The sequence below is a fragment of the Odontesthes bonariensis genome, chromosome 2 (assembly GCF_027942865.1).
Source record: "Odontesthes bonariensis isolate fOdoBon6 chromosome 2, fOdoBon6.hap1, whole genome shotgun sequence".
Taxonomy (NCBI): Eukaryota; Metazoa; Chordata; class Actinopteri; order Atheriniformes; family Atherinopsidae; genus Odontesthes; species Odontesthes bonariensis.
In genome coordinates, this window is record NC_134507.1 from 22,973,897 (window position 1) to 23,045,985 (window position 72,089).

Consider the following 72,089-nt stretch of genomic DNA (forward strand, 5'->3'; position numbering starts at 1 on the left):
ATGGAGATGTTATATTTACGGGGTAATGGGGTTGGCAGAGTGGCTTCCTCCCCAGATCGCGTGGCACATGTCGAAATATGGCCAGTCCAATCGCCCTCTGCCACTCCTGCCGTTGTGGTCATTAACCGCATGGAACGTCTTTCTCATGGCTTTCAGTTTGTTGGTCACCTGCGCCTTGCTGCGTGGGAAACCGCGCTCTGTCATCTTTCTCGCCAGCCCTTCCAGCAGAGGTCCATCTTTCACCGTCCCCGACATGTGGCGGTAAATAACGTCCTAATCGGAGGCTGAGGAGCTCGCGGACCTCCTTGTCTCCCCAGTTGGCCATCTTGCAAAATGTCTCGAACTTGCAGAGTAGAACTTGAAGTGAAACTTGTCCTCACCTGTCGCTGTTCTGATAAGCTGTCCATCCTGTCTTTAAAACTCCTCACGTCACGCCACGCCCACATCCATCCCGCGTCAATTGCTTTCACATCAAATTCGGCTCGGCAAAAAGACTAGGGTCCGACGTGGGTCGAATGGCGAATCGAGTTGACAACCCAGCCCGGATCGTCAGTGTGAAAGGAACAGCGGACACACTAAATTCGCTAATTAAATGTGGGTTCTTCCTCAGTGTGAAAGGGGCTTCTGTCTCCCTCTCTGAAAGCAACCTCCTTCTGTCGACGGAGCTGTCTGAGTTTTGGTGTGAACCAGGGTTTGTCATTATTGAAGAAGACTCTGGAGCGTGATGGGATGATGCCGTCTTCACAGAAGTGTAGGTATGACGTCACGGTGTCCGTGTATTCATCTAAGCTGTCTGTAGAGGCCTTGAACAGAGGCCTGTAAAGCATGCGATGTAGGTTTTTTACAGTTTCTCTGAAAAAAACTGCATAGTCTGACCTTGGGAACTTGCTGGGATGTCCACTCCAGGGAAGATTGACAATGGTCTTGAATGTTTTCCACTTGTGAACAATCATTATCACTGTAGAATTATGGACTCCTGTCAATGGAAATGACCTGCCCGTAATAAGTTTCCAGAGTAATGGGCAGCATCAATTGCTTCTCTGAGCTCATTCCTGATCTCTTTTTTCCTTGCCATTGTGTTAACACACACCTGAACACTCCAGACAACATAGTCCAAACTTCTGCTTTTATTGAGGTGCTCACACCTGCTGATGATCATCTAATCAAGTGCATTTGATTAGCAGCACCAGGCTGCTACTCACTCTCAGTTCCTGTAGCAGCAGTAAGGGTGAACCTAGTTTTTCACACACTGCTTCTGCATCTCGGTGCAGTTTTTGTGAAATAAACAATGACAAAGTTCAATATGTCCTGTGTTGTTGTTAATCTTATTCTAGGGATTACTAAGTACTGGATGTGCTTTCATAACCTCATGATTTTATATAACCTTGAAATGAAACAGGATGTATTTTGTTTTTCAAAATGACTGTATATGGCAGAGAGCGTTAAAGCAGAATTGACTCACATATGGGATGTAATGTAATGTTGCGTGTGACAACATGGGGAACACTGTTCAAGAGACCGACTTTCTCTTTAAGTGTTTGAATATTAATGTCATGAACATTATTTTGATCAGTAACGTTTCTACCACACAAAAATCAATATATGATTATCATTATTTATGAATAATACATCCTCTAAGTTGCCCATTCATATTATTACCATCACCATTTGTCACACGAGATTAAGTTCTTATGTTGGATTGCAGGGTTTTTCCTTCCTCCAAATGTAACACATCTAGTGAGCAGTTGAGGCTGTATTAATAAAGAAGGATGTATTCTCTTTGTTTAAAGAATTTGGCCAAGTTTCTTCCTGGATTAATGACAATGCCATACATAAATTGTTTCTCAGTGTTTTCCTTATGGCTGTTTAACATCAGTTGAAAGAGGCTTTTAGTTGCTTAGAAGTTATTGTAGTTATGTATTTATATGGCACTTTTCTAGTCTTGGTGCCCTCTCAAAGTGCTTTTACATTACAATCCATATTCATCCATCCACACATATTCATACTGCGCTTCTTAGTCTTTACATCTCAAATCTCGCACCATGATATGCATCCAGAAGCATGTTATGAAGATTAAACTTTGATAAAACTGTGTTCTTAAAAGAAAACATTGCATTCACAATCACACGTGATTGTCACCCTTTCGAAAAAACAGTCTCTAATTTCACCTCCAAATCTGGTTTTTGAACACACTCATACAAGTAAATGGTATGAATAGTTTTTTTTCTCACTGGCTCACACTTCACACGAGTAACACTGAACTGAGGAAAAGAATAGACTGGAGGTCTTTGACCACAGCATCCTGAACATGTATCCTCTTGGCTTGAACGCAGCAAACCCACAGCGATCTGAGCTGTTTCACCGGCTGTGTGTGAGAGAGACGGTGAGAAGTTAAGAGTGAAAAGTAGCAGTAAAGAAACTATGTGCACACCTGGTTCCTGAAGTGTTTTACACAGTAAGTAGTGGTAGTTAGGAGGAGACAGATGTTGGTTCCTATCAAACTATTGAAAACCACAAAGTGCATCCGTGTTTAAAAGTACTTCCTATATAATCACAGTGTTGCCCCACATAAGTGCTGTTGCTGCCAAAACTGCTTCACTGAAATAAATCTTAAATGCAATGTTACAATTTTATAACTAAAATGCCCTCTTTGGATGTATTGATGCCAAATAATTCAAATCATGATTACATTCAGCCAAATGAATGGGGAAAAACACTCAGTTCAGCATCTGACTCATAATAGAGATATTATGAATTTCTGAAAATGATATCTGTCATCTAAGGATACGTATACATGAACAAAATGTTCGCACAATGGCTGTAAAAGCACTAAAACTGGCAGTTAGGTCAGTTAGATATTGCAAATATGCAAATGTGTTATAGATAATCTAGGTTCTCAGTTTTGTGTCACCACATACACCACTAAGTTATGCTTTGTTTCACAAAATTCAACTTTACCAAATTGGTTAAATTGGTTTTGCATATTTCTATCTTTTATATTTCATCATTATCATTTTTGTTATTTTTAATCAAATATGACTTAAGTTTGACTTAAGTTATTCTTACAACCGTTATTCAACAAGGAATAAATCTCATTAAGATCAAAGATCTCTTTTGCAAGAGCTTGGCCAAGACAGCAGCATAAGCCCAGTTACAACACATAATACATACATTAATTTGACCATAAGAATTAAACAAAATTTACATCAAATCAAAAGGGAAATGACGATGCAATGAAAATAAAAAATACCTCAAGATAAATATCACTTGTCAGAAAACCTCTAGGATTAGACTTTAATTTGAGGGAAGAGGTGTTTTCAGGTAATAGGATGAGTACTTGTTAGTAGATGATTTGTTTTATTCAAAGAACATGATTCTATCAAAGTGTGCTCCTCTAAATATGTTTGTTGTTAGCCTATAAGGTCACAAAAGAACTTAGAGACGTCCAACCCACTGTGGATCTCACTCATATCTGCTAATGTGAATGTTCATGTGTCCACCATCTTGAAAATTCACTAACAGCAGTTGATGTTCATGGTGAGAGGAGAAAGTGACCTCTCTCCAAGAATTGCTGCCTGTCAGCTACTTGCTAAAAATAATGTGTTGATGCCTGAGGTTGGAAATATGTTTTGTAAGCAAAACAGATCATACTTGATCTTTGCGTTTGTATTGTAAATGTTATGTTTTAGAGAAAGGAAAACTACATTCAAGTGGAACCTTATCCCATCTTTGAAACATGATAGTGGTAGTATCATGGTTTTGCTTAGTTTTATTGCAGTGCAGTTGATGGAACAAGGAATTCTGATTTATAATAGAAACTTCTAGAGGAAAATGTCAAGACGTCTGTCTCTAAAGTGAATCTTAACAGAAAGTGTCATTCAGTTAGACAAAAGTCATTCATACACTTGTCGAAACCCCCCTAACATCTGTGCAAGAGGAAAGTGTTTAATCTGTTCTGTTTAAACTGAATGCAATAGTTGCGGGTATTCATCAGCTCCAGCTCCGATCAGCATTGATGGATTAACAACACCGAGGTGCAAACATCAATTCTGATTATGGGTCGTGCTCTGTGAGTAGGCACGGCTCACTTTTTCATTCCAGAAACACGTCTCACACTGAGTCACTGAAAATAACAGCAGCAATCACAGATGATAAGAGAAGACCTTGATTAATTCTAGCTGTTTTTGAGACAGCTGGCAGCTAATTCTTAGTCCCGCTGTGTAGGGCGGAGTTCCGTGGTCCAGTCAGAAACGATAAACTAGGCTAATTGTCTCAAAAAAGTCATGACTATCACAAATGGGGTTTCAACACAGCCAGCAGGATCGTGTAATGACATCCCTTCGTGTTGTTGTACCTGCCAGGCTTGTCCACTGTGATTATGCTGTAGTCCCCAGTGCACCGAAGGGAAACACAAACACACACAAATCCTAACAAAGTCAAAACACGCAACTTTTGCTATTTAAAAATGGTAAATTACTGTATGGAAATGGTCAAGTCTATCTATCTATCTATCTATCTATCTATCTATCTATCTATCTATCTATCTATCTATCTATCTATCTATCTATCTATCCTCTCATCTTAAAACCACAAATGGAGCAACGCGATAGTTCTGGCAGACCACGTAGTCAACGCGCCCTTTGCTTATTGGCTGACGCCGACCCAACCCTTATGGCTGTCCACGAACCAACTGCACTTATGGGTAATCAGCTGCTGCTCGCAATTGGATGCTGGCATTGGGGCGCTTCATTTAAACTTGGTTTGCTGTCACTGCTCTTTTTGCTTTCTGCTTGCACCCACCATCTCCCCTGCTCCACCGACTTCTCATTGCCAACAATGTCATACTGTTGTCATTGTTGCTTGCTCTGTTCTAGGGGGTTTGTTGCCTTTACAGCAAATGGAAGGCACTCCACCTGAGGATGCTGCTGTTCCCTGTCTTGGCTTCCATGGAGCTCATGGAAAGGTCGGGAACTTCCTCCGAACAGAGCCATTCCGCCAAACACAATTGTATGCATTCAGAATAAGCTTCTGAAATTTATATCTGTTTCTCGTCTCGTTTTGACGAGAGTGGTTCTGACAGAAATAATTAAAGTTACTTCCCTCTTTCTTTGTGTGCAGATGTAGGAATCTGCCCTGCTGGAGTGCTGTTTGCACTCACTAACACGTGTGTGATTGTGTAAGTGTTCACAAGTGCCGGAGCCATTTTTGTGTGTGGCCAAGTGTATATATGTAAATGAGTCTTGTGTATGTGTCTCTTTGTGCGGAAGACTTATAATTATCTGAACATGTGTTTGTGCCAAGCTGTGGAAGGTACCGTACTTTCCATGTCCTGCAGATGAGAACACACACACACTTACACACACACACACTCACACACACACACTCACACACACACAATTGAGGACAAGAGAAAGAAAAAGTAAGAGAAAGGCAGCCACATAGTTTTTCAAATAAAGGGGAAACTCTCATTCCACCTAAACATTTTTATAACTAAATTAGCTGAACTGAACAAAGAGGCTTGAATTACATCTTTAATTAGGATATTTAATATGGAGACTTTATGGATTGGTTAACAAATGTACAAACCTGTCTTGAAACAATAATTAGGTCTTGATAATATGCACAATGAAACTTATTTGTTTGCTAAAATCAGTCTTCCCTTTAGGCTTCAATTGTCTTCTTCTCAACAAACAAGTTGTCTTTTTAGTGTTAAATTCGCTGCCGTTGAATGCAACAAAACAGTTTGAGGAAAAAATGGGGGAATTTTTATGAGGTGCCACCAGGGACATAAATCAGAATTAACTTCCATATACATTTATGAAATTAAACTCTTCCACGTACTATACTCAAAACCTTGCACAAACACTAGTGAAAAGCTCTCACATAAACTAGTGAAAACATTTGCCTCTTATGTAACCTACTCAAAATCTCTCATACACACAACTGAAAAGCTTACATATATACTAGTGAAAAGCTTTACCTTTCATATATACTAGTAAAAACCTCTCATATACAATGGTCAAACCTCTCATATTCACATGTCAAACCTCTCAAAACATATGTCAAACCTCTTATATATAATGGTCAAACCTCTCATGTACATATGTCAAACCTCTCATATACATATGTCAAACCTCTCATATTCACATGTCAAATATTATGGATTTCAGTTGAAACGGAAGGCATATCAGTGAAACAGGAAGGTGTTTTATTAAACCGGGAGTTGTAGTTTTAAACAGAAGTCATTCTGGTTAGCTTCGTGCGTTTTGTGCAATCTCCTGCCGGTATTTTATGAAATAAAATAAACGACAATTGCTCAGCCATCCACTGAATACCGCACACAAACAGCGGCATTACTCAACTTTATTTTGGTTTCAACGGAGACCCTGTTGCGGATTCTGTACGATCATTGCCATCATTCATTGCTGCTATGTATAGATATGATCCTTATAATAGAGACATCATCAACACACTTCAGTTACTGATATTCAGTTATCCATGCACCGAAGCACTGTTGAGCTTGATAGCGAGGGGTATATTCCCTTCTGACTGCAGCTGCAGCTGGCAAAGGCATGCTGCGCTGGCAGGACGGAAAAAGAGATGCTAAGCGGCTATCCACCGAGTCCGGAGCTGGAGTTGAAGTGATCGGTTGCTGCCCAAGCCTTGTAGCATTTGACAGGGTCCTGATCGTCTCCGTTGTAGCATTTGACAGGGTCCTGATCGTATCCGTTGAAGCTAAAATATTGTTGAGTAATGCCACTGCTTGTGTGAGGTGTTCAGCGGACTGCGGTCACGCCATCTGCGCTTCGGAAAGGCACGGTCGCGCTATTTACACCTGAAAATCGAGCGCGCGTTTACAATATTTTAGCTTCAACGGAGACGATCAGGACCCTGTCAAATGCTACAACGGAGACGATCAGGACCCTGTCAAATGCTACAACGGAGACGATCAGGACCCTGTCAAATGCTACAATGGAGACGATCAGGACCCTGTCAAATGCTACGACGAAGACCAGGGACGGATTGGGAAGTATTTTTCCACCGGGACAATTTTTCCCCTGCCGGCCTCATACCAAAAAAAAATCTATTGTAATTGTTTTGGTGGCCTACACCTCCTAATGCTAGTGCAGATTTAAAAGCGTATAAAAGCCTTTTGTTGTATTCTGTGCGACGCCACTAGGTGGCATACTGGGGGCATATGGGCGGTACGAGAACCTGGGAGGAGAAGAAGAAGTGAATGCTGCTGCTGCCAGCCACGTACTTACTCTGCCTGCGATGTATTGTTTTATTCCGTGTTTATTTTCTTCAGTCTAGTCTAACTAATTACTCTATTGTCTGCACATATATAATAAATCTGTAATTTTTGAGCACTTAGATGCCTCCTCCTCCAACTTTTTCTTCTTTTTAATCCTGGCTTTTTCAGCACCTCCTTTTTCTTTTTGTTTGCCTTCCATGTTGCACTTGACTCCAGAACTGCAGGAGTAGGACTTGCCAGAAACAGACCTAGATGCTTGCCATCACTTGAGTAGACTAGGGCTGAATCTCAGATGGCGCACTTGTGCACTTCGGGCACTATGTTTTAGTGCGTAATTAATATGCCATACGCACTAAAACATGAGCACTTCAGTGCACAAGTGCGACATGTGAGATTCAGCCCAGCTATCAGGCAAACAGGCTAGCGCTTTGGTGGTTGCTGTTTAGGCCGGCCGGCCCGGCGGGATAAGTCCCAGAAGTCCAGACGGCCAATCCGCCCCTGACGAAGACGATCAGGACCCTGGACCCTCGGTGGATAGCCGCTTAGCATCTCTTTTTCCGTCCTGCCAGCGCAGCATGCCTTTGCCAGCTGCAGCTGCAGTCAGAAGGGAATATACCCCTCGCTATCAAGCCCAACAGTGCTTCGGTGCATGGATAACTGAATATCAGTAACTGAAGTGTGTTGATGATGTCTCTATTATAAGGATCATATCTATACATAGCAGCAATGAATGATGACAATGATCGTACAGAATCCGCAACAGGGTCTCCGTTGAAACCAAAATAAAGTTGAGTAATGCCGCTGTTTGTGTGCGGTATTCAGTGGGTGGCTGAGCAATTGTCGTTTATTTTAATTCATAAAATACCGGCAGGAGATTGCACAAAATGCACAAAGCTAACCAGAATGACTTCTGTTTAAAACTACAACTCCCGGTTTAATAAAACACCTTCCTGTTTCACTGATATGCCTTCCGTTTCAACTGAAATTCACAAATATTTGACATGTGAATATGAGAGGTTTGACATATGTATATGAGAGGTTTGACCATTATATATGAGAGGTTTGACATATGTAGGCTATATGAGAGGTTTGACATGTGAATATGAGAGGTTTGACCATTGTATATGAGAGGTTTGACATGTGAAAATGAGAGGTTTGACATATGTATGAGAGGTTTGACATGTGTATATGAGAGGTTTGACATGTGAATATGAGAGGTTTGACATGTGAATATGAGAGGTTTGACATATGTATATGAGAGGTTTGACATGTGAATATGAGAGGTTTGACATGTGAATATGAGAGGTTTGACATATGTATGAGAGGTTTGACATATGTATGAGAGGTTTGACATGTGAATATGAGAGGTTTGACCATTGTATATGAGAGGTTTGACATGTGAATATGAGAGGTTTGACATGTGAATATGAGAGGTTTGACATATGTATGAGAGGTTTGACATATGTATGAGAGGTTTGACATGTGAATATGAGAGGTTTGACATATGTATATGAGAGGTTTGACATGTGAATATGAGAGGTTTGACCATTGTATATGAGAGGTTTGACATGTGAATATGAGAGGTTTGACATATGTAGGCTATATGAGAGGTTTGACATGTGAATATGAGAGGTTTGACATATGTATGAGAGGTTTGACATATGTATGAGAGGTTTGACATGTGAATATGAGAGGTTTGACATATGTATATGAGAGGTTTGACATGTGAATATGAGAGGTTTGACGTGAATATGAGAGGTTTGACCATTATATATGAGAGGTTTGACATATGTAGGCTATATGAGAGGTTTGACATGTGAATATGAGAGGTTTGACCATTGTATATGAGAGGTTTGACATGTGAATATGAGAGGTTTGACATGTGTATGAGAGGTTTGACATGTGTATATGAAATGTTTGACATATGTGTATGAGAGGTTTGACGTGAATATGAGAGGTTTGACCATTGTATATGAGAGGTTTTTACTAGTATATATGAAAGGTAAAGCTTTTCACTAGTATTTATGTAAGCTTTTCAGTAGTGTGTATGAGAGATTTTGAGTAGGTTATATAAGAGGTAAATGTTTTCACTAGTTTATGTGAGAGCTTTTCACTAGTGTTTGTGCAAGGTTTTGAGTATAGTACGTGGAAGAGTTTAATTTCATATGTGTATATGGAAGTTAATTCTGATTTATGTCCCTGGTGGCACCTCATAAATTTTACAGCAGGTGGGCTGCACCAGTTAAAGCTGCAGTCTGCAGGATTTGTTGTTGTCATACGTAAAGTCCTAATTTTTGGCATTTTAAGAGTTTACATGATCTATCAGAACGCTTGAAGTTGAAAACGGTGACCTCCGTAGTCGCAAAATGCAAGAAATGCTTATTTTTTAACCGAAAAATAAAAAGTTATTCAACTTCCTGTCCCACCCCATCAAAACACATGAGAACTCGTGCACGTCTACGTGCACGCCAGATGCGCCTACACGACTCCTCATTCATCAACTCACCTGTCATTTGCGATCATGGAAGACACAGTAAGTAGACTAGCCCGTAATGAAGTTAAATAGTCTAGATAAATAAGCGTGGGGACGAGCCTACCTTGTATCGCGCGTGCACAATCTGTGATTGACAGGCAGCAGAGCCCAGCTCGTAAACCTGATTGGTTACCTTTTACCGGTCCGGTCTGCAATTTTGTAAACAAACCTGCTGGCTTTGGAGGGACCTAGCGGGACATATAGGGGACCTAGAGAACTCATTTTTTTTTGTTTTGGGGTATTTAATGTACTACTTTCAGAATCCCCGGACAGTTCCAGGCATTATGCTTGAAAAAGAGTTGCAGACTGCAGCTTTAAGAAGGCTCACTTGACTCGATCAACTCTACTAAATGTGTTAATTCACATCATTGTCAACAGTTTATTTAAAGAAATAAAACTCACTTCATACAACTGAATTCTAAATTATAATCAAACAACACAGCGTTTGTTGACAATCTTCACATCATTCAACAAATCATTCATTCAGTTTAATGTAAAAAGATGTAAATGCTTTATTTACAGCAATTAAAAAGAATTCAAAAGCAATTCAACCTGTATAATTACATTTATACAGTGTGCAAGAATATGAACAAAAAAAAGACATGTTGCTACAGTTTAACTGGGTCATCTGGAGTCATTCAATTAATTTTTTTTCTTTTGACTCCCACACAAACAGGCTTTAACAGATGCATTTCTGTACAGCATTTGCAGCAACAGCACAACGCACCACAGTGTTTCTGGATCCTCAAAGGTTATTATTTTCCTGTATTCTAACAGTCAAGTGAAAAAGTAATATTTTGCTGAAGGGCAATATTAACTTCTGATGCGGAAAGGTGTGCTTTATTTTTCAACTGAATGATAATACATCTGAAATCATCATTATATCTGATTACATCATTGTTAAATGAATAATAATGAAAAAGCAATTTTTCCTTGTTATGGTGTTAAAATACACAGTACTGTGCACAAGTCCTGAGTCATGCCTAATTTCTTTATAATTTGCTTAGAAGGAATCGTACTTTCTTGTAATCTTTTGAAGTGGTCTTGAGCAATAATTCTCCAGGCTCTCTAAAGGTCTTCAAGGTTTTTCTTTTTTTTTTGACATTGGCTGCTTTTCCACTAATTTTCAGTCCAGAACCTTACCATTTTCTTAGGAATTCTAAGGTTTTTTTGGGGGTTGGTTACGCCACTGACCTACGAACTGAAAGGCTGAACCTGTGTTGTGTCTACACGTAGCAGACAACTTAGCAGAGAATCAATTTCAAATTGTATCTTTAGGCACTTTTTAACTAGCAGCCTGTCACAAAGACACTTAATTTATTCCCATTTCTTTGGTTAGATTGACAAAAAATACCAAAGATAACACAGTTTGACAGACATAAAATTACACTTTTGATGTGATTCCCAAAGAGCTATAAGCTGAAAACTTGGCATATCTCAGCATGATGTGCAGTGTGTCCTTGAACTAATTGATGTGTGTAGGACAAAAGAAGAAGGTAATATCAGTACAGTAACAGTAACAGTATCCAAAAGTGAAGTCCTGCAAAAACTAGAGAAATGGAGACCATTTCAAATGACACAAGAAGTGGACTAAAAATCAGTGGCAACAGGTCTTATGGAGGGATGAATCCTCCCCAGAGCCTGGACCTCAACATTACTGAAGCAGTGTGGGATCACGTTGACAGAGAACGGAACAAAAGGCAGCCGACATCCAAAGAAGAGCTTTGGGATGTCCTTCAAGAATTCTGGAGAACTATTCCTGAAGACTTATTAAAGAAATGACAGAAAGCTTGTCTCAGAGGGTTCAGGCTGTGTTGAAGAAGAAAGGTTCTCAGACCAAATATTCACTTTCAAGCTCATTACAAATGTACAAATTCTATTTTTGCCTTATAAACTCAATTTCCAATTTCATGTTTGCATTCAATACATAATTGTACATATTTCCTGCTTTCCTATTAAGATATAAAGACATGAGGGGTGGCTTAAGGCATTTGCACAGTATTCTATACCTTCATCTGTAGACAGTGTTTTGAGAAGGATCAAATGTTTGCTTGTCCAAATATGTAAAAAAAAAAGAAAAATCTAACATACTTTTTCACATGATTGTAGATCAAAGACTTTGCATGACTTTCTAATCATTAAAAGCCAAAACAAATAGAAATCTGCATCGGAAAGCAGCTCCAGCAGTGCTGACGCGAGTCAATAAAACCCTGAATGTTACACAAGTGTTTCTTTGCTCTAACGCCTTCAGAATCTGCACATTACTAGGTTTCCATATCAGTTTCAGAAGGCGGCAATTCATCTTTCGGTTTCCTCCCTGCCATGCTCCCCACTCACACTCTGGCTGTAATACAGTACTTTAAAATGAGGTTGTAGGTTTCACATGGCACAATATCAGAAATCAACATGCAGTCACGCGCTCTCAGTGTCACAGCGGAGGAAAAGCAAAGCGGCTCAATTCTGGTGCCGTCTGAGTAGTTAAATGTTTTGATACATTTTCCCAGGAGGAGAGGACATGACAATGAGCAGACAACTTGAAACAGAAAGTAGTGTGATACAGAGAGGTAAAAAATAATGAAAATGGATGAAAATGTTCGATTTCTTCATTGTATGTATCAAGCCGCTGATTTAATAACTCTGCATCTCACCTTCTAATTCTGACGGCATGCTTGGGGGGGGTTATATATTGGGATTGTTACCGGTTTGTGTTTCCGAATGTCCATAAGGTAAAATCATGATTTCTCTTAAGCTTTCTAATAGAATTGGATCATTTTCAAGGATTCCTGAACAAAATTATATTTTTCTGTGGCCTTTATCCACCGCAATGAATTACCCAGATCTTTTGATCTTTACATTGTGTCTGCAATGACTAATGTCACAGTCCATTACATCACTAGCAGCTCAGTCTCACAAGAAAATGAGTAATAAGTACGTTTGTCCACATCATCAAACTGTATTAGTGTCACAATTCATAGCTAAAAATCATGAGATGACAACACATCTGTAGGATGTTGTTTTGTGTAGGAGCGTGTCCACAAGAGATTACTGTTCTCCCTGATCAAAGAATATCTTTCTAAAAAAATGTAAGCCCTAACCATGTTTTTTGTAATATATAAAGTACTTGTATTCATTCTAACAGTGACCCCAACCATTTGCAAGCAGCATCTAAGTAAAAAAGTACAAAAGAGTTTATCGAATGGGTTTTGATTCCGTAATCTCTTGGATGAGACTCGGCAGATTAATGCCATTCGTCACTCCTCCTCCAATATATACTGTGATCAAAACTGACGCATAGCATGTGGCGACGTGTCTCAGGTGAACGCCAACAAGAAGTGAAACATGTAACGGTGACATCAAAGGGAAAGGAATTTAGCCTTTTTTTTGTGAAACTGCAACGTTTTTTGCGCTGTGGACCAATGTAGCTATTATAGAATCAATTGTGAGACTGGATCGCTGTGGGAGAAAAATTGAAAATGAAGCTTTGTGGCAGAAGGGCAAAGATTTTTTTAAAGACATTTAGCCTTCAGATCTCAACTTACTTTCTGGTATTTTTGATCTAATCTTTCACATGATCACAAATAACATTTTCATACCAGTTAGGGTGGAGCAGCCCTTCATTATAGCCGAATGGATTTTGTGATCAATCAAGACAATAAATGGAAACTTGAACACAACATTTGTAAAAACACCTCTCTTGTACCATCCAAGCCAACATTGAAAACAACAGTTTTGTACACTTTGGTCAGTGTCCACGCTGCACTTTAAAAATATTGAGGAGCAAACTGGAAGAAATCAAAACTCATTCTGCTATCACAAGAGGCAGGGGGAGTTAATCAGAGCAGTATGATCTTTAAAGTCTTTTCTGTCACCAAACCTAAAAAACACATTTGAAAACACTTCTGATAAAATATGAATGATTAAGCTATAATGAGCACACAGCTGCCTCCCGTGGCCGCAGAAGAAACAATGTGGACCTGAGTTGGAGTGGCAATTTTCCCACTTTAAGGCAACAATAAATCATTCCACACAAAAAAATAAAACAAAGAAATTAATGTGAGCTCATGCTTTACCAGAAAAGTCCCCTACCTTTGAATAATTAAAGCATATTTAATTAAATTCCCTAAAAGTTACTACTGGAAGCATCAGTCTCGCATTCCTGGTATCATAAATTGCTTTGGGCAAATCTTTTTTTTTGCATAACTCTTTCCACTACATTGCATTCAGTGATAACATTGTTCTGTTAACAACATTTAATAGAAACTAATACAAGAAACTCAATCATATCAAATCCATCATATAGGAACGAATCCAAATTAAAATGAGCAGGTATTCCATATATTTGTGTTATCTCTGAAATTAAAACTAAAAACAATGGAATGGTTATGTTGGTTCCTCTTTTGACAGCAGAACTATGTTATGTTAATGATATAAAGAATTCTAAATTTTACTTTATCTTATGTTACTGTTAACCAACCAGTCAGTGAACAAATCCTCCTTGACTCAGCATTAGTCATATTTGGTTGCTCTCCAGAGAGCCCTCTGAGTATTTAATGACCTGGCAGGCGTGAGGAGACTTGGCCAGGTTTGAATCCGTGTACTAATAAACGGAAAACGTGATCTTGTCAACAAACCAAAGCTGGCCAACTTTCATTCAGGCTTGTAATTTTAAAACTAGAGGCTGGAAGACACGAGAGTTTGATCAGTTATTGTATAACAATGGAATTGTTTAAAAGAGAAATATATATGACACTATTTATTGGTTAAATTGACTGACATTTTTTTGTTCATCAGAGTCTCTGTTAATTGGGCAGCTTTGTAACGGTTACTCAGATTGTATTATTGCATTAACAAGTGGAGTAATGAGCTCCAGTTGTTGGTTATTAATGTGCAAAATTAATGATTTAATGCTGGCTATAAGCAAAGAGGAATCGTTAATGCTATTATATAGCAATATAACTACTCAAACAATATTTGCTGATAAAACCAATACTGTAATTGTAAAGGGTCCAATGTATAGACTGGAAGGCTGGTAATGACAGTTTTTGTTATCACTGTGTCATAAATTTCTGTTTAATACCTTGTAGTTGTGAAATACCTGGATAAAACTAATATTTTGTCAGGTCAAAAATCAAAAAAGGTGTAGGATATAGATGCACATCTATATCCTTTTGGGAAAAAAATGTTTGGTGGATCTATCAAAAACCTATTTCATGGTCCCTCAAGTCAACAAGTTTTTCAGTTATCACTCAAATGAACACAATGCAGTGTTTCTGTGGCTAAAAACGCTGGTGTACAGTCGATTTTTATCAACTTACTATGATGGCTTAGGCAGACATGTCATTTATGGCAGCAAAATGTTATATGACACAGTGGTTTGGGAGCACAGTGTGACAAAAATATTGGATAGTAATGGATACGTTGTTCCAGTGGGTTCCCACAAAGTTCATGAGTCTGAAGGCTGCAGGATTCTAACATCTGAAAGCATCAGAGGCCTAGAATAGGAGGAAACTTTGAAGACTGGACCCATGTGCTTTAACAACCCTGGGTCTGAGGAGTTGATCAGCTGGAAAGCTCATAAAATCAGTACAATTAAAAAAAAAAGAAAGCCTTGAAAGAAGCTAATAAAAAAGTAAACAATGCGTTAAAAAGGAGTGCAAAATCTTGCCTCTTTGGTAGCATGACAGAGGCTCATTGGCCATGAAGGAAATACAGTGGTGCAAAAGCAAACATCCAAGCATTTTAGAGTTCCTTCCGAAAAACAAAGAGTCCAAAAATGGGAGGAAACAAGCTAAAGATGAGCGCCCCACCCCCCCTAAAACAAACAAACAAACAAAAATATTCAAGAAAAATGCTACATCTGCTGGGTTGTCCAAAGACTAAACAGGAGAGTGGTCCTGGCTGTTCGTACTGCCTTGCAAGTACATTATACGTCCCATCAGGAGGACTAGAAGGCCCACACAGAAAACGGCAATGGGCTCCTGGTGGATGTGAGGCAGGAAGTTCAAAGGGATCACATCCGGCCTATGTCTGCCTGCCATCCTCTGAAACAGAAAGCACACAGAAAAGAGAAGGTATTGCATTATTCATAACAAGCATGTTGCACCAAATCAGAGATACTCATTGCTCGGCTCGCGAGCCACATGTGGCTCCTCAAGCTTTAATTGGCGGCTCGCACTCGCATAGTAGCTAATAACAATATGGTAACAATAAATTTTTTCAAATAACATACAGCAAATACTGCACAGTATTAAGTATTTTTTATTAAGTATTAATTAAGGCTTAATGGTGTTTCCTGAAGGGGGCTCTGTTAAACCTGGCAACGCAGCCCGCTTAAACCACCGTCACACTTGACCGCAGAGCATGCTAGCTCCTTTAGCCAGCACGAGATGCAGGCTCAATGGATCGGTTTTTGATTAAAAAAGGGCCAAAACCAGCACAGAAACCAAACGAAAATCAGCATGAAGACGCCAGAGAGGGGACGAGCAGGCAAACGTCGGGTTTTTAATTAAAAAATGGCAAAAACTAGCACAAAAACCATGCTCATCTTGATAGTCTCACTATGATTACAACAACAAAATACAAATACAACATGAAGAAAGCCAAGGACATGCATGCCAACTTCCGCTCATCCCAGTATTAAGGTGAATGTGGTCTTAATTGATAATGTATTGGCTGTGTTGTTTCTTTTTTTGTGGGATGTTTTATTTGTAGAAATGCATATTTGCAAAAGGGGACTTAGTATGTTGTCGTAAAAGTGGCTCTTCCCTTGATTTTGCTCTGCCAATGTGGCTCTTATGAAAAAAAAATAGTGAGTATCACTGCACCAAATGCTTCTCCAACTAATTGTTGCTGAACCGAGTTACTGTGCAGCTTCTAAAAAGCTTTCAGATTCAACTTCACTTCATTCAAACAAACTTGTTGTGACTCTTATTCCATTCCCAACTGATTTAACCTGATTAAATGAACAAGCTAAAAGGCTGGCTAAAACCTTCTTGCGTAGCTATTTGATAAAAACATATTTCACTGCAAATCCTTTATTTGCCGACTTCAATCATGAGCTTACCATATCATTTCAGAGAACACCATGACAGACCCATAAAGTTCTTCACGTCCGCACGAATAATTAGCTTCAGTATTTGCATAGGATGCTGTCCTTTCACAAAATGTTCAGAGTGTGTGGTGATATACATCAAATGTTCACATAAACAACCTGGAATCGCTTGATGTTTGAGAATCAAAGGGACACGCATGCTGTATGTTTACATCCACAGGAAGCAGGTAAGTATAGATTTCAACATCCTGCCACACGCTCCTTTTACTCGGTAGTCAGGTGTGAGCGCATGTCGAAACACACATGTGTGTTTCCATTTAAACTACATTCGCCGTTTCTTATAGTTTGGGTTTGTCTGAAGGCTTTTGATCATTTGCAGACGTTTGTTTTTTTAATTCTTTTCATTCAATATTTTCATCTACGTATAGACTAGCGCTATTTTACACCCGTTTCTCAAAAAGTATACAGGAAAGCATATAGTAAGTACGTAACATTTTATTTATATAGCACCTTATATAGCACAAGACAAAAATCACGAAGTGCTTCACAATGAAATACAGGAAACATGAAAAATATAAAAACATAACAAAAGCTAATTAAAAGCAAGTTTAAAAAGATTGGTTTTCGGCTGCTTTTTAAAAGAGATCACAGAGTCCACTGATCTCAGGCTCAGAAGAAGGGAGTTCAAGTGAGTGGGAGCCACTGTTGCAAAGGCTCTGTCACCTTTAGTTTTCAACCGTTTGTGCAGCACAGCCAGCGTGCCCTGATCACATGACCTCAGGGACCTGCTGGGGACATATGGCTGCAAAAGTTCTCTGATGTAGGTTGGTGCTTGTCCATATAGAGCTCTATATGTTAAAACCAAGTGCAGCTGAGTTAGCAATGAAGTGACATGAGAATACTTGGAAGATTTTGTTAATATATACATATATATACACACATGTACATATTGATTCCTATCCACATGTGTGACCTTTTGTTTCATGGGTCCACAAAGGGCAATGTGGGTGAAAAATAGCTACAGTTTAAGTTGAAGAATCATGTCAAAAGAAAAACGAATGCTGGATAAAAAGCTGTTGGATTGGATGGAAACAGTATCGTTACGACAGCTGGCACACTCCATTCACTGCACGACATATATACGACACACCCTTTTAACTGTAGCAGTACACTTAAACCACAAATGTCCTGCTTGTCCTTCTGCTGCATTCCTGAATGCACTGTTAACGTCATAGCTACGCCGTTACTTTCTGCCTCTGTTGGCAGCGTTTCAAAAGACACACTCATAATCTTCCACACAATGTTTAGTAGAAAGCCATGTTTACTCAAGGAGCACAATGAGGTTAGAACTTACATGCTAAACAATAACTTGATATATTACAATACCATTAATTAAGCTTGTACTTCATTTGCTTTAGCAGAATGCATTTGACTCCCCTCCCATTCAAACACATATCCAGCTAATCACAATAGTTTATTTATTTTTTGGGTGGGTCTGATATAAGAAGATGAAAGGTGCGACTGGAACATGCTGCTCAGTGTCACAGGAAACAATTTGTTGTACTGATTTGTTACGGGACGATCTAACTGCCACTAAAGGCACTTTGGTCTGCAGACTAAGAGGCTCCAGACTTATTCACATTTTCCCATTGCTGGGCTAAAAAATGGTCTTTTAATGTTGTTCATCCATAGAGAGTACAGATGGCTTGCAAAAGACATTGAAACATGATGACATCAACAAAATTCTAAATTAGATGCACTCCCCACTCGTAAAATAACTGTTTTCATGGACGGATTTATGAAGACTGGTCTATCTGAAACCCTGAAGGAGAACCCCCCAAGCTAAGAACTTCATAAACTACACAATTTGGGTTTTCATTGCCATTTCAGAGATGCTTAGATGTGAATAAGAAAAGATATTTGAAAACAGTCAAAAAAAAGTCCACTAATGAACAATGAAAGTCTATACTCTTCCCTGAGGTGGTTTTGACCAATTTTGAAGAAGACTTGATACATATTAGGGGAAAAAGAAACAACTTTGCGGATTGCATCTGACCTGGCAAAGTTTGAAATTACATAACTCATGAACTGTCTGAGCCAGCAAACAATAAACTCACATGACTGCCTGGCATCTTCCTAGATATGGTATAATATACCAGATATTCCCAGAGATTACAGTATTTCTAAGTATTTTCTTCTTGTGGATGTCCACCACAGTCGATGTTGTTTGGTTTCTTCTCGAGTTAAGTACTCGAGTTCCCCGCTAGTACAACTACTTCCTCTACTGAATTATATGTGGTTTTTATGCTTGCTGTTCTTGACCTTGGTAGGGCAAGCTAGAATTTATATAATGATGCCTGGTGATCAGAGCTTCTTGTTTTTCTACCTCTCAATTTCTGTAACCTGTCACATGTGCATGAGTGGTGTGTTTGAAAAACAGGAAGAGCTACAGGGAAAAAGTGTGAGCAGCTCTGTCTCTACAGGCATCTGTATGACCCATCAAAACGAAAGATGGTACGATTATTGTAAGTCTTACAAATACATCAAATATTGCTAAAAACAAAACAAAACAGTGATGTTTAAATAGTGTAGAAACATTTGTGTACACATGCTGTACTTCCTGTATGACTTCTTCTATTGTCATTGTCTCATAACAGAATATGTCTCAAGCACTGGTGTAAACGGTTATATGGCTGTGTTCAAGTCACAGCTCACTTGCCTGATGACCAATGAAGTGAGCATAATCGTTTTATAGCCACTAGCAATATAGTCTGAACTGTCACCCTCTGGCAATACCGTGCAGTCTAGTTTATTTGCTTCAAAACAGTAAATGGAAATGTGTCTTAGTCTTTTCACAAGTTGAAGTACTGAAGAAAAGAACAAGAACTAGCCCGGTATTGTTAGACAACTTCTAAGTTAATTTTCCAAGAATTGTTATTAAAGGCTGCAAACCAAAAAGTACTTCTGGACACATTTGCATAGACAATCTGAGGAAGGAGAATGCCTCAGTGGGACTCTTCTGTCGTCGCATCAAACCCGCCTCATATTTGATAACGGGTTGCTGAGTAGAAATATGTTTGAACGGGAGAGACACCAGATACAGTGTGCCAGAGTAAATGAAAAACAAGCTCCCAGAATCATCAGGCTCCAACACTAAAATGAGATTAGCTCTGGCGACACATTAAAGGATTTCCACATCATCTACCTTCTCCGTAATGTCCTTTGACAAAAATCAGGAGACTAATTCACTCTGGATTGTTCAAGGTTTTTGTCTGATAACTCAACAAGTGCAATCTTCAGCATTTCCACCATTTTTAAACAGTTAAAGTGAAATCACCTGATATCACCTGCTGTAGTTTTGGTTAGGACTCTATGACACTGTATGCCTCATATGTCCATCTTCTTTTTTCTTTTTCTACAACCTTTCCAGTCATTCAGGCACATTTGGCTGACTTTACGCTGCAACAGGTGTTTTCTTTTCTGCTCACTATCCTGCAGTTGACAGATCTGCGTGTTGGCCTCATTCCATCATTCCAACAACTGCAAATTCTACATAACAAGAGAGCTGCCTTGTTAATAGAGGAAAAAGAAATTTCCTCTTGATGGATGCTCACCAGGAAGATTGGCCACAAACACCCTCCAGAAACAATAAGATCCCTGTTGCTGAGGAAGGGGGATCTCCACAAATAAAAGCATCTGGTGACTTTAGTTTCACCAACAGACACTTATAATTATAATAACTCAAAAGATTTTACACAAATTTTGCTGACTTGTTCAAGTTCACAGGCATAATTTTCCATGTTTGCTTTTTAAAACCTGTTTTAGGATTGAAATAGCTTTCCCTGTGAGCTATTCTTTTAGAATGAACCCACTTATAAAAATGCAGAAAAGGTTTCTGGCGACCGACAGGTGAACGTTGAGATGGCACTGCAGCTCTTAGGTGGGACTGATTAAAAAAATTCAGCCTCAGTTTTGATTGCACTGATAAACAAAACTTTTAGAAGGAAAAGATGAAAGAAAAGTATTTACAAGAAGAAGTAAGGAATTTTCAGCTGAAAGGTGGGTGTCCTGTTTTAGCACTCAGCCCATCCAATACAGCCTGGCCGGATGATCTGTACAATACCATGAAGACATTGACAAGCACAGAAAAAGCCACCTGCCCCGGGGCAAGACTGCACCCTGAAAAACAGGATCTTCATGGACGAGAGTGAGAATGGTATATCAAAGCGATGTGGTTTGATTCAAAAGGTAAGCCAGAAACCACAGAAAGCCCTAATGCCAGGAAAGGAAGCCAGTCACAGGAAGACTAGTTAACCCTAAAATGACCCACAGTCTGCTTCTAATTTTGCTTCTGACTTGGATCAAAAAAAGCAAACAGGCCACAGATGACCAAAGAGCTGCTTAAATACTAAGATCCTGAGTTTTTTTTTTTTAACAGAACCAGTTAGACAAGCATGATACAGATGGTGACGATATTATAGGAAAAACCTGAACCCTTGTGATGGGATTCTGTGCCTCTGTTTTGTAGTGATGGGTATTTTGCTGGCATGGCTCAGGGCCACAGCAAATCATCCCAGAATGTTTCTGAGTGATCATCTATGATGAAGTATTTCTATGCTGCTGCCAGTGGTTTCTCCATGCATAAAAGTCTTTAGAACAAAAAGAGATCACTGAATGGTCTCATGTGTTTAGAAATTATGGACATCATATGGTATGGCTTTTGCAATGACCAAATCTTTCCCCAACTGAACAACTGTGGGATATTTTTGGCTGACAAAACACGAAATGAAAGAATATTTATTGGAGGAATGATGTTCCATCCTTCCAGTGGAGTTCCAGAGACTAATAGATTCAAAGGTGCACTGAAACTGTTAAGGGAGATCAACATCTTTCTGAGTCAGCAAATATTGGCTACATAAATGTCAATACCAATAAATCTGTAAGGTCAGTATTGGCCTATCATATCGGTTGACGGATATTTTGGTGTGGCTTTAGTCGATTTTATGCTTGACTCTGTGTTTTAATAGTAAGCACGTCTCAGTTAATCAATATTCCCCAATATGCACGAATATTACAGTTCATTTCGGGATTAATATAACTGCCTTTAATGATGCCTTTCCTGTTATCTGATACTGTCATCAGGTCAGAATTATAATTTGTACAATTTAGTTTTTGACCAAAATATGCTAAACTAATGACAGAACAGGTGCACTGAATTACTCAAACCTGGATTTCCTTTATTAACGCCGACTTAGATATCTTACATCATTTCTCAAACAGGCAACTAGAACAATAATTAGGGTTATTAATAAATGGGGTTATTCTTGATCTAATAAAACATTGGCTAAAGAACCTTAACGGCATTCTTAGCTCACCTGGCTCTTCAGTTTAGTGTGTTGATGAGCACTTGTTGCTAATAGCAAAGCAACAAAGACAACCTAAAGGCAGCCACTTTTTAATTCCTCCATTTATCTACACTGTTCCATTTGATATAAACAACTGACTATGCATGAAGATTGGTACTCTTCCAATATTGTTATTGGGGATGGTTGAAATAAAATAGACCACAAAAGGTTTTTTCCCCTTGAAAACAAAATTTGCAAAAATATCCATTAGACACATCTGGAAAAGTATTTTATTCTGACAAGAAATATAATACTTTTCCTATGTTCAAAGGACATATCCCACAGTAATCATCGCCTTACAAACTTTTAGTCAACATTTGAGGAGACACAGTAAGTTACCATGAAGAGAGTCTCAGTACTGTGACTGATTTCTCTGTAGCTAAAACTTGTTGTGTTTGGAAAGAAAGTGTAGTGAAAGTGAAAACTCTTCACGTGTTGATTTTTTTGGCATTTCGATTTCGTCTCCAAAAGCTGAACGTCTGCCATCATCATATATCAACACTCGTGTTGGTGTAGAAGCTCAAGTGAACACCCACTGATTCAACTTCCTCTTTCATTTGGGAGTACATAAACATCAAATTTTGGCTTTAGAGATTCTTCTTTGTTTTGAATAGAAAGCTGAACTTCATTTCGACTTGGATAACTTCAGTAAAAGTAAGAGCAGCAGTTTTACTCAGTGATTTATTGGGTCACGTTACACCATTTTTGGCCTTTAGAGATGTAATTTAACTTATTCGTTGTGGAAACACTGACGATATTGTTATTAACAGAAATTTGCTTAAAACAGTGTTCATCATTATGCACAAGCAGCTTTGGAAGACAGACGAAAGGTTTGTGGGTTTGAAAATGTACTCATTCCACACCTGACCAACCACAGAGATGATTTGACTGTCAAGAAGGGCACACCGACAGATTATGGAAGCTTCTTTTGCTATTAATTGTATGATTTGACGATGGCACTTGATAGAGGATTACGGTTTAAGTTTAAGTAATTATGTGATTATATATAAAGTTTAAGTCAGTGCCTTCTGAGGTCTGTCTCACCCAACAAAACCAAAACTTAAGAACCTCTTCAGGAATAAGTAGGACAGCTGAGGGCAGAGCGCAATCAGATGAACCAATTGTGACATCACAACACCCTCTTTTTTTTTTTTTGTTTTTACATGAAATTAAAACCAAATTTCTCATAAAGATAAACATTTGAATATAAATAAAAACTAACTGGAAAAGCATGAGGGAAGAAATGATTTGGGATGCATCTTTAGTGTTTAGTTTGGCTCATGGCCCGTGGGTCATGGGTTTATAATTATACTGCAGCCAGTCATCGGGGGCAATAAATTTGTGTCGGCTTCATATTTATCTCGATCTCAAGTTGTCAATATTTTTTACAGTCTATGGTGAGTATGCAGAGGTAAGCAGCATTTTCTCAGTTGTTTCATTGGGTATTTGAGTTCAGTTCAATGTTCTAATCAATTGGGCAAAGTGCCACCTGTCAAAGTCCATCCTGTGTTCTGCTGTGTTGGTAAGTAGCTAATAATGTCAACATGTATACACATGTCATGTCTAAAAATAAAAGAAAGAAAGGAAAAAAAAATTTTTTTTTTTTTTAATCACCACTTTTAGTTTTCTTCAGTGCATCTCTAGTATATTTGTAACTGGATTCATTTTTACTAAATGTTATTTGCTGACTCATGACAAAAGGTTTGTCCTATGAACTTGAGAAGTTTTTGGGATTCAGAGGACACTTATTTGCTTTTCCTGCCGAGTGTCAGATGAGAAGGTTGAATTTTTTCAAGATGGAGCTAGAGCCAAATACAAGCAGGAGAAAATGATGGCCCCAAAAAACATTGCTACCAGCACCTACAACAATTACAAATAAACATCTTTTATCTTGTTTATTTAAGACAAATACAAACAGTGATGTCAGGGAACGTGGGGATACAAACCATCATCTATGATTAACGCCATTTAGAAAATAGGGCTGGTGAGTTATCTGGATGACTGGTCGTATTTCACACTCAGGGTGAGGGGTTTGATTTCCACTGCAACTACAAACAGATGTTCGGATATGAAGCCAAAACCTGCTGCACCAAAAACTCTTCCTTTCCAAGCTCCTACCTCAGGGGATTACAGAAAAGTAATACATACGTATGCGCACACAGAAAAACACTGCTGATCCTCTAATAGTTTCCTCATTTGAACTTTTACCTCAAATAACCCCTTCCATCATCTGAGAATAGAAAACCTGCAACCACAAATCATTTCCCTGCTGTCACTGCAAGCCTTCAACGAGTAATCCAAACAACAGACACAAAACACATGCAGCCACCACTATGTACTAGTTGCACAAAGGCACAGAAATGCACCCATTGGTGCTGGTGTCATGCAATGGAGGAACAAAGTGATAAACAGTCAACCAGATAATCCACAACAACAGTAAGTCCGTGCACTGGCATGCATGCAATCTCTCAGTCGGAAAATCACACAAAATCATATGAAGTATGATGCCGAGTTGATATTTCAGCCTAGTTGATCTAGTTGCTGTTTTTATTTTGCTGCTCTGAAACGGCGGACTAGTTTTAAAAGTCTTCTCAGGTGATTTGAAACTCAAGATTTACATTCATCTGCCACTGCTGTAAATCCTTTTGTGAACCAAATGTAGACAATAAGTAAACATAGTTAACTGAATGTACCATCTCCAAAGACCTCCCAGATTAAAATGACTCTTTAGCAGCAATGCCACGTAATGGCAGGGCCCATTTCATTATTGTGCCTACAACTTTAAATGTGTAGAAATAACGGAAAAAAACAGTGGAGAGCAAGAAGTTTAAAGTCTGTGCTTATCTATTACAAATTAGATGTAATGCTAAAATAATGCAGGTGATTGTCAGGTGAGGTTAAAACACAATGTAAAATGACGGGGTGACTGTTCACTATTTAACAGCGATACAAAAGGTGATGTGCATTAAATGACATCTATATTGCATTACATATATTTGCCATGTTGATTATTTTCTAACATTTTTGAGAAAGTTAAAATCTCTGTTGCAGGGAGTTTTGAGTTTCTGGTCTTGCTTTCTTGCTCTTCTTCTTGTCTCACTCTTCACAGTGGAAACATTGAGTCAGTCCGTTCCAAAAAGCTCATGTGATTTTATTTGGTGACCACAACTTACTATGCTGCTTTTCAAAAATAGCTCTCAAAACAAGGCTGCACTTACAACTACACACAGACACCACACAAACTGGCTCTGGCTTTGTTAAATTACTTCTCTGTGTTTCTCTCTCTTACAATCCCTCTGCTTGTAAGTGTCACCATGCAAAACTCCCCACCCTCCAAAGTATTGAAAATATTTTTCAAACATATACTTCATTATGAACACTTTTAAACACAAACAATATGCAATCTCAATTCAATCTCTGTACATTGCTGGAAATTTGTTTGTGCATGCAAACCTGCAAATGTTAAGGTTATGTGCTGCAGTAGCTTTCTTTCCACTGCAAAAATTCTGGGCATAAACTTTGTGACAAGTCTTTGCAGCCTTTCTGTTTCCATGGCAGATTACGATCCATCAGACTCACAAAGTGACACTATAATTTGACTGTGGCATAAATTCTGAGCGAGTCAGTTGTGACTTTATCTACGGTCAGATCAAAACAATGACAAAATGGAGAGAACCAATCATTTTTTAACGTTGGATTCCCATTTGTTGTAGAGTGATGTTCAAAACTGCAGCCATTGGTCTGAATTGAACTAATCAACATCAAGCGCCATTGGGCAGTTTTTTTAGCCTAATAATGACTCTTGCTGACTCTGAAAAAGGTCTTAGTGGGGCTGCGTCTCTAGTAGGAATACACAAAAATGTGTAGGCTGCCCTCAAAACATACATACCTATGGTGGAAAACCTCCAATGATCCACCTTCACTGGCTCTTGGTCAAGTCCTGCACCTTCTCCTCATCAGTAAAAGCATATATGCAGTTGACTCTCCGTAACTATCAGACCCAATCCTCCCCTATATCCCATCTCGGCCTCTGGACATGAGTCGGCTCACCATCCAGCACATCAACCTGCTAATCTTAAAAATCTGTAAAAAGCCTTTAGTAATTTTTGCTGAAATCTTCACTGCTGCTTCATTTATGACTCCTGAATACACACTCATTCAAACACAGCAATTACTATTTGCTTTTCCTGAGCTATTCGTCTCTACAGTAGGCTATATTTGTGTGAAGTGCCTTTGGGTTCCCTTAAAGGTGCTACATAAATGCAATCTGTTACTATAAAAATCATAAGCGAAACACCAATTATCTGAAAGTATTGCATACTGATTACGTTTTGTGAGTAAAGCAGAGCTTGAAAGGCGGACATAATGTAGATACTAAGAAATTTCCCTCACTCAGTCAGTATTGTCCTTGTGTTTTTGAAGAAGACACCTAAGTTCCTTCTCACCAAGTAGCTGACAGCAGAAACCTGTGCTTTAATGGTGATTAAATCTCTTAATCCAAAACAACCGTTCAACAAAACAATCCTCTAGCAGCTGGCTGCAAACAGGCGCTGTTACAACGAATCAGTTGTGAATTGCACTGATGGAAATCACAGTGCAGGCTAACTTTTGAGGGTTAAACAAGGGTTAAAAATACCATCTTTCTCCAACTCTTCGTCTTTCAACACACTTTCAAACATACGAGCAGCCAGCCAGTGACACCCGACTGGTCCACAATGTTCCTGAGGGTTATTTCTGTCCTCAGGACAAAGGGTTTTACCTCTTACTGAAAGATGACAGAGTGTGTGCTGGAGTCTGTGCGAGCGCTCATGTGTGTGCTTGGTCAGGATAATTAGACCTTTGCTCACTGAGAGTTTTTTAACCACAGGTTTCAGGCATAATGAAACTACACTGTCACGGACACTGAGCTGTCACACCACACACACACACACCTTACTGAGCACGTTCACAGACGTTTGAAAACAAACACGCACACATAATCATGTGCACATTGTGTCAATGTTTAACAGAGGCAGAGATATGGAGGGAAAGAGGCTGGATTAAAAGAGGGGCAAAGAGAACAGCTGAGTGAGAGGAAGACTATTGAAAACAAGTAATTAGTTATTAGATAAAACCCTGCTGTACACCTTCTCCTGTGGAATAATCAGTCACCAGATTTTGTCAAAACATGAAATCTTTGTTTCTGGCACTAAAGTGAAGTGAAGCCTGTTTAGTTTTGTCAGAGTATTCTCAGATAATGTGAGTCATTTTAAAGCCTCCACAGCCCGGGGTAGTGCAGCGCTGCCTCATGCAGCCCTGCCTCTAAGCCTCCAGGCAAAGAACTTGAACTAAGCTCTTCTGTCAACACATGCCGACATACTGCCAGCTTAGTGTTCAACAGTAAAGCAGGAAAAGGGTTGATGATAATGAGACAATGTGTGACGCCTGAGAATAAAAGAAATATCACCTGTGACATAACCAAATCAATTGTATTTCATTAACCTGTGAGAAGGACAATTATCCATGTTTGTTGACATGTCTCCCCCTCGTCATCTGGACCAAATATCACAATACTCTGCTTTAGTTCACATTTCACACACACATAGAAAATCCAGGAAGTGCCTGAAATAAACATGTCAACATTACTGTGGTGGCATCTCCCCTACAATATAAGAGCCTAGTAATCCAAACTTGCAAAATCTTATGTTGTTGAGCTTGACCAGGCCTCTCTGTCTCTCTCTCTGTCACAAACACTAAGTTTTAAACAGAGACTGTGCTATAATATCACAAAGGTCTTGCTGTTGTTTGTACTAGTAATTCACACAGACACTAAACACAGACACTCAGTGCTATCCCAGTGTATGCCTTCAAATATCTTGCTGGCACTGCAAAATGTAGTTTGTGTAGAGTAGCAAATTTGACAATGTAGATGTAACTCGCAGCCACATTTAATTGATGAATTTCTGTAAAGTGAGTGGCAGCGAGGACAAAGAATGTCAAAGATATTAGAAAGTTTATAACCATTAAAACCAAAGACATAAACCTGGTAATGATGGTGGAGAATCCAGGAGAGGGTACATCATCCAAGAATGTAAAACATTTTATGTTCCTCTTGCAGGTGACGCTCTTATGGACACCATGAATTTGTGTATCAAACTCAATAGCTCTGTATTTAAAGGCAAAGCTGGTCAGAACTGGTTTGACTTGCTTATTAAATTAGGAATTTGCAAGTAGACACTGGGAATCACTGCTGTTGATGTTCGGAGAGTAACCACGCCACATGCCTGTACTATCACATATTCACTCATCTGGTCTGACTCTACTGGAGCTGGAAATGATTCCTGTGACACTATGGGGCCTGGTTGGTGATTGTGTGGAGGTCATGGCATTAGTTCTCAGATATTACACTGCAGGTCAAGTCTGCCAGAGTAATACTTCAATGGGTCCACATCAGAAATACTGACTCACAAAGACTCCAGTGATTTCTGAGAAAAAAAATTCTCAAGAAAACCTTTCCCCAAAGAGAGAAAATCTTGGCTCATACTTTGAGTCAGAACTTGGAGAGATAGCCCCTGTCAGTTGATGGCAGGGTAACCTTTGTGGTTGGGCCATGATCAGGTCAGCAAATGCACAGAACCATCAAACCAAACACTTACTTTTCAATGTAAAGAAGAAAAAATATTAAACTGTACAGTAAAGGACAAGGTTTTTGTTCACAAACTGCTTTGATAGAACGGGATCCAGTCAGAGTTAAATATTGTGTTTCCTAAGGTTTTAAGAGATGCTCTGATCAGAACAGGTTTCCTTATATGTATGAGAGGTCTTTTCTGTTGTAAATCTTTCTGAATTTTAGATTCCCTCAAATTGAGACCAGTCCTTTCTTTTAGACTTTGATTAAACCTGGATATCTGAGGAATTGAAGTACTCACTTTGCACATTCATGTTTATATCATAATTACATTTTTAGTTTCTTCAATCCTCTTTGATTTTAGCAAAACTACATTAAACAGATTAACAAAAAAAGTAGCTTTCTCCTCATATCGAAGATTGAATATTTGATTCAAATCAGAAAAAGCTAAAAATGTTTTGCAGCTGTGGTTCTGAAATGATGTGTAACCATGAATGTATACTTGCCCACAGTGCAACACCTGGCCAAAGAACAAGGAACATGCGTCCATGTTCCTCTTTTCTCTGCCTCCTCATTGTTCTACGGCAAGGACAAACACATATAGACGCACACATTCTGGGCTGTTCAGCAAACAAGTTCAAAGAAGGTTTACCACCAAGATCCAAACACACTCACACACTTCTGTTTCTCTTTCCGTCAGTTTGTGTGTGACTAGGTGTTGAGTCACAGCCTCACTCATGATCACCCTATATCCACCCTCTGTCTTCCTCAACTAATGGAATTACAGCAGTGAAACGCAGACTTGCTTTGCATGACTCTATAATCACGTACTGAATACCAGCTCAGGGGGGGAACTTTCTCATATGTTGTAACTCCAACTCTTTATGATGCCAGTGCACTAAGTGCTGATACTGTCATACATTAAGCTCCTGAATTTAGTGTCTTGCTTTGTGAAATGTTCAAGGAGCATGATGAAGGTATGGCTGATCAAGTAAAAAAAAAAAAAGCTCCATTTGAGCAATGAATTCCCAGATTTTCATCTAAATTATTGTTGTTGCTGTAGACATTTTCTTAAAAAAGATCAGAAAAGAAGTAAGATCACTTAAAACCAAGGGTTGTTGTTTGTGTTTTTCACTGTGTAGCAGAAGCAGTTAATAGAATGTTGTGTTCCTCAAGTTTGACATCATATTGGGACTGTTTTATTTCTAAATGGATACATTACCGTTGATAAAATAGCATGAGTTGATTAGTTAGTTAATAACCCATATTTCAGCGCTGAGCAGCATTTCCTTTCAGCTTTAAAAATTTGAAAGGTCTGAGGCCACTGATGATAAAAAAAAAGAGCTTCTGTGTCATGTATAATTCAGATTTTTCAATTAGAAACTATAGCGTGGGATATACAAAGCTAACTCATCTGTTCAGAGATCTGAACGGAAAGTCTATCATCACAGTGTCCAGTGAGTGATTTCCAGGAAGGTTAGAGACTGATGGGAGTACCCAAAACTTTACCGGAAAGAACCTTGGTCATCAGTGGGAATGGTTTGAGAAATGGAAAGAGGTGTCACATCTTTCAGAGCAATGAGCAGTGTGGACTTGTGTGAAGACAATGAGTTATTTTAACTTCATTTTTCTGAAGAGTTTGTTTAATATGGTACATCTGGTAATGTAGTCTTGACTCCTCAGTATTTTCAGATACATGGTTTATATCTGTATTTTCTATTAATATTTACTATTATACTGTTGATAATGGTACCGAAAAAAGCATTTACCAGCTCATATTTACCCTCTAACATCTCTGCTGTAACAAACTGTATTCAAATTAGTGGTGGGCATAGATTATTTTTTTTAATCTAGATTAATCTCATTGAAATCTTGAAATTAATCTAGATTAAAATGGCTCATTCAGGGGTCCGACAATCCGCGGGGTTCGCGGAAACAGACGTGTAAACTTTAGTTCCTTTCCAAACAATAGTCGTTTAATCCTGAGACTGTTGCAATTGCCGTGTCGAGTGCTTCAATACAATAGTGTAGTGAGCCCACGCATACCTTTCTCACTGCAATTAAGTTTTATTTCGGATTTATTTCGGATTTTATTTCGAATTTAGTTTCTTTTTCACAGCTGCCTCTGCTATTCCTGCTCTTCTCAGGTGTACCTAATGTAGTTTTACATCATTTGTAACGTGATGTATATCTTGTATAACAAATTGTAAATAACAAAACGTTTATTCGTGTCCCTGCCCTCTCTTTCCTCATGTTCTTTTCCGCGGGGGTGCTGCACAGCCGTAGCCTGGCGACGCCATCCTACGTACTTCCGCCCAAAGATTTTGGCTCCGCACATAGTCTGGCCAAATCCCCCTACCTCGGTTCGCTCAGTGTTTTGCCAATCAGCAAACAGTTGCGAGTGGTGACGCAGAACTCACGCACGGAGTCCATTGTAGTCCATATAATTGTAGTTCAACCGCAGCGGAAATAAACATGGCGACGGAAGAACGCTAGAAGCTATCCATGAAGTTGTCTCAACTCTGGAGATCATTACACAATTAAAACGAGAGCAAGAGGAATGCCTTGTCAATTTTGTTAGTGGCAAGGATGTCGTAGCTCTCCTTCCAACTGGCTTTGGGAAAAGTTTGATTTATCAAATGGTACCGGTATAATGAAAGCGGATGTGGGAAGCGTGATTCGCGAGCTAGAGCCTCGCGAGAGTAAGCATGAACCTCGGCGCATAACCAACGTCATTTCTAAACATTATGATTGGTTAAGGGAACTCCGTTACTCCAATGAATTTAAGTTGCTGGGTAAGGTCCCGCCCTCCATGGAAACGGATTCCTCTTGGGTTTTCCCAGACTGTTTGACAGAGTCAACAGTCGGCTTTCGCCCAGGCTAGCACAGCCGCGGGGCCTTTAAGAATTTAACATTCTAAATGTGACGTCACGAGCTACCAAAGCTACCAAAGCAAATTCTCAAGCGAAGCTTCTCCAGCAAGGTCGCTCTTGGTGAACACGCAGCATTAGGGCAGACCAGCTTATTCACATGCATGGCTCCAGCAGTTTCTCTAGCTTCGCCAACTTCTCATATTCAGCACTTGTTGGGAGGGCCAGGTGGTGCTGCTGTTGAGATAGCGTTGTGTGCAGTGCGTCTCTGTTGCGCCACACGCGCAGTATAGCGCAACAGAGACAGCACAGACAGCGCTCCTAATATGGTGGCCGCAGGGAGGATATCCTCCCTGCGGCCACCATATTAGGAGCGCTGTCTGTTCCAACAGAGCAGATTTTGTCAACTATCCCCCACAGATTAGCGACTTCCATAAACTGCCTAGCACAGGCTTCTGCAAGTGGCGTTCTTCTGTTTTAATCACACCTAACGGCAGACAAAGTACATCAGCCCACACCCGAGCTAAAATATCAAGGTAAAAGTCATCACAGTTTGCTTAGGCTACCTATTTTGACCCAGTTCCCAACCCAACTTTGAGAATAGATTAACGGCGATATTTTTTATATCGCCCGATAAGACTCTCAAATTATCGCAGCACGTTAACGCCGATAACGGCCCACCACTAATTCAAATACTAATTATTTTCTAATAAAGTTGTTCTTATTCACATTTTTTCTCTTTCTGTTAGAAGACAGCAGAATGAAACAGAAACAGTGACTAGAAAAACACCTGTTAATACTAAAGATTAACAGGCATTCACCATATTTACAAATAGGACATTGGTAGATAAAATCTCCTTTGGCGAAGTCTGTGTTTTGACTTCAGTTTTACATACATGGGAAATGACAGAGAGAGTTAGTTCACATTGCAGTTTACAGGATGAAGCTGCTCTGATGGGAATAGGGGAGTGAAGGAGAAAAACACAGTTCCTGCTCTAATGGGGTTGTTCTGGTGACACTCTTCAATATAGTTTAGCCATGGTTATTCCAATATGTCACCAAATTAAACTCTGGGTGCTTTTTGAGAAAAAATTATGTACAAATTCATGAAGGTGGCAAGGTTAGCGTGGGGCTGAGATAAAGTACACGCACTGGCACAGCTTTACTGAGGAAACAGATACACCGGATCATAATGGTATGAATGGAACTGTCTTTAAACCTTGTTTGAAAAAAATTCCAAGAGAATTTTATAGGCCGTTATATGTTATATAATGGTCTGTATCAGTGATAGTCATTTAGCAACTGACAGCTGGCAAAATTACCGACAAAATTAGTGCTGACAAGAGGACCACACTCCATAAGTGGAATCCCTGTTTGATATAAAGCAGCCCATAAACTGTGTGCCTACTGATCTGATTTTAAATTATAGACTGAAAGTATCAAACAAACCTGTTTCTCATATCAACAATCAGTTAAACAGTTCAAATAAGCTGCTGTCATTCAAAAGCGATGAAACTTAAGCCGCCATGAATAGGGGGAAGGCACCCATCCCACTTCTGCAACAAATGTAAGCGAGCAATTTGATTATCTTTTTTATTTCTCTGTTGTTAGCATCTTTAAAAGGACGCAGTTATCAAGGGCCACGTGTTAAATAATATCAGATACTCTAAAACTCCTGTGTCTTGCATTGCTTTAATGTTTACTTTCAGAAATACAGACACTTACTTGATGGAAAGAAAAAGAAGGAGGAGGGGGGGTGCAAACATTGCATATAAACTATTAATTGAAAGGTGGTCTACTTTTTTGTTGTGGAGCAGCTTCACTGCTTTCAGCCATGTAGCCAAAAATACTGAGGATGCAAGTGAGTATGACTATGAGTTTGGTTGGTGTCTTTATATAACAGCAAATGCTGAGATATATTTATAGATGCTGACATACTATAAACTTTAAAGGATCATTGAAAACATGAGGACATGGTCACAATAATTCCAAATACAATTCAATTTTTTTTTATCTGCATTTAACACTGGACCTCTGGGATGTCTGCAAAAATGCAAAAGAAAGTAGACACAAAAGGGTTACCTCTCTTTCTGTTTGCTGCTCATTACTAACCAGAGCACTAAACAAAAAAGAAGAAAGACATTTCTGATGTGTCAAACTGCTGAGAAGCTGACTGCTTTCAACATTGAGGGAGCATTTTAAGCTCTTCACTGGGATATAAAAGTCCTGTTGTGCATTTTGATGAGATTAAAGTGAATTCAAACGAGCTCAGACTTTCTTACCTCTTTGTTTCAGCCTTCCCAAAGCTCAATTCAGCCCCTTGATAGTAAATAAAACTGCAATGATGCAACATGCAGAAATGTTGCCAAGGAAACAGAAGCCAAGAGAAAATGCAGTCTTAAGCCTGATTCTTACTCGGCGCAACCTCGCTTTGACCCATTCTTACTAGCTGGTCGCAAATGGCGCAAACGGTCACGTGACCCAAAATTCCGCCACGCCCCCCGTCGCAAGCTAAAAAATCCTCGCGCGTCGCAAGGTCGTGCACACAACTTTTTTTCTGACTTCGCGCGAGCTCAACCGGAAACAGCTGACCAAGAGAAAGGAAACATGAACACTGCAGAGACCGCGGTGACCGAGAGGGTGCGCCTCTACAAAATCTGTACGACACGTCTATGAAGTTACACTGGGACAACACGGCAGTGTCGAATTCCTGGGGGGAAATCGGCAGGCATCTGGGGCAGTCGGTGGTGGAGGTGAAGAAAACATGGAAATGCATTTATGTATTTATTGTTGCTCTTATTTGAAACACTGTGCCCTTCCATTTAGCAGTAAAGCCCTTGTGTAACTTCAAAATGTGTTTGGCGATCTTTTGTAGGTCTTGTGTAGGGCGAAACATAAACAGCGATAAAGACATAAGCAAAGGCGAAAATAAGCCAACATGAATCTTATGTGTAGGTTATGTGAGACACTTATTACATGATGATGCTTTCTTCGTATGCTTTTCTTCGTCCGGTTCTTCAGCTTGTTTCCTCAACAGTGACGCCCGCTGGTCTGGAGAGAACTGCAAATGTGACGCATACTCGGCGCAAACTGCGCTTATGAGCTGAAGGAACTGTGAAGGGGCTGGCGCTTTCGATGACGTCATTAATGGTTCTCGAGCCAGAACAGTTGCGCGGTTGCGCCGAGTAAGAATCAGCCTTTATTGCAGCTACTCAACTTTACAACTGCACTCTTCAGAGGATTTATACTCCTTGTGATAATGTAATCATCTCTTTAGTAAAGCAACAATCAAGCTGCTGCACCTGTAGGTTCATGCCACAATCAGAGAGAGACTAAAATGCGTCTCTCAATGCAAATACAGCAAGATGAAAAAAATGAACCTTAAAGGTGATATGGCAGTAAACTGAGGGGGCTGTGTGGGGTTTACCTTCAGCAGCTGCTAACACCACCATGTGCATCACTATCTTCATCTGCCAGCCAAAAAGTAACCAGCTTAAATGCTGGTACTCAGTAAAAGAGCTTCTCTGGGTTTCTTCACATTTAAAGACCCAGTTTGTACCTCTACATTTTGTTTTTCTTTCATTCCTACTACAGGAAACTAGCTGAGGGCTTTTCTGTGGAAACTAATGCTGCTTTCCCTCATCTTTGCTCAGTAAGTCCATCTCATGGATCTTCACCATTGAAGAAAGAAGAATTCTTGTTTCTGTTGTATTTAATCCACAGTCGAGTCTGTGAAATCTGGATTTTCTGCAGCTTCAAGTTCAAGTTCAATGGAAATGACCATCAGGCTCTCTCAGATCACCCACAATGACATTTTACAGGCCTTCTCTTCTGTGAGCAACTTTGTTAAATTAAGCAGCATGCTATTTCAAAGTCATTTACAAATCTAAACTGAACAAAAGTGCAACTTCACAACAGTTTGACCTACACCAAAGCTTCTCTTTTAACAAACTAAGATAACTTACCCAATTGATAAAAGACACAAAATGCTTCAAACACTTTGAGCGAAAGCTGCAAGGATGTGTCTGCTGTGCTGATAGTTGCTGTGGGATCCCTTCACCTACACAAATACACATACATACATTGTCTGTTATCACTAACCCTTAGCATTAAAAGTCGGTTGTAGTCATCCCCAATTGTCCGGAGTTGTCGTCCGAATGCCTCTGCCTGCATGGCCCCTGCTGCGTTTTGCTGCCGCGTACTAGTGGGGTTGGGAGAAAGCCCTGCAACAGAAAGCAAAAACACATGAGAACTTTGCTAAATTTAAGATATATATTTCAATCAGAACAATATGTGGCATACTGATGCTATACTGTGTTTTATTTATTTCAGTGAAGCACAACAAAATGTTATCAAACAGAATCTGAAGCTTTATGTGTGGTTGGAAGTTTAGACTTGAAAACATTATCAAACCTCAGTAGTAACACATTTAAAATATGTCTCTTTACATTAAGAGAAACCACAGAGGAACTAACCGCTATTCTTTTTCACTTTAACTATGCCAGCATCTGGCGGCTTTATAGATAGACATTTTTACACCACATGGCACCAAGACCAAAAATCAGCAAAACTGATTCATCCGTGCATTTTGAGTCTTTGCAGAAAACAAACAAAAAACCTTGTGATGGAAGAACACGAACACTAACCTTCAAAAGTGATTTTTTTTTTCTTCTCTTTTCTTTTTCGAGTGACTCACATGTGATTTGCATGTCACTGACACACGAGTGAGGCCCACTGATAGCAGTTACAAAAAACAAAAACCAGCGGAATCCAACCAGCAGCAAGATTTTCAGTAAATTTATTTTTATTTTTTTTTTTATGTAAAAAATACAAACAGAAAACCATTCAGTGATACTCTGACTGTCTGTGTCAGAGCTGAAACTTCTATGTGATGACCCACTTTAGTTTATTTGACGTTAACGGATGCTCATACAGATATCATGAGAACCAGAGGAGATGCATCCAAGTATTCAAGCAGGAGAGATAAAACAACAACATACCTATGTGTACTGTGATAAACATGTACAAATTCCTGGCTAAAGCAGAATAATAGAGGATAAACTGGAATCATAATATTATATGCAGCTGACTGTTGACCGGGCGTGCGCACGTGTGTGTTTTCGTGGTTAATCTGTTATATTTTCAATCTGAACTACAGTATGGCAATGAAAGGCTCTGACCTGTTACCAATCTCCACTTATGACTCATGCGTGCCGTTATGAAACCCAGACTTAATATTTCTCACATCCTCCAATATTGAACAGACCAATTCAGCAATCAGTCCATCAGGTTGTTGACTACGCCGACTGCATGCTTTGTAAGAGCGTAAAAGTGCTGTTGCAGCATCAACGACAGCATGCCAGATGTTGAGAGACGGAAGGGAAAAAAATGCAGCTGGAAATTAAGTCTGAGAACATTCATATATTTAGTTATTTCCTAACCTGTGTGAGCACAAAACAAGTAACCTGTGACTCAAACTAGTCTTGAAGTCTTGAGCAGATTCAGAAATTCCTGTCCGATACACTGCAATTTGTTAACAGTGGTGTTCAGTGAGAGGGGAAAAAAAGAGTCAAGAGTCAAATCAAAAGAGTCCTGATTGATCCAGAATACAAAATATATTTCTTAAACTGAGGCCAGTCCATCAGCTGCATGCAGCTTAGTAGCCTGGGTTGATGTATAAAGTTTATTTGTTAGACCAAAGCCTCAGCCAAAATCTATCTTTGTGCAACCAGTCCAGTTTAATTACCAAGACAGAAATCCATCGACTGTTCCACTTTGAAACTAAAGAATGTAGACTGTACCGTGAGTGTTCCACCTGGTTCAGGAGAAGGAAGTGCTGCGATAGAGAGCACCAACAACAAGAAGATAAACTGATCCTCCTTGAGTGCCTGCACACTATCGCACCCTCTAAGATACAAACAGGGAAGCAGTCTTGATAGCTGAGACTTGATTTGCCTTGACAACAACACATGACATGTCATACCACTGTCTTTTCTTGGCTTTATCTCCACTACATCTTCATGGATGTAGTGGACTGGTTGGGATGTACTCTGTCTGCATCTTACAAAGGAGCAGCAGGCCTATTTTGACTGCTTAACATATGCACTTAATGAAGACACGTACACACATGCACACTGATTGCCATCTCGTCTGTCTGGCTGAAGTGAAAGAGAATAAAAGAGACACAAGGCAATCGCTGAAGCTAATCACAGCTATTATAAAAAGCAGAGCCATGGCTACAAAGATTACAATATGCCAAGGCTTTACAAAGTTTTACATCAGCCTGCAGACATGACTTTTTTTTTCTACATACAAAACACCACTATCCTCAGAAGAGGAAAAAGACAGTCACACAGATATGTCTGTGGTTGAATGTGGGGTGATGACAGAGACAGTTTAAAGTAACCACTTGTTTTCAACATGCAGTAAACAGAGTGTTTCGTGTGTTTTTTTTTACCTGGAACTCCTGCTGCATTTGGAGAATCTGTAAAATCATTACATAATGAATAAACTCTGCACAAATGCTGTGAATGGATTTACTTTGTTGGTTGTTTTAAGTTTTTTTATATGCCAAATGCGAGCCTCACGGCAGAGTTTAGCTTGTTACCAAGCAACAGGATAGGCAACTTTAGCCGAAAGCGTCACAGTTCAGAGCTTGAGTCTTCTTTTCTAAGTTGTGCTGATGAAAACAAGCCCACTGGAGCACTATTTTAGATCAATGCTGCTGGAGGTGACAGGCTTGCGTGCTTTGCTCTGTTTTTGTATTGAAATAACAGCAGAAATAGAAACAGGATCCAGGCTAGGAGAAATGATAAAACTTCAATAAATGATTTTGCGGTTTTGTCAATTTAAAAGTCTAACTTTGAAGTCTTGATATCTGCACCAAGGAGAGAGCTGAGCTGTGGAGGGATGTCATAATTTGTCTGTTGTAAAAATACGAAGAAACATTTCATGGAACTTATCTAGAAACTAGATCTGGAACTGACATGCGTCCTGTAAGATCTGATCACAAGTGGACACTAAGTACAGGTGTGAATATAATTGGCGCAGACTGTTGGTGCTCATACTATATTTGGATGTGATCCAAAACTGCTGTTCTGATGTAACATAGTAAAACTTAGAGCGTTGGATTTAGCAGGGGAAAAGTTGCACACTACAAAGCACACACAACCTTTTGGATGTATTACAGGCAGTTAAAGAACTCTTTGTCGGTAAACCGTTTTTCAGGTTTTCTAAGTTTTTGTGTATTTAGTCAGCAGACGTGTGGCGACACATGAGCTCTGCAACGTCGTAAAGCTATGACTTAAAGCTTTCTCTTATCCCATTTGTTACGTAATAAAGCCTCTTGAAATGTTTTTCATAATACAGCTAAACATATGACTGAATCTTTTATGGGGTAATGAGTCTGAGTGTTTGGGTAACTGAATGCAAGGACTTTGCAGAAATACTTGTGGCATTATTAGAGAAGTCCTGACTGCTGCCCACCACAGCACTGTATATGTTCATTTGCATATAGAGCAGATATCTGATCTTAAGTGGTCAATTGAGATGCGATACAATGACTGTAAAGTTCCTTTTATATTATGACACGTGGGACCAACAATGTTGGTCATAAAATGTCATCCGTGACACATGGGAACAACTACGTCATGAAATAATCTCAAATCAAAAATCCCACAGACTTATTACTGTTGCTGACTTTGGGGTTGAGACATTTGCAGTGTCACAATAAGCTCCTCAAGGAAGAGTAGAACATTTCAGGCAGGTCTGAAAAAGCTCTGAGATGAAAAGCTGGTAAGAAAAAAGCAGAGGAGTGGACTTTCATTACTTTCACTTCCTGTTACATGTCAGCTGCAATTTCCACTGCTTTCATCTTCTTGCAATTGAACTGCTTTCATGTGAAATTCTTTTGACAAGTCCAAATACGTTATTTATGTCCAAAAAAAAAGCTTTTCAAATAACTTATGTATTTTTGTGTTTTACTCTTCAGCTCACAACTCAGTTCCTTAATTGCTCTTCCTTAAAGGGGAAGTGTTCTCATCATATACAGCAAAGCCTGATTTTAGGGCTTGTAGAGTCCTACGCAAGTAAAAAAGCCTCCGACTACAGACAGCACTGATGGGAATCGTGATAAATTGCCTCATGTGAAGTCACACAACTCTTAAGTGATATCACCTGAATTGGTGTCAGCTGAGGCTGAATTGTGGAAAAAAAAAGAAACTGAAAAGAAACAAACTGATCTGAGGTTTTTAAGCCTGCTCTCACTATGCTTCAGTTCTAGATAACAGACGAGACTCTGGCTGAATTATCATTTGCATTGTGGGTAACGAAACAGATTTTGATGATTTATGTTTTTGAAATACAACTGATAACTTTATTTACATTGAATAAAGTGAATATAGAAATTTATCCGACACCTACTTGGTGTGGCAATGATTTAAAAAAAAAAAAGTTTTTCTTCCTTACTGGTTTACACACACACACACACACACACACACTATCTGGGCGTGGTCCACTGTTTCAGATAGATGTCAAAACCCTTCTCCCTTTGTTAAAACCCACATTAGCATGCTTCCATGAAAAATGTGAATCAGAGGCTGCGATCTAACAAATCCAAAAAGGATGTTTTAGTCATTCTCAGAGTAAATTATAAACAGTAATTATCACACCACATATAATTATGTTCGTCCCAAGCAAATCAAAATGCCTCTACACAAAAAAAGCTAGGATGAAAATTCTTCGTGTAAAAATAAGTTGTGAATTTCTGTTGACAGCAGGCTTGAGAGTTTGGTTTAAATCTGTCCCATGAGGACATTAGGGTGAGTTTTGAGATGATTTTACGCTCTCTCAGAGGCAGTCGATATTACTCAGCAGGAATCGGAGTAGCACTGTAATGGAATGAAAACATGGGAATCAGCATGCTTTGGCAACACAGAGCAGTGACTAGTGTTTTTTTTACATCTGCATGTTTCTGCCTGAATTTGTTACATTTCTCTTTGCAGAGTATTAGTCAATAAATCAGAATGTGAGGGAAGAAAAAGAGGCATGCGTTCAGAGTGGTGGAAAAAGCAGACTTTCCTCATGAGTAAGATCTAGAGGGAGAGGGGGGGGGGCATTTCATGATAGCTTTTTTGTGTCAACTCTTTACTATCATTGTTCACACACTACCCCCCTCCTTTTTTGGGCTCCTATCTGGTTTCATATTTTGCTGCACACCCACACAAATTGGCTGAGTCAGACAAGAGGTGCAGCTTTTTCTTCTTAATAAGCCCAATAAAGAACAAACCATTAGACATTAAAACATCTGCACTTTTGAAATACACCAAAAGTGAAAAGAAAAAAAAAAAAACTACTGGGGTTGATAAAAATGAGTAGCCTTGTTTATTTCAGTTTTTTTTTCAAAGGCAGTGACTAAGCATGCATGTCACAGGTAATTTGAGTTGGTGTGCTATTTTATCACTAAGCGGAGCAGAAACAAGATAAAGGAAAATGCAAGCAAAAGCAGAGATGGCGAAAGCCACTTTTCTTCCTCAAAGCAAACTCCTTTCATAGAAATTTATTCGCAGCTTTATGGGTTACTTTTTATTTGTCTTTAGAGTTTGCAACGAGATACACCTTTTCCACCCTTGTGTTCACAACCTACCGATGGTAATCATCAGTCATGTTTGTAAAGTGCCTGTGCTCACCGTGCTGCCGGTGCGCTCCCGGTTCTCCGCCTTGCGCCTCAGCCATTCGCTGCAGGGCGTGGTTCATCACCTGGCCGGTAGGGCTCGGAGTCTGCGTGGCTTTGTCAGCCGTCACTGGCTTCGGGAAGATCGGGGAGCTCGGCAACGAGTCACTGTCGTAGGAGAAATATCCACTGGAAGAGCGGCGGAAGAGGGGAAATAGGCCTAATGGTCTGCTGCGAAACACGCCAAAGCTGGCTGGGTTTCTGGACCAGGACGGCGAGTCCGGTTCCCCTCCTGCAACGCCCGGCTGTGCAAAGCTCCGCTCGTCAGCGTAGATCGGACGGGAGGTTTGCGCCGAGGCTCGAACAGCACTGACGGGTGGTGGATCTTTTCCGCTGCCCTCTGTCGCCGTTACTTCGGTCGAGCCATCGGACGGTGGTCTGTTGAATGAACAGAGCAACGCCGTGAGCGTGGGCTTTCATCACTCTGCCCAAATAGTCTACAGCCTCAAGTCCCTGCAGAGTCTGGAGCAGCAGCTGACTGCGCACCGCGGTGTGGACTCGGCTCATTCCAGTTTTTCCCCTAAGAACTTCTGGATCTCTGTCATTTACACCTGGTTAAGTTCGAGCGTAGCGACATGCACTGACCTTTTACGTGGGCTACCTAGAAGCGGAAGTCACAGCGTTCCACATTTCTGGGTTTTATTTGATTTTACAGCACACAGTAGCTGACAGCAGCAGAAGCGCTGTGGCATCCTGTCGCCGGTGTTTGTGTAGTTTATGTGCCGAAGCCTATATGTGATCCAGCAGGCGGTAGCCAAAGTGTCCTGTCCAAACTGCCGCACGGTGCGTCTTCCTGTTCATCAGAAATAGCTGATTATGGCTAAACTTTGTTGGCTTTCAGGGTTAAAGGGTACTACAACATGAAGGAAGCGGAGAAAGTGCGTCACAAACAGCCTGAGATAAATTTGTCTCAACTGACGAGAAGGTTTGGAAATTTCATGTAGGCCTATAGGCTATCAGTAGTCTTTAATTTTGAAGGGACAGCCCTGCCGAGTTAATACGGATTTTTACAATATTTTTTTATCACGAAGGTGTTACACTTGTTACACACCGTTAAATGATTTGCGCCGGGAACTATCTCGGGCATTTGCCGTTTTCCTGTTTTTTAACTCCAATATCTGGGGTCTAGATATGACATCTCTTTCGAAATATGACATGAAACGAAAATTACAATCTGCAGGGGTGCTTCCTGTTTTCCCAGATTGAAATGTAGCCTTCTAAGCGACCTGATTCCCAGCAACAAAGACCAAGACTCAAAAATAGAGACCAATCGCGTTCCAGCACTAGCTCCTGATATACCGGCAGAGGCAGGTTTACACATCGTTAATGGCCATCTTCATCATTCCGCCTTAGACACATTTTTACGCACAGAGGAGCAGCGATTGAAGTGCACGCGGCGCTTGTTCTTCGGCCACATGAACTTTCCTTGTGGGTTTCGGTGCAGATCCAAAACATCGGGAGGGGAGATAAGCTTATTTGGCTGCACGTAGCGAAACAGCACTCACGCACGGACAGCTACCGTGCCAAGAGGAGAAAGCAGAGGCGGAAGGAAAGGGAAGGGAAGCAACGGTGGTGCCAAAAAAACGGCTTGCATTAAAGTGTTACGATGCGAAATGTTTGAGGAAATCCGTCCAGCAGCACTTCGGCACCGTCTCACCATTAGGACCTGAGGTTGTAGTTTTTGCGTCTGTGTGCGACGTTGAACAGATTTGAAAAAAAGATGACAATTCGGATAATACGATAAGGTTTTCGCTTTTACTGTAAAACAAATATAACAAAGTAGTTGAACAGCTGTCACATGGAATGTGTAAGCCTCCTGGACCATGCCTGCTATTGTTGTGTCATTCTTTCAAAACAAAACGGTGCGTGCGCGCCTCCCACAGGTCACATTAGCAAAAGCGGTTCTCCAGGGTATTGTTATGAAGATGCAAAGTTATTCATTACCGTTCACTAATTGCCCTTTTCATTGGGAATTAAGAGCAGAAAAGCTGCATGACGGGTCTTAAAAATGTCACGGCAACTCCCAAACCGAAAAATGAAGACTCGGCTGAGCTGTTACTTCGGCTATAACAAGGCAAATAGGATACACAAACTGATAAAGTTTCTGTTAAATGAGCAGAAAAAAAGCTCTCCTGTTCTGTTGGAGGAAAGCTGTAACGTGCCTGTTTGTTGTTTGGAAAAAGATTGAGCTCTCTGTCCAGCAAAGAAAATAGGCTACTCTGCAACGCTGCAGACAAAGCGATCAACATAGGCATGCACAGTTTTTACATTTGGACCCGGCACAATCTTTATCCAGAGTTAAATTAAATCTTGGCTCATTTATGGTCGATTAATAACTCAAACTGCGTGCGCTGCGTTCCAACACGCGCAGTCAACGGGGCCGCTGCAAAACGGACCTTACATTTACCTCAATACAACAGAGGAAAAGGTTAGAAAAAATGAAATAGAGACTTAGTCGTTACTTTCACATCTCACTTCAGCATAATATCCAATTTTTTTTTTAGTAAACTGGGAATAATATGAGAAGTAAACACATAGAGTCAATTACATTCGGTTTTAAGATAAACTAATAGGCTAATCTTAGGGAGATTACACTTGCATAACAATACCGTCAATTATACTCTAAAATTAAAGTATTTATGAATTTCTTGCTTTTTAAAAACAATTGCTTTCGACATTAGACCGACACAGCTGCGCCTGTTTGCAGTATGACAGATGCCGGTATGGCACTGACACTCAACACTCCTGTAAAACAGTTGCATGACAAACAACATGCGCACTCCTGCCGGCTGTGTCCTAACTCACCTGGACGGACTATGCATGTCAGAGGCACCACATATGGACAAGCTCTAAGGCTTTAATTATATGGGAGCTCCAATGGGATCCACAGGTCCAAAGTTACCAAAAACAATAATTTCCAAAAGTACAAAAAACAAAATAAACAAACAAAAAACAGTAAAAGTTGAATAAATCCCAGAGTTTTTGAAAAATATTGTCTCGAAAAAGATGCAGCAGTGGTGGAATAATCCGCTTCGTCCGAGTGGAAACTGCACCAGCGGAGGTAAACAAACTCCAATCAGCCCTTTGTTTGCTCTGGGGTTTCCTTCCTCTCTCCTTCTGACTTTCAACTACAGTGAGCACTTCGTGTGCTCACAATATCCACCAAAATAGGTCCGCCTACAGTGGGTGTGTTTTTGCCTCCGTTTCATTAACAGCTCTATATCTCCCCCTGTCTGTCATATCCCACACTGTCTGTCATAAAGTGTCTTGTGTCCAAAAATCACAGTGACAAACACAAAAACAGTGGGAACAGTTACAGAAAACATACTGTAATAAAATGGCACCAACTCTCTTCCTTCATCCCCTTGTACACACTAACACATCTGAATGTTGATACTGAGGCATGCTCAATTTGGACGAAACTGACGCCTACACTTAAAACATGACTGTTGACATGAAAGCAGAGCACATCAAACAGTATTACTATTATGAATCATTCTCAAAGCTTTATTAAAGTCACGCTTGTATGTCTACAGACAGACATACTTGTTTCTATTAAAAAAAAAAGTATTTTAAGTCTAAACATTTTCTGGCAGAGTTTATTTGCCCTTGTTTTGTATGTCTTCTGTTATTTACCTCTGCACTGTACATGGGATGTAAAGCACCTCTAATCTAAAATCTCATATTCAGTCCATTTACAGCTTTATGCCTGCCCTGGAATCACATGAGTAGTTTTTGTAAAAGCTTTTTTTATCCTTGCATGCCATATTTTTACATCTTACAATTAAGAATCAGTTATACACTCACAGTTAGAGGGTTTTGCAGCTTCCTCTTGACTAAATGTCAAATGTCTAGATGGTTGTTCTTATCAAGAAGAAGCCTTCCACGCAGATGTGGAGTAGATAATTGAGAAATTTGCCATGGTGCACATTAGCCAAATTAATCAACTAAGTTAAATTAAATGTTTCCAGGTTTTAAAATATTCTACCTATGGCAGATTGCTTCTCATGGCCTGCACCGACTCTGTGATACTGATGCACAAGGGAGTATGTGGTCTTTCAGAGAGTAGCGGGCCCATTGAGCTTCATTTCAGCCTGGATCCCTGGAAGCAACAAAAGTATCCCATCCATAGAGCTCTGACAGCTGCAGGGAGTGGAGCACAAAGAGGAGTCACACGCACACAAATCAATGCAGACAGAGAAGCCTGAGTCAATCAATGCCATTTACATGTGATCAATACCAATCAATTCCTCAGAGTGTGGGAAAATGAGAGGGAATGGTTCCAAATATCTGCTGTTTGTGATGTACTCAAGCTTCTGTCTTTACTGTTTCACCAATTGTGCATCAGGCAGTTTGGAGCTCTGTTCAGTGTGACGGTGTGAGTACCAGTGATACTGGAGGCTGTGTAGATGATTAAAATGTTAAAAAGGATACCACACAAACCCATAAAAAACATATTAGTATGTTAGATTCTGAAATAAAAACAACAAAGGAAATATGAACCCTTTTCATGTCCTGATCTGCCATTTGGTAAAACCCATTTTTCAGTGGGTATCCTATGCTGAATCTTGGGATGTAAACCTGCCATCTCTACCACTTGGTTTACGTATGTTATGCTAAAACAAAGTCTTACGTTTTGAAAAAATGTCATACTTCTACTATAAGGTGTCACTCTGACCATTGAATCATTGCAAAAAAAACAATGATTCTGGAAATTATTGCCAAGGAAAAAATGCAAAGAAACATTAGCTTTTTACTCAGTGTAGACATTAAAGGGTTAATACTTGCTGGCTTGTAACCGGTATCAATGTTTTTCAGTGAAAATAAATGTATAGAATACACAGTGCACAATATGAGGCACTCTATGGTTCCTAACAGGAAAGATTTTGAAAATATTGTATTGAAATTGGGGTTAAACTTTGATGTCCCACTCAGAATGATTTTATCTTTAGATATGAGTAACTGGTTAGCACCGTAGCCTCACAGCAAGAGGCTCCCAGGTTTGATTCCTGGCTGGGACCTTTCTGTGTGGAGTTTGTGTGTTCTCCCAGTGTATACTTGAGTTCTCTCCCACCATCCAAAAACATGCATGTTAGGTTAATTGGTATCTCTAAATTGGCCCTAGGACTGAGTGTGTCTCGTTTGTCTCTGTGTGGCCCTGTGATGGACTGGTGACCTTTCCAGGGTGACCCTGCCTCTCGCCCATTGACCGCTGGGATAGGCTCCAGCCCCCCCACAACCTAAATATGATTAAGCAGGTATAGAAAATGGATGGATGGATGGATGTGAGTACTTTATGTTAACATTGTTTAAAACTGTCAAAAGAACAACTTTCCCATCAGTCTGACCTGTGCTTTTTTGAGTTATGCAACTGAGAAATATTAAAATGCTGATTAGCTGAACTAAGAAGGTGACCATGGCAACTAATACAATTATAGAGATTATAGAGCATTTCCAGTACATTTTAGAGGCTATACTTATACTTATCAGTTATTGGCTGTCTTGTTGTGAAGCTAAGATTCTCGTTTGTTTTAAATTGCGTCGCTTCTTACATATTTTTACATCAGCGCCTGATTGACAGCACTGTTACATTCTGCATGTAACTCGGCAGGTTGATATACCTTTTTTGTTTGTCTGAAACTATGCAGAAATCTATACCTATCTAAACCTATAAAAGTATGTTTTTTTTTCACAAGCATTTCTACTTTTACAGACATTTTCATTTATGATAAAAACAATGCACAGTATCTATAGATTTTTGTGTTTTTGTGTCAAATACTTATTTTTGTAAGTAGTAACTAATGAACTAAGAGCATGACTTTTTCCTTTGAAATGAGGCATAATATAAGCATGAAGTATCCAAAATATTAAAGTAAAGAAGAATTACCAATTTGGACTTATTGGACTAATTTAAATTCTGTGTAGATATTTTTGTGTAAGAATGACATTCTTCTAACATGACTTCTTCTAGTGCTATCCTTGCAGTGTAGCTGTAACAGACATAATTCAGCTCTACATTTCTCTCTGAGTGATCATTGTACATGTTGATAAAGCCTAAATCATCACAGCCATTGTCTTTATGATTTTGCTATAAAATCAGAGTTTCATTAGAGCAGCGCACCTGTCTGTAAATCCATTTGAAGCAACAGCAGGTGAACATGTCGCTTCTTTTATTGGTCACTTTCTACCACAGAAACTCATTATATTGTCTTAAAATAGAAACAGGAAAATATGCGAATGAGAGCAGCTTTACAGGAACTCAGAGGTGTAAAGATAACGTACAGTATGTGTGCAGAGACTAAGGGGAATGCAAATAGAAAAAGAGGGGTGACACGACTGTGCAAATACGACATAATAAAATAATGAATGCGCTTATTAGTATGTGACATAATTTGGCGACCTTTAGAATCTTCTATAGCAGGCTTTGGCTAATTTTTATCTTAAATAGTTAGAAACACATGCTAGCTAGCTTGATCAGTAAGATGTATATGTAATTCAAATTAAAGGGACATGACATGAAGCTGTATGACATCGCGCCAAGCGATTGTGAGGTCTGACTTTTTCTGGAGGGACGATTTTGTGATGCAAATGTATCACTCTTTTGAATGCATATTGTTAAGAGAAGCAACATGCTTTATTTTCGGAACCCTAGCAAACTAGCCGTACTACCTTCGTCAACGCCAAAACTCGGCTGGAACTCGGCTCACAGGACGTAGCGGGGGGGTAAGAAAATGTTCATAAATGACATTGCTAATATGGGATGTCATACAGCTTCATGTCAATAGAGGCGAACTATCCCTTTAACGTAATATTAACATTAAAAAAGGAATATGCTTTGAACACCATCTTTTTAATGATACAATTGCATATAAAGTCCATTCAAATCACTATAGAAAATACATATTTACTATATATTTACCTAAAAAGAGGATATTGGCATCCCTAAAAGCTTTTTCTTAAAAATGAACTGTCATCATTACAGTGAGCTTAAACCTGACAGAAATCAGCTAACAAAAAGCAAATGTGTCAGTACAAAATGTATTGCAAACTCCGTAGACAAATGACGACAAAATAAAAGGTTCAGCAGGCATGTGAGTTCGCAGGTCAAAGAATCTTTGATGTCTTCTAGATAGATAGATAAATAGATAAATACTTTATTAATCCCAATTTGGGAAATTGTTTTGTTGCAGCAGCATACAGTAAAGATATGAAAACAATTAAAGTAGTAAAAACAAGCAAATAGAATAGAATAAAATAAATATAAAATAAAATAAAATAAATAAAAATAGTGAATAAACATTCGCTATGTACAAATCTACAGTATTTATTTTATTTTTTTGTTATTGTTTTTTAGGAGAGACTTCAAGCCTATTGAGGTTGAAGTTCTTTTCCAGCCACAGCATTCCAACATGTCAACCTCTCCTAAACGTTCTCAGACATGTAAGTCAAACCAAATACATCCCCTACATATACATCTAAAAAGACCAGCTGCGCACTGATCGGGGTGAATTTGGCCTCTGGACACCATTGTGACCTTTGGAAAATTGCATTGTTACTGTATTTCATGAGAGAGGTTAACACTTTTTGACATGGAGCCTGGGAGGCCAAAATGTTTTGTTTTTTTTCAACCAACCAACCAACCGACCATCTTTAATATAGTTTATGTCATTATCCATATGCTAGCATACTGATGTTTGCACTCAGCTTAAAGAAAAATCAAGCTGGACATAATTATTCAAGGAGAGAGCTGTTTTTAGAGTCCTTTTTATTTCTTCATTGATGCTTTGCAATGCACAGACTGGATATATACATTCTTGAATGCTGGTCTGCTTAGAAGCTTTGTTAAATAAACATTGCAGCCTTTGTCCCGTTGTCACAATCATCAACTATCACTTCTGCTGAGTTTACAGAGAGGGTGAGATAAGAAAAAGAGGGGCTTTCTGCATGGCTTATTTCGTTTAGGTGCATTAAAATGTTTCCAGCTTTTCAATGTTGACGTCTGAGGTTACCCAGGCTCTATTCAACATATTTACTTAAACAGGCAAATCATTCTTGGAACCGCTGGAACATCGAAACCTGGCAGAGTTTTATGACATCATTTAGCTGCCTGCAGGGAATTTAAGGGTAATTACAGATTACTCTACAGTAGATACCATTATACACAACTGAGCAAAAAGAGCCGTAAATTAAACTGTAGTGCCAACCCAATGTTTTTTTCTGAGTGAACAAACAGACTGATGGCCATAGGTCACCTGTGTTGAAATGGTTAAACAAACCAGAAAATAGGTGGTGAATATTTCACAATCTGACCTTAGAGTTTATCCATCTTTACAAACACTATGTATTCCACTCCAAAAAACATTAACTTCTTATTGAGAAACATGAGATGTCCACAGCCTCACTCTAAGCAGCTGGCAACAAACACATCAAAGCTCATTTTCCTGTTGCGATTATCATCAATGCACTATGTGTACTGACTCAGGAGGGGCTTCATTACAGGTGTGAAAATCAATGAATCATTAAAAAGTGTGTGAGTCATCCCTGCTGAAAAGCCAGAAGTGGGCACTTCTGCCAAAAATCAGCGGGACATACAGTTAATGGTAATGACTATCTTGGCCTTCAGGTGGCAAGAAAGACAAAGCTATGTCAAAATAGTCAGAGAGATAAAAACATCAAGTAGTCAAGTTTAGTAAAAAAATGTGTTCACATGAATCTGCAGACATCACGACTCTTGAAACAAAAAAGGTAGCAAACATATTAGACATAACACACATGGAGACAAGGCCTTTGAGCTGCTATTCAGTGAGAGCAAGTCAAACACTACTGATCATCTGGCTGTAGGTGAGTCATTTCCTCCTTTATTCATCCATACAAAGTACAAATGCCTTTGAAAAATATACTCCATGCTCCACTCATTCCACAGACAGTAAACACAATTGAGATTTTAGAAAATTGTACAATTAGTAAGAATGTTCTGTCTAATGTGTCACAAAATAAACACCTCTTCCGTTGACCCTAACCGCTAACCCTTTAACGCCTCTTTTAGACATGAAACCCTCTCTAATAATCTGATTGTTACTGTACGTATCAGGATCAGGTCCTAATGAGGACCCTGTCTTTTTGGGCCAGACTTAGTAACATTTACAAATTCCTCTACACACGGCATACGTCTGAACTGCATGCAGTTATGTTGAAAGATAGGCATGCACGGGAGCTAATTCGTCATATAATCTGCTTTTTTGACAGATTTAGCAAACAAACACGCACAATTAAAAAATAATAAGGACTCTAAACTTTCAGAAAACTTGTTTAACTACTATTATTAAGGATAGCAGTTGATCTTAATTTTCACATACTTGAGATAATGAATAACACACACACACACACCAAGCAAAGAGTCAACTGTACAGACAGCAAACTCCAACTAAAAACTTTTCTAAAGTTGACAGTTAAGTGTTCAATTTAAGAGTTCACCAAACTGCAGAAATATTTAGAGAAGTGATATTTTCAACTGCTGTCATTGCATATCTGGTATGATTTTCTACGTCCACATCACTGAGGGCTAACAGCAATTGTTATGCCAATATAACTGTACAAAGAATATCCAAGCTTGTGTTAATAAAAAATTTAACGCATGTACAGTGGTGCTCTCTGTTGGTGTTTTGGATATAACTGAATGAAGCTGTGAGGAATATGAACGTAAAAGTGACCTGTGTGAAAAGTTCTGAGATACAGTCATTGATGAAGCCATTACGTGTCTATATCACATGTTCACAAAGAGTTCTGTAGACCAAATAATTAGTTTGGTAGTTGAGAAAATAATCATATAAAGTACTAATTTCAATTGTAAAAGATCTTATTGATGTTTAATAAAGTGTGTTTTAAAAAAGTGTGTGTACTTAACAGATATCAAATAGAAGCCATTGAGTTAATGGAAAGCCTCATGCAGTTCCCATGCACTGAACCATGACACCCTCCTCCCCTAAGATAATACTGACCATCTGGACTAATAGTGTGTTTGAGTGTGCGTGTGTGTGTGTGAGTGTTCATGATGTTGGCTAGTTGTAATGTGAGAGGTCAGGACACAAAGGCACTGTGACTGAAGACGTAACATCTTGCTGAGAGAAGTCACAGCTATGTGTCAAACAGACTCCACACGCACACTATTGTTTGGGCAGTCTACCATTTTTTTGTTATTCATGCCTAAGCACACTCAATTTGAGAAAAAAGTCTGGACCATACACTTATTGGAGTAGATTAACGTGAATTTTCAAAACACAGTGCCCAGACTGCAAGGATAAAAACAGCACTTGCCAATGGCCATTTGTGCATGATTGTTATGTTGGTTTATCCACAAATACTTCACATTTGGCTCAGAAAAAAGAATGGAAAGATAAATGGAAAGATCAAGAACAGCCAAGCTCTCTGTCTTTGCCTGTACAGCTTTTCTTTGTCTCATCTCTAAATTTTTATCTTACAACTCTGCCAGTAACTCTTACTATTCATCTCAAGTTGGTATCATTTTGCTGACAGGAACGCATCAACACGCTGCATTTATGCTTGCATGCGTTTGTTTGTGTGTGTGCGCTTTCCTTGTTGGTCAACTCCAGCAGTTTGGTAATACAGTTGTTCTCACTTTGCTGTGATCAAACAGCAGTGACAGGCACAATACTGCACACACATATGGGTTGTCATGTTGGGTTTGAATCCACTCAGCAGGCTGTTTATACTTCAGGTTTGTTTCAGCACACCAAACAAACCTCAGAGACTGACAAAGACCACCAGAAATGCTGCTTCACGTTCTCTGGTAAACGCTAAGATGCATGTGTGTCCTGTGCCTGCACGAAATGAAATAAATTGTCTGTAGTCTAACCAAATTATTTCTGTCTTAAAAATACACTACAAATAAATCTACTGGATTTACCTGGATGTGGGATTTCAAAGAAATCTGTGATGACACGGGCACCTTGCAGTACATTAGATTAGCTTTAAGGATTTCAAGGTTTCATTTGGATGCCAGCACATGCTTTTCACATAATGTGGAACGAAATTTAGAACTCAGATCTTGATTTTAAAAATCCATCCATCCATCCATCCATTTTCTATACCTGCTGAATCCATCGGTCGGGTCGCGGGGGGGCTTGGAGCCTATCCCAGCAGTCAATGGGCGAGAGGCGGGGTACACCCTGGACAGGCCGCCAGTCCATCACAGGGCCACACAGAGACAAACGAGACAAACAACCACACACACGCTCACACTCACTCCTAAGGACAATTTTAGAGACACCAATTAACCTAACATGCATTTTTGGACAGTGGGAGGAAGCCGGAGTACCCGGAGAGAATCCACGCAATCCAGGGAGAAGATGCAAACTCCACACAGAAAGGCCCCAGCCGGGAGTTGAACCTGGAGATTTTAAAAATCCATCCATTCATCCATCCATTATCTATACCGCTGAATCCGTCGGTCGGGTCGCGGGGGGCTGGAGCCTATCCCAGCAGTCAATGGGCGAGAGGCGGAGTACACCCTGGACAGGCCGCCAGTCCATCACAGGGCCACATAGAGACAAACGAGACAAACAACCATGCACGCTCACACTCACTCCTAAGGACAATTTAGAGATGCCAATTAACCTGACATGCATGATTTTTTGGACAGTGGGAGGAAGCCGGAGTACCCGGAGAGAACCCACGCATGCCAGGGAGAACATGCAAACTCCACACAGAAAGGCCCCAGCTGGGAGTTGAACCTGGAGATTTTAAAAATAATAAATAATTTTAAAATAAGACCAACAAGAGCAGGGTGCTACCAGAGTAATTCAGTCACAACTTCAGGAAAGAAGCTGCTTCTCGCTCTGGTGGTTCTTCTACTGATGATCTGCAGCCTCTTGCCTGAGAAGAGGGGGGGAAACTGTGTGCAGGGTGGGTGAGGTGTTTCATGATATAGGAGGCCCTTTTCCTGCATCTGCTGGTATAGATGTCTGTGGTGAAGGGAAGGCTGCCGCCCACAGTCTTCTGTGCAGCTTTCACTACTCTGCAGAGCCTTCTTCTCTACTTCTTCTTCTTCTTTCTTCTTCTCTAAAGCAGCTGCCGTACCACACCATTATGCAGGAGCACAGTACGCTCTCCTTCACACACTTTTAAAAGGACTTCAGGACTGAGGCTCTAAGTCCAGCATGTCTCAGCCTCCTGACAAAGCTGAGGCACTGCTGTGTCTCCTCATACAGGGTAGAAGTATTGTCGGTCCAGGTAGGGTCCTCAGTGAGATGTAAACTGAGGTATCTGAAGCTGGTGGTGTAATATCCTCTTCATGTTGATCCAGAGGTTATTAACCTTGCACTAATTCTCCAGATGTTTCACCTCCTATTTATAGTCAGACTCAATGCTGTTGATGATACGTCCACCATTGCTGATTATTTTATGAATGCCAAAGTAAAGTCCAGGTAGAGCAGACGAACACATGACTCCTTGCTCATCAGGTGTGTGATCGCTATACTAACCACCGATGAGATGGCATTGTCTGATGCAATTTTTCCTGTAAATGTATTTGTGTTGGTCAAGAGTAATATTGATAGTAGAGATCCTAATGTAGGCCATGCCCAGCTTCTGGGAAAATTTCATGACTATTGGGATTTGGGCCACTGGCCGATACTCATTCAGGCCTGTCACTGTGGACCTTTTTGGATGGTCTTGAGCACATCTGGCAGAGAGGGGTCCCTGGGGCATTGTGCATCTTTGGTGCTGTAGGGTGTGATGCACTTAATACCTTTTCACATGCTCCTTGGGTCCTTGGGGGTGAAATCTCCCTGAATTTTGCCCTCCAAATTCCTGCGGTCAGCACTCTTCTGGGCACTCTGAGAGCAGAAGCATCACCAGACCTGAATGTAGCATTGCTGGCTTTCAGCAGAGACCAAACCTCTGTTTCCAGCCAGGGGTTCTGGTTCGGGTAGATGATGACTGCCTTGCGTGGAACTAAATCTTCAACACAAGCAGACATATAACTGAGGACAGTAGCTGACGTATATACCTTCAGCATCACCCCTCCCTCATGTGTAGCTGTCTCTTTAAAATCTGCTATTCTGTGGAATGAAAACAGTCCTACAGTACAGAGACATCATCACTGGACCACACAGGGATGGTTCTCTGTGTTTGTTTGTGGCGTTTTAACAGGAGGCACTAAGCAGGGAGCAGCATGACAAAGATGGGATCAGAGAGGCTGAGGTTGGAACGATGGACAGCTCGGTATGCATTTCGTCTATTTGTGTAAACACAGTCCAGTGTGTCGTTGTCCCGTGTTCGTATGATTCTAAAGACTGTACGGTGTGTTTTTATAAATTTGTTTTACATGTGTTTCATTTCACTGCCAAAAAAAATTCCAAGAATATGTTGTGATCATTCAGATTTTTAGACATCTCCTATATTTGAGAATATTTTCAGTTTCTAATACCACGGAATGAAAACCAAATTGTAGAGGCTTTAAACTATGACCCAGTCACACAATACGGTGTCACGACGAAACAAGAAATAGTCAAGTACTGATGGCTGTTTCATTTGTTGGAGGATGGTGCTACAAACCTGTCTGCCAAGAGAGAAAGTCAAGTCAAGATCAAGCCTCATCCTGACCACTGGTGCCTGCAAGTAACTTGCTTTGTAAGATAACTTGGTTTATCTGCGCTTTCACTTACACATAACATATGGCAAACTACTTGTTTGAGATCAGTTATTAAAATTGAGATAGTTGCATTGAAACTGACCCTGTAGTAACGTATTACATCAAAATGTACTAGCGGCTGCTGAGTCTTGCCACCACAGCTCTACTCACAAAATATGTTGCACACGTGAACCTGACGTATCACCAGCCTTTAAACCGATGGTACTGACCTTTGGTGTGTGTGTACCTGATCATCAGTAAAAGTAGTAGATAGATGCATTGCTTTTCATTTTCAGAATCTTTACGTCTTCTGCTTAATATACAAATGAAGAACTTAAGTTAATCTTGTGATATTTTCTCAACTTCTCAATTTCAGCATTTATTGTTCCATGATATTAATTCTGTGACCCACTCATCATGGATTGTGATCAATAGCCATAAAACAGCTTTAAAGTAGATGTGAGATTGCTTCATCAAATTAAGATGACTCATCTATATATTAAATGAGTTGCTTCTCTAAATGGTGTCTTGCCTCTCGTCACCACCAACATCTTAGTAAGATGGTTACACTTAGAAGGGGTTTGTTTTAAAGATGATTTACCAACAGCAAGAAAACAAGCAGGTTGTTTTATTAATAGCATTAAAAGCACACTTATTAAAATGTGGTGAACAGTACACATGCAAATCTTGGAACCCAACAGTGGTGCATAAAAGGAACACAGTGAGTTGTGTTTTGAGAACAGAAAGTCAATTTGGTAATTGAAAAAGAAAAACCCGTGGTTAGCAAGATACCTCAACAGCTCAGTGTGAACAGAGGAAATGGAAAAAGAAACATAGGTGCTTTAATAGATGGTCTCTACAATGTGTGTTGGTCTTAACTGCCAACTGAGGTCAAATCAAAGAGTGGAAAAAAACACTTTGATGTGCACATACACTTTTGTGTTGTTATCTCATCTGACCCAACGACTGGAAAAAACAAATCTACAATCTTCTTTGTCTTTTTCATCTTCAATCTTCAAGATGCTTGTCTGATTGTCCTGTGCTATAAATTGAGTTCGTAGAACTTTGAAACTATTCTTCTTTAAGCCATGGGTGGCCCACATCAGCGGTTTTGGATAGCAATTCGCAATAATGAATGCAGTCACCTTTTAAAGCTGTTCATTCATCACAACATTTATTCTATATAAGAAAATTCAATACATGTTTAAACATTTCTCATCATGTCACCAGCAGACAGTTTGAGATATCCTAGTAGGCACAGGTTTTACTAATAGCAATAGAAATGGCTTTGACAGTTAGCAATAACAATTGTTATGTATTCATTGGCATATCTCATGGGTGTTTTTTAAGTTTTGTATTAGGAACTGTGAACAGAAATGACATGATTTTAAAAAAATGAATAAATAAAAGCTAATCAATTTCCTCCTTAAGTTTTTATACTAGCTTGAGGTGTTTCATTGTCTTTTCAGAAAAAGACTGATGACATAATTGATATTTCTGCTTCTATTTTCTAGCATGACAGGATAAAACATATTCCCCAAAACCTCTCCAATTAAATGCATATGGTTTGTGTCATCTTTCTCTACATTTTGTTTCCAGTGCCGACTGTAACTCTCTTTACTACCACCATGACTACCATAACCCTCCGAAGACTCCACACAGCCTAATCTACTCAGTCCATTTACAGTTAATGGAAACGTGGATGATAGACATGTTATGGGAATTTCAAAAGTTCTCTTCAAACTTGCTTGATGACTGGATGGAGACAAAGCAAGCTAATAAATAGAAAAAAAACAAGAATGAGTGAAAAGTTCGGACACATTATGCTTCTCTTTTAGTCAGACTTGCATGGGTTAATCTGCATGTATAACTAACTAAGGTAACGAGAGAGCAGAGAAGACTGTTTCCGTCATGGTTATGTTGCAGTACACCCATTATTTAGAATTTCTGGTTTGAAAGGAGGGTTGCATGGTGGTGTGGTGGTTAGCAATGTCACCTCAAATCAAGAGGGTAACTGTTTGACATTCTAGCTTGATCTTTCTTGTTTGGAGTTTGCATGTTCTAACCGTGCATGGCTAGGTTCTCTTGGGGTACTCCAGCTTCCTGCCACCATCCAGAAATATATGTGTTTGGTTAGTTGGTGATTCTAAACAGACCCTAAGAGTGAGTGTGAGTGCACATGATTGTTTGTCTCATTTGTCTTTGTGTTGGCCCTGTGATGGACTGGCAACCCGTCCACGGTGTACCCTGCTTCTCACCAAATAGCAGCTGGGATAGCCTCATGATCCTCGGTCTGTTTGAATATTGTCTTTTGTTGTGGTGTCAAGGAAAGGTGTCATATAATATATTGGAAATAATATAGAATATTACTTTATTATCAAAAGTTATGGCCGCAAGGAACTGTAGGACAGATTTGCCTCCTTTCTGTTATAAAGGATGGTCCAATGTATCCTGTGCTGAAGGAGATAATTAATGAAGCATTGGAGCTCCTCAGTTTAGTATTTGGAGAATTTGAACAGTTTTTATTTTGACTGCTTCTTAGATACTTGCGGGTCATTTCATTCAGTTAGAAAGGTTCCTAAGCAAATAGACTATTTGACTAGCCTGGAAAACCAGCGCCAACTGCTGGACGGCAAAATGTTTTGCCTGCGGTTGGGTCTGGCCTCAAACCACTTTTCATTTTGAAAATACTGCCCTGAATCTGGCAGATGGCAACTAAACCAATCACAACGCAGAGATGTGTTTTGAATCAACACGGGCGGGGCAGAGGGTTCTGGTGCGGGGTTTTGAGGGAGTGACGACAGAGCAGTGCGACGTTGGGCAGTGGAAGCGAACATAGACAGCGAAAGCACAACAAGAAAAATGGCGGCGGCAATGGAACAGCGCTCGTTTGATTCAGCCTTGGCATCAGTTTTGGAAGAGTCCCCTCCCACCAAAGCTTTCTGTCGCGCTTACTACGTCACAGTCAGTTGCGCTGATTGGTCAGAGCGTTGGCCTATAGGCACAGACACGGTTTGAAAGACAACGGGTTGTGCTCATCAACAATGTTCCGTTGTATCCATTGATCGGAGCCAGACTAAATTAGACATCCAATCCATTTAGGCTGGTTTATCAGGCTACTATTTGACTGCATGCCCTGAATTGGATTGAGCAGGTATAGAAATGGAAAAATATGAATTAAAAGGACAACAACATCATAGTGAAATGCAGATTGAAGAAGCACTGGAAAGCTAAGCACAGCTCCACAACAATGACACTGCAGGTACAACAGCCCAATAACAACAGTAGCTAGCTTTTAATTCCATTAAATCTTCCATTCCAAGGGAAATAATGACCTCGTTGATAGCCACATGATGGATGACACAGAGCTACCCAACCCATACATAGGGAAACTTCAAAGATCAGTAACCATTCAAATGGGGGAAGAAACCTTAATCTGACATCAGGCTGTATAGACATGTGCGGCATGCTATGCAGTGAGGTAGCTAGTGTAATGTAGATGCACTTTGAAGTTTTAAAAAAAGTTCTCAAGAAACTGCAAAACATCGTTCAAATGTGTGAAAATGCCAACTCAAGTTACTTTTCTAAACAAATAAACTTGATAATGTTACTCATCACTTTTTAATGTCAGCTAACGTGTAATTGTTTTTAAAACGTAATGTTACTCACACAATGTGAAAGACTGCATACCTATCTCCACTTGGTTGCATCAAATACCTTTAGTGAGTACGAAGAGACAGGAAATAAAGCTGTGCAAGAAAGGAGACATTATACTAATGCTTTTTGTACAGATACAATTATTGAGTTTTGTCAGTTTGGTGGATGTGAAGGACACGGATGCGGATATTCAAAAAAGCAAACTTGATTTATTTCACAAAAACAAAGTACCAACAGAAAGCGCAGCTGAGCCAGATTCAAAAACCTAAACTGTGGAATAATTATTTAACAAAACAAAAACACTTGGCATAGCATGGAAAAAAAAAAAACAAACACTTAAAGCAATACAATGTAACTTCTCAAAAAGCCCACTATGGAGCTCCCCCTACAGGCTTGGAGGTAATGTACGGTTACACTGTCGTAAATACAACACCCTTTCGCTTTCACGTTTCACGTTTGATGACGAACCGGCGAGGAGTCAGAAGGTGCAAGCTATGTCGACCGAGATGGTAAGAGTAATCAAATGTACCTGGGAGCGTGAGAGGGGTCTATTTGTTTTTGCGGTAGGTGTGCCAGAAAGCAAGTCGAAGTACTTCCGCTCAGCTCCCGGGCCGGTCCAGCAAAGTTACATAGCGCAGTTATTCCAACTCAGACCCCCGAAGAGCATAGGAGACAGGCCAATCGTAATATTAAAACTCATTCTAGCTGCACAATTTTTTTCAAGATGTTATTTTAAGGTAGAAATGTTACATAGTATTGCTTTAACTGGGTCGGGTCGGGTCGGGGCGGGGCGGGGCGGGGCGTGGCGTGGCGTGGCGTGGCGTGGAGGATGTTGACGGGGAAGGATCTCACAAAACAAAGAGGGAACCTGGAAACTAAATACTGGGGAGGGTGATTAGGGATTGAGTGCAGCTGATGGGGAAAACACAGGTGAGGGACGTGAGGCTGATGGCAGGGCAGGAGAGGGTGGCATGACATGAAAAAAACTAAACACAAGACCTGAACCTAAAGCATGAGAAAACTAAGAACTAAACTAAGACATGATCTAAAAACCAAACATGACCTAAAACATAGTCCCATGACAAGTTTGAGCAAAAGTAATGTTAATACCAATTACTCTTAATGCAGGTTATAACATATCATGTTATTTCTAACATGTATAAATGTAATATGTTTTGTGGCACGGTGCTTTACATGCTAACAAAGCAAAATGCAAATAAATTAGTTTAAAAACTTACGATACATAGCAAGCATACCACAAAAGAGAATATTGCACTAAAATGAAATGTTAAAACAAGCCTCTGTAGATGTAAACAGAAGAAGTCACCTAATTTCAACAACATAACCTTGTGACATTTTCTCTCCTGTTACACATTAACATAGTGAGACTATGTACCACAGACTCCAACAAAAAGAGTGACATTTCAGAGGCAGGATGCAGATATTTAGATGAAAGAGGCAGAAAGAGAAGAATGTGCACTTTGTGTTTCTCCCCTGCAGAGGGTTTGGAGGAGTTTTAAGTTCATATAAAGAGAAACATAAAAGTAATCGCAACTTTAAATGTTATTTTCATTAGGATTCATTGAATTTGTCAAATAGGAGTCAGTGTCACACCAAGGACCATTGAATATTTTGTGGGCAGCCAACCTCCCTCTTGGAATGTTTGAAACTATCAAGAGTCCAGATGGAGTGTCAACAGATGTGCACGTGATCTGCAAAATCCAAACAAAATAAAAAGTCAAAAAAATGAAATCACTGCAATCTAAGATTGTAAAGCTTTGTAATAGTTGTTCAGATGAACTATTTAAAACTGTAGCACAAACTATACATGCACCACCTCCAATTTGATTTTATGAAGAGTGAAACTGTAACCAAATACAGCAGGGAGGGAAACATGTGCTGTTCCTCATGCGTGAAAACATTGTTTGAATTAGAAAGCAGCTCTGCTAAAAGAGATCAGACTCCCCTTATGACAAATACATCTGAATTTGGGCCAAGACACAAAATCGTGATAGATTTCAAACCACTACTGGAGCATTTTTCCACTGCAATGGATCCACTCCTGTAAACATTGTCATCTGTAGTTTAAATGTGAGCAGCGCTGGACACGTTGGAAAATTGACTCTTACCAAAAATGACATTCATTTAACTTTGGTTTTGGTGAGTGACTTTGTCAAAAATCTTAACATGAATGGAGTTTTTACTGTATTGTGGTTATGGGCTGCTGTCATGTAGGCTTGCTTTGAAGAAAAGTGAGTGTTGATCAGGTGATTGCAAAAATTCTAACATCCAAATGTCCAAAAGACAAAATGGTGACTTAGACAGGAAACCCCCAACTTAACTATCATTCTCAGTGCCTTGAGATGCCTTTTTAGTGAGTTGGCCTGATATGAACAAACTGACCTGATAGAAACTCTAAACCTGCTAAATGAACTCTGGCCAATTGCTTATTTTGGGGAAATTCCTCCTGCAGATTCAACTGGTATCAATACAAAAGAAGTAGAGACAAACTGCCCGTCAAGCTCATGGAAAGTTACACAGATTGGTTATTTCAGCTTGCTGAAACTGTTGTGAGACCTGGAAGTTCAGTGTGCATGCCTCATTTTGCTTGCAAATAACCTGATGAGCACAAAGGAAAACAAGTGAATGCAAAAAAAAAAAAAAGAAGGTTTTCTTAGAAGAGACAAACATGGGTTTAATTTAAAAGGTTGCAGCTTTTATTGGTAACAAACCTGACAGAAGTGAACATGTTAACAGACTATTCTATCATGTGTCATGTCTGTGCGTTTAAGTGTGTGTGAAGTTTCCACAGAGAGGAGTGGGCTGACTCAAAATGACTGACTAGAGCTTAGCATTTCCTCTATAGGCTTGTAAGAAGCAAGACGAGTGGAAAACTGGTTTTACACACAAACACACACATATACACACAAACACCAACACAAGCACAATATTCTGCAAAACAATACAATCACATACACACAAAATAAGACAATATACACTGAAGATGAAACATGCAAAACAGCACAGACAGTCTTTACAACATACTGTAAACACACTGACACAGGCACATGCATACTGATAGTTTATTGTTGAATATACAACACACACACACGCACACACACATCTTTGTTGAAAAGGAGCAGCCCCCTTCATCAAGGCCATCTTTAACTGCTAAAGAAAACCACTCTGTGTAAGAAGAAATACACAAGGGGTTAAAAAAAATAAGATGACTACAAGAGGTGTGGTATCAAAATGTAGTATTTCATTGTCAAAATACCAGCAGGGGTTTACCCATCACACTATCATAAAAAATGCTAAATTAAATTTCCAGAAAAAAAAGGTACATTTTAAATATAAGAAGCTAGTTATAAGTTTAAGTGTCTGAAGGCTTTACGACAAGAGAAGATTATACAGACAAGGGTATAACCAAAAAGGCAATTCTGGTTCAGTCAAGACATTTGTAAGGCTGTTGTGACTCTGTGGGAGATGCTAGCTCTGCATCTCTGTTGCCTTTTGGGGGAATTTTACAAAACAACATGTGACCTGCATTAGGGTATGTTTCTAAAAACTCTGCAAATCTTTCAGAAATCTTGATTTTTATCATTTCCAACATTTGTAGTTTGAATTATAAGCATAAACAAGCATAAACACAACCTTATTCGTTTTGCTAACTACACAAAGATCTGCACTTTCAAGCAAATCACTCATATGACAAGGAACTAAGTTAACTCGTCACATGCTCACGCTTGGTTAAAAGCCATTTACGGCAGTTTTCAACACAGGGTACCATTACCATCTTTTCCTGACAGACAGGGAAATACTTTATAGCTGCGTATTCTGCAACGGTAAGTGATACGCCAGCTGTGTGTGATATCAAACAGCATCAGGGAAACATCAATTCTATGGTGTTTGCTAACAAAGAAGTAACATGGATGCTGTGTAAAATTACACAGACTATGTAAGGATGCAGGAGGGTGACACCCGACTCCACGTTTGGGTATAAGTATAATATATATGTTATACCTTGTGCAAGTGTGCAAGACTGGTGTATTCTGTCTGAAATAAACATCAGCAAAAGGTTTGCATGACATACTTTGTGAATGACCAAATACGAGGTAATTTGTTGTGATCATGCACAATCATCAGTCCAGTCCAAGTGTGCAGCATCACTGCTGTGGTCTTCGTGCCTGGTTTTACAACCCCAATTCCAAAAAAAGTAGGGATGCTGAGTAAAATGTAAATAAAAACAGAATGGAATGATCCGTAAATCTCATAAAGCAATATTTCATTCACAATAAAACAAAGAAATACAACGTCTTTTTCAGGGATGGCCTTGCAAGTTTCAGCAACAAACGCTAAACCATGTACTGCATCTATTACAACAGAATGGCCTCACAGTAGAGGAGTCTGGGTGTTTTTTTTACCTTTTTACCTTTCACCAATAGAAAACATAAGTAGTATGTGAAAACGCAAGATAGCGAGGACTGCTGAGCAGCAAGAATCCTTTATCAGACAAGAATGGGACAACATTCGTCTTCTAAGGATCCAGCAACCGGTCTCCTCAGTTCCCAGGTGTTTACAGACTGTTGTTAAAAGAAGAGGGGATGCTACACAGTGGTAAACATGCCCTGAGCCAACTTTTTGAGATGTGCTGCTGCCATCAAATTCAAGATGAGACGATATTTTTCTCATATCTTTCTCGTAAGATGTCTCACGTTCAATATTTGACATGTTTTCTATGTTCTACTGAAGAAATGTTGGTTGAGGAGATTTGCCAATCATTGCATTCAGGATTCATATAAATGTTACACATCATCCAAAAGTTCTGGAATTGGAGGTTGTAACTGTGTGAATCTTCACATTAACATCCTGGAAGATGGCTTTATTACTGTGAAACATTTGGTCACCTGAAACTGACCAATACTCCTTAGGAGTTACCCTACCACACAGTGCATTTGCAGGACATGGAGAATTTCACAATATCGTAGCCTGAACCACCACAGAACTGCTTCCAGTATTCAGAGTTACGGTAGTTTGGATTAAAGGCTTCTTTGTGCGTCTGACCGAAGAAAGACGTGAAAGCTAATCAGTCAGAGAAGATGACCTTCTCCCACTGGACAGTTGTTCAATTCTTGTGGTCTTTGCACCGTTTTATGCACTATTCGACATTGATGGGGCAAAGAAAAGGTTTGAAAGCCGTTTTATGGCAATATACTTTTCTGTTTTGGGTTGGCAAGAAGTTGGTTTAGCTCTGCACTTACATTAGCTGTTTCACGGCTGTATTTCTGTGATTTATTGACACAATATTTAATGTTCTGCAGTATCTGTAACTGACTTTTGCCTTTTGTCCTGAGTTACTCTTTGTCCTGGTTGTTTTTTGGTATGCCAGCATGATGTAAGACACAGTTCCTCTCGACACAGTTTTAGGTACTGAGGCCTCAGTCATTTGTGTGCCAACAATTTACCCTCTTTGGAAGTTATACAAATACTAAAGCACAGATTGGCAAAAAACAAACATATTATGCACAATTGGACATCTTATCTATTTCCAAAATGTTTTCAGAAATACAGAGTTATAAACACCACCACCACCTTTTTTCTACTCAACAACACCTGTAGGGTTTCATTATGCCCGCAACCGTGTGCACATGCAAGATGAAGTATAAACAGAACACGAGTAGAAAACCTTGCAGCAACCATGAACCAGCTGATTTTATTGGGAAACTCTGCATGTGTCTATGGGTGATAATATTCCCAGCTGTTGAACTAATTCACTTAAATGTGTTGCTTTGATTAATGTTGCTGTCGGGGAGATGGTGGTTTCTCCCTGACTAAAACTGGAGGAAAACACCAAAACTGTCTGGACTAGACTCTCAATGCTGTCATTAATGAAGGAGAGACACAACTAGGTATAATTTTCATATACTTATACATTGTTAAATCACTGGGCTCAACATAAAACAACAGACGAGAAAAGGCGACAGCCTGAAAGACAAACAAATCTGCCACAACAAAGCAGAACACCTTTAACTTTTATCTTTCTTTAACCTTTTTGTTTCTCGTCTTTGTTGTTTGTACACCGTGGCATTTAAATATAATTACAGATCACTTTTCCCACTCTGGCCCTTATCAAAACTGAATCCTCTCCCAACCCAGCTTTTCTTTACCTTCCCTCCATGACTCATCTTTCTTTTTTGTATTGTCTCCTTTGTTATACTGTCTGAGTGATCAGATCCTCTCAAATGTTTTTGTCTGTCCTAACTGGTTGTTTTCTTTTTTCTTCTTCTTTTTTTTTTCTATCTCTGCAGAAGTGCACTGGTGTCTGCATCTGTAGGTGTGTAGGTGGGTGCAAAAAAAAATTGCATAAAAGGTTATGGTCTTAAAGGTGTGAAAATATGTGTCTATTTCTTATCCCTGACTTCAACAATACATAAAAAAAGTAAAAGAAAATCACAAACACAGATCGTGAGGTGCTTGTGAGTGCCAAACTAATTGCAGGAAAGCAAATATTTAAACTTAAAAACATGTTGCACTGAGAAAACTCCTAGCTGCTACTGGTGTGACAAAGATATGATGGTATAGTGTGTGTGAAGCTGCTCTGAGGACACAGTCTTGATAATTTGAACATCACAGTCCAGTTTCTCCACATTAATGATGCATCGCTTTTATATAAGACAATTCTTTGTGAACAATTTGTTCAAGCAAATTGTCGCAAATTTGTAGTCAGCAATGTTACACTAAACTGTATGTGAACCAATTTAACACCCACATTAGTGTGTGTGTGTGTGTGTGTTGACCTCAAGTTCCAGGAACTCTCACTCCATAAAGGATCACATTTAAAGTGTTTGAATCTCACTGGCATATCAGAAGGTCAACATGGCAAATTTCTTCAGCAAAATATTTGTGTGAGAAGTATACAAATAAGTGTCTGACTACTGTATACTGCAGACTTTAGTGGAATGCAGAGGTTCCACCTCATTTGTCAAATGTTTTTAAAATCCTATGAGGGTATTATGTGAAATACTAGATGTGAAACACTCAGTCGGTTGCTTTTTCCCTTCTCAAATTTGACTGTCTAATTTTAGACAGTGACAACATATATTAGTCAAAAGAAGCTTTACGGTATCTCATAATCAAGCAACATAAAGCTAAACTGAACTAATAGTGCCCCTCGAAGGTAAAGAAGTGTAAGTCCCTTCTGAACAGAATGCTCTGTAAAGTGTCAACGAGTGCCATTTGTGATCCAGTCTAACAACAGTAAAGGCTGGAATCCCTAAATATTTATTTTTCAGCTTTTACAGCTTCCTTACTGTTAAACTTAAAAAACTACAGTGAAACAGACACTCAGAACAAGCCATGTATTTAAACTGTTTTATTGGTTGTAAAGATGCCAAAAGGCTCAATAACAACGTAATATTATCATTTAATGAAGAAAAAAGAGGATAACTTCTCAAATAAAAACTTCTCTAAGATGTTTTTTTATGACATGAAGTGTGCATTTTTTAAGCTTTTATATCTCTTTCAGCATATATGTCATATTGTACTGTTTATCTACTTTTAATAGCAAGGCAGCATATACCACTGCTTTGTTTGAATCTTTTAGCATCACATTTATAATGCACTAGGAACCATTTAGCATCTTTTTATGTGTAGGATTAACGTCATTAAACAGCTAACTATAAGGCCCTGTACAAGTAAACATAGGTATTTTGACAAATACACACCTTTTTAAATGCGTTTTCCGCCTGTCGTCCAGATGCAAATACAGTTTTTGGCCCTTGAAAACAATATATTCTTGAAAACTCTGACCGGGTGAAGATGTTTACAGACTCCAGTTAGTGTATTGTCATGGGGACAGGGTAGCTGGGTGTTCTTTTATGGTTTGCCATGTACGATTGTGCAGCTCCATCGCCTTGGAACCCTTGGAGACGAAGCAGCACAAACCTTGTTCTGACAAAATAAATAGATGGTGTCAGTCAAGACCGACAGAGCTATGGTTTAGTTTGTTTTTAGTGTGACTAAAATACTTAGTGTACTGGTTCTTACATCTGGCCAATCACAAAACGTTAGGACCAAAAGAGGAAAACTGAACCACAGTAATATTTTTGGAAAGGAAGAGACCCGGGGCATAGACATTTTAAAGCAGCTTAAGTCTGATATGGACAAGTGGAATTTTACATAAAGCACAACAGCTTCGTGAGGATATTATCCTGTTACTTTTCTTTTTTATGGTTTCTTATCATTTGTTTTGATAATACATTCTTATTCATTTGGGGTCCTATAATAACGATAGCCATGTGTGATGACCACACGTGAGGTTGGCTCCTCTGGCGCTGTTAGAAGACCTTGTTGATGTGACTTATGAGTATTTGGAGACTGTTCTGACTTTCTGCAACAATTTGATAGTTGTCTCATGTTTTCCAAAGATGAAAAAGCAGTTGATAAACCATGCTACATGTCATTTCTTGATCATCTCAACATAAGGCTATACGAGCTGATACACAGGCACTGCAGATGTAGCAAGGGTTACCAGTCCTTCTCCAATAGCCCCGATGCTGTCTTTGTGTAGAGTGACGAGCTTTTTTACTTCTGCTTTGTAATCAGAATTTTTTTTTTCTTACTTCTACCGGATCATTTCATCAGTGCTGTTATTTTTTATCCATTTTGTAATATTTCTCATGTTTGTTATTCCAGAACTGAACCACCACATGAAACAGATTTAAATGTTCCATGCTTCACTAACGGATGCATCAATTTTCCTCATGTAAAACTGCTTTTTCTTTTCTATTTTTTCATTGTCATCTATTTACTTGTGGTGCAAATTCATTCCTTTTTTTCTTTTTTTGATAAAAAGGATAGATGAGGGGATTGTCCATATCCATTCATGGCTAAAACTGGTGAGATCTGGTAAGTTGTGTTGACTACTCAAAGCGGTTTTGCACTAAAAGTTAAATTCATCCATTCACACACACTGACTTCATAGTTTATACAGTGTTACTGGCTACCCAGTGCTTTTTCTGTATTGTACACGCACCAATGAATGCATGACTGGGGAAGCAGGGAATCAAACCACCGACCTTCCAGTAGGCAGACGGCCACTCTTGAACATTTTTCTCCGATCAGAAATCAACAGGCTACCTGCCAGCATGCTTAAACAGACACTTATCTGTTAATCAATCAAAGTTGAGTGTTAGGAGAGTGATGAAATCAAGATTTAGGTATGTTGTGTACATTTTTTTGGTATATTTGTATGAAGAGTGACCCAGCTGGATCACATGAGTACAATGCAACAAACACATGAATCTTGGTTTGATCCATGGTTCAGACTTTCAGGTGTGAAAACACTTTCATTGTTTGTAGTACACACCTTGTTAACAGTCTATTGTGAATCCCAGTGTTTTTGTTTCAAACTTTTAGTAAAACTTAGGCAATACTTGTATGGAAAATGGTGAAAGGTTTTGCCTAAAATGCTGACTTAAAAATAAAAAACTACCAGTTTCTCACAGGTACAAATGTCTTTTTTTGATGAGATGGCAAGAGACACCAAACTTATATGCATCCGTAGTTTTTCGAAACATAAGATGGCAACATCTTACTCTGATGGAAGATCGAGCTGCCAAACAATTACATGAGTAATAGAGAAACTGAAGGGTAAAAAAACAGTTTACTCAAACAGGGATTAGAAGTCACTCAATCTCTGTTTTCCAAGACAAAACTAAGATTAAAAAAAGAACTTTTCCACACAGAAATCAAATCCTTACAATTTGTGCCACTGTCACCGATCTCTCTTTCCTTGCAGATTTTGACAGCCAACAACGCAGCGTTTGCTGATGGTGTCAAATGTTGCAGTGATCAGTGTCATGGCTCAGACGCCAAAGGAAATCTCAACTCATTCTCATTCCCAGGGCTCCAACTACTGACATTTTGTCATGCGCTAACGCAATATGTCATGAAACTGCAATGATAGATGCCGGGTGATGTAATAGGACACACAAACAAAGGCGATAACATGAAAATTAGGTGTGAGACCACATTAGGAAAGCTGTTTTTTAGGTAGTTGCTGTTTGTTCTGAGGTTGACATACTAGGTGCGTTTATATGGACACGTTTCGTTTAAAGAGATTACATGTAATTGGTTTATTAGAATTCGACCGAACTGTATACATGAGCCACAAATAAAGAGATTAAATTTCTTCCGAGTTTACATGTTACAGCAATTTAATCCGATAGGACGATGTTTTAACAAATGTTGAAGTACTACAAATGAAGTATGTCTGAGCTGTTTCTTTGCTTTGTGTTACATGAAAAAATGAGGTGCTCTGTTTTTTTTTCTTTAAAAAAATAAAATAACATTTAAAATCCCGACTAGAACTCGCACGCAAAGATGTCTATTTGGTCGCGCGAGGCTGTCGGTTTGTTTTTCTAACCGTTTTATACACTGGAGTACGGGAACCTATGAAGGAAGAAGAATGTGATGCTGATGCTGCCAGCCACTTATGACTCTGCCTGCCTGCCTGCCATTAATGTTAATGCCCTGTTTGATTTTAAATTATGTTACACAACGCCTCTTCTTTACAAAACATAATACGCGTTAAAAATGACATCTGCCGAAGAAACGGATAAACTGAGAGGATTGTACACAACTGTTCAGTTGATGAGGATGCTAGCACGTCTGCAGTTGCTTCATCTTCGTAAACCAAGTGGATTAGTTTGACATAATTGTGAGCTTTCCTGTGACCGAGACACCGATTTCAGGTAGGACAGTTGGATTTAATGGGTTTGATTTTATTAATTGTATGGACAACTTAAAACATGTAGCGGGTTGTGGTGACACAGGCTAACTTCCACTCTTGGTCAGACAGGCTGTTATAGCCTACATACTGGTGCTACACACATAGAAAAAAGATCTTTGGCTACTTACTAGTAACATTTATCTCCTCCTCAAATCCGACATCGACACCATGGCTGACGTCCGAAAGGGGTCTGCCTCCCAGTAGCCTACTGTATGTCGTCCATTTCCGTCTGGTACGCGAAATTGGCCGGGCTTGATCCGCTTTTACCATTTTGCCTTTTGGCATTGGAGTAGGCGGCCTTCAGGGCTTTCCATCTTGACTTAATCTGGTCAACGGACCGGTCAAACCCTGCCTCTTTCAAGGCTGTGTGGACATCATTAAAGATTTCCGAGTTCCTCATCTTCCTCCCGTCCAGTTTTGACATTATATTTTGCTCTTGCAACGTTTTCAATAAAAACACCGTTTCCTCCCCCGACCAATTTTTGTTCTTCTTCACCGTCGCCGTCATTTTAACTTCGATATCTTCCGTTATCTGCCTTTTAACTAGAATTACACAGTCTTTATTAACTGTATCTCGCGCGCCCTTACACTTGCGCAGTAACATGAAACGTGTTCTAATAATCGTTTTATCCAGGTGCGCCTGTATATATGGGGAGTTTCCTCCTTCAATCGGATTATATGAACGGTCCAAACCACCTATTGTAATCGGTTTAAATATTTAACCCGTTTATATTTAAAGAGATTATTTGACTGTTTACATGACGCATATTTAATCTCTTTACACGTGTAATCGGTTTAAACGTGCATTTAATCAGATTAAACGTGTCCATATAAACGCACCTACTGTTTGGTTGGATAAGGGTTAAACAATCAGCACAGTAACATGTATTTTGACCTGGCCCATTTAACTGGACCACCGTCCTTGTCCTAGTATACATGCACGGGAGCAGAATAAATGCTAAATAAATCAGGATTTTGTTAGAGCAGAGCGACAGTTGCTTGTAGTGACTGTGAGCCGACACAGTCTTAATGGGCTGAATTTCAATCAGTTTCTGACTCGTTTAACAATACGACAAAAGAAACTGAAAATATGTGAATGAGAAAAGCTTTCCTGGGAATTGCGCTTTTTTGATATACACTTATATTTTACGGTCTTTTACAAAAAGATGATAGATGGAACTGGAGCATGTACAGGGTGCCTAAGCCCATTTAGGTCTGGTTGAGTATATGCATGCAGAGGTAGACCAAGCCACAAATCCATTATCTGGGGGTTTTAGTCTGGTTCAGACAGGCTAAATTTCTCATTATTTTGGGTAGACCAACATGTTTACATCCATATGAATTGGATTAATATGTTTACATCCCGTCCTTGTTAAATTTAGGTGCTAAAACTATTGGTTAAGTTTCAGAGAAGAACATGATTGACTATAAATTACATGTCAGTGCAGTGATCCAGCATTAATGAAGCGTGTTGGATAATGATGCATGTTTCACTATAGTTATCTGACGCTTTGGAAACTGCTTCTGTGCAGCTTCTCTCTGTTTCAACTTCAAACCAAATAGAAACACCACTTCTCCTTGCTCCTTGTCCTTGACCTTGTTTTGAAAATTATTTTAGGCCTAACCATGGGAGTCTGGTGTTTTCCGACATAAACAATGTGTGTCCACATGGTGCCCTCACTTGGCCACAAGATGTGATCCATGTGCCTCTCATGACTGTTTTTATTGAGAAGTACTGAGCGCTGCGCTAACCTAATTACAACGCTATATCTTCACAAATGTTGTGAACTCAGCCACCACAAATCATGCCTGCTGAATCTCTCGCCTGTCTTCAATGCAAGAAAAATCTGATTTGTTTGCGCTGCCAGTGCACACTTAATGCCTTCTGGCTTCGGCAGAAGGTCCCTAATAAATGTCAAGCAGAGCAGAGAAACCATGTGACCAAACGTGAAGATTGTTCCGCTACACATGAGGGCAAAGAGTTTAGAGTTAGGGGTCTGCGTGTGGTTTTAACCACTGTGTCTAAAACCTTAGTTATTTAGTGGGTCATGGAGACAGCCTGGATCAAAAGTTTGTTTCTTTGAAAGGCAAAGAGAGCTGCATTCAATCTAAATGATGTCTTCTTACAGATACTCCTCCACCTTAAAGAGCAGGACATGTATATTCCAAATATTACATAAACTATAACAAAAAATAACCATTTAAACCATAGTAATTTTGTTTTTACTTATTCTTCTCTTTATTTATTGCCTGCTGTAAAGCACTTTGGTACACCGTAAGGATTGTCTGTAAAGGGCTGTATAAATAAAGTACATTTACATTTACAGGGGATTGTGTGATTTCTCATCCTTTATTTAAAGTTTTGTGACCAACATGCAGTTCATCTCAGCCTCTGCTCCTCAACTTCACACCAGAATGAGACATTTTGTTTTCAGTAGAAGGTGAGAGCCACATAAATCTTGTAAAACCTTTAATTGTTTGTTCTATAATCAAATTTTATTTAACCCACATGGTCATTACATTGCTGGTGGGGAAGCA

The 72,089-nt window shown here is 39.4% G+C and overlaps 1 protein-coding gene across 1 annotated transcript; it reads right to left on the reverse strand.

The window, feature by feature from the left end:
* Positions 1–10,275: 10,275 nt before the first annotated feature.
* bcl2l11 (BCL2 like 11) lies at positions 10,276–44,577 on the reverse strand. The gene is made up of 4 exons (XM_075479824.1): positions 44,257–44,577; positions 41,408–41,829; positions 35,823–35,944; positions 10,276–15,829 (listed from the first exon to the last, which is right to left on the reverse strand). The coding sequence occupies exons 1-4, from the start codon at positions 44,271–44,273 to the stop codon at positions 15,665–15,667; spliced, it is 726 nt and encodes a 241-aa protein (XP_075335939.1). The 5' UTR covers positions 44,274–44,577; the 3' UTR covers positions 10,276–15,664.
* Between the last annotated feature and the right edge of the window lie 27,512 nt (positions 44,578–72,089).

What these genes read in the sequence shown, in the direction of transcription:
- bcl2l11 (XM_075479824.1), bottom strand. An exon ending in GGGAGCGCACCGGCAGCACG is followed by an intron (nt 35,945 to 41,407) that starts GTGAGCACAGGC and finishes TTTCTGTTGCAG; the next exon opens with GGCTTTCTCCCAACCCCACT. An exon ending in ACCGACTTTTAATGCTAAGG is followed by an intron (nt 15,830 to 35,822) that starts GTTAGTGATAAC and finishes TTTCTGTTTCAG; the next exon opens with AGGATGGCAGGCAGACATAG.